General features: G+C 37.1%; 3 protein-coding genes across 4 annotated transcripts; 2 read left to right on the top strand and 1 right to left on the bottom strand.

Moving 5' to 3' along the window:
- Positions 1–28450: 28450 nt before the first annotated feature.
- LOC125235288 lies at positions 28451–65313 on the bottom strand. Of its 2 annotated transcripts, none has more exons than XM_048141799.1 (5): positions 65102–65313; positions 32178–32265; positions 30294–30527; positions 29787–29916; positions 28451–28812 (listed from the first exon to the last, which is right to left on the bottom strand). In XM_048141799.1, the coding sequence occupies exons 2-5, from the start codon at positions 32244–32246 to the stop codon at positions 28712–28714; spliced, it is 534 nt and encodes a 177-aa protein (XP_047997756.1). In that variant the 5' UTR covers positions 32247–32265; positions 65102–65313; the 3' UTR covers positions 28451–28711. The 2 variants fall into 2 exon arrangements, with proteins under 2 accessions (XP_047997756.1, XP_047997757.1); XM_048141800.1 differs by lacking the exon at positions 65102–65313 and adding an exon at positions 35708–35861.
- Positions 54255–55309, top strand: LOC125235604. Its single transcript, XM_048142202.1, has 2 exons — positions 54255–54672; positions 55260–55309. The coding sequence occupies exons 1-2, from the start codon at positions 54255–54257 to the stop codon at positions 55307–55309; spliced, it is 468 nt and encodes a 155-aa protein (XP_047998159.1).
- LOC125235603 lies at positions 54749–59352 on the top strand. The gene is made up of 3 exons (XM_048142201.1): positions 54749–55182; positions 55260–57326; positions 58591–59352. Exons 2-3 carry the CDS (start codon positions 55401–55403, stop codon positions 59350–59352), a joined length of 2688 nt encoding a protein of 895 aa, XP_047998158.1. The 5' UTR covers positions 54749–55182; positions 55260–55400.
- Positions 65314–72089: the final 6776 nt, after the last annotated feature.

Genomic DNA, 72089 nt, shown 5'->3' with positions numbered 1-72089 from the left:
TGGACATCACGTTCGGACAGAAAAACTTTTTGGAGTCATCTTTTTGGACATTGTATCATTAGCATTCTTAATATTACCATTAATCAAAATGATACAGAAACAGATCATGGCCCAGTGATTTTTTTTGACAAAACCTATATTTTCCACAGGGAACATACAGATTCCACAACGTCACAGTATTAATGGTGAACTTCCCCTACGTGTGGCCGTTCGAAAAGTGCATGATGCAAGCCACAGCCAAGGAGACTGTTACTGGAGAAATTATAGTGCGAGGGAAATTCTACGCCACGCTGAAACGAGATATGCCGAAAGGAAAATAGTTTGTTGAGCAGAACAAATCTTTTATCAGTGTCTTTATTTTTATAATAATATTTAGTAAGGTCAGTGCGGGCAAGACCTACGGCATACTTTAATTGAAATAAAGTTTGAGTGGATATACCTAGATGATTAAAGTAGTCTGGGGTGATCCGCATGGTCCTATAAGCTAATAAATATTACATTTTACAAAGCTGTTATAATATTTTAGTTAAAATAAGGTAAACTTATGTGAAAATAATCACTTTCTAAAAGGCTCGGCGGGTTGACCGTCGCCCCGCGATGTGTAAGGTAAGACCGTTTAAATATGTATTTGTTGGGCCGGCTTTGTATTTATTAAATGTTGATAATGAACATTAAGTATTTACCTACCTAATAGAAACTAAAAATTTTCCTATGTTTACATTAATAAAAATTGGCAATTCATTGTGTACATACAGGAAACTCTTTTAACATTAGGCCAGTAAATTTTTATAATGTTCAAAACAACCCTAATATTACCGCCTCAATAGTACGAGTAACTTCATTAAAAATAAATTAAGTTGGAAAAAGAGTAATCATAACAATACTTAGACACATAGACGTTACATGGAGGATGCTGCTCGTCGTGTATTTAACCGGCAGTTTTGTTTTTACACATGTATGTATAATTGTATATAAAATACAGTCATTTGGTACATTCAGTAATTTTGAACTATTTTAAGGTGAGGTACACAAAATAAAATCTATCCATACAATATTCCACTTGAGTAAATAGAATATAAAATTATATAGGTATAGAGAATGATTATACGAGTAATATAGTTATTTGTTATACAAGGGGGCAAAGTTGTATTTTAACGCCGAGTGTGGAATTGAAAAACGGGCAAGTGAAAGGATTCTATAGTTGAACCACGAGCGAAGCGAGTGGTTCGAGAATATAATCCTGAACTTGCGAGTTTTTTAACATACGAGAAGTAAAATACATTTGCACCCGAGTGTAACACAAAACTTTCCCCTCACTATAGCGAGGAAACTACAACGCAAAAAATGCGTTTATCACTGCTTCCAGTAGTTCCGCAGGTGGTAAATCATCTTTATTACTAGATTCACCTACTTTTATCAATTTTAAAGCAGTTAATTTGACTTTATTCAAGGTCATATTACTTTACCCACTAGTGGATAAAATGCGTTTTTACCCGCTGATATTAAAGGACAAATCACGTGTTTCCGAGCTAGTGAGGGGAAAAGTATATTACTCGTATAGGTACTAAATTATAATTGTTTAAATAGGACTATGTGGGAAAATTTTCCATTCATTAAATCAAAGGAATAATCAGTTTCTTGAACAACAAAGCTAAAAGGACAAACAACAATTTCATCCTTGGACATGTAATAATAATGTAGTACTTACTAGTTAATAATAATTCTGTAAAAAGAACTTGAAAGAAAAATATTTTGTGTGCGATCCACCTACCTAGTCAGAACAAATTAAATGTGTAACCATTATTTTTCTTCTAGCCTATAGATTCTCGTAGATCTATAGGTACATAGATCTGAGTAAAAAGAGAAAAGTCGTGAAATGTATATAGAATCCAAACATTCTATGACTCTTCTCTTTCCACACAGACTCTATGTGCAAATTATCCTATTAGGGCCTGAAAGTAATCCCAGAGCGCGTAGAGCTGAAATACCACAACGAGCACTACGTAAAGGATGCATGGGCGAATGTTCGCCGATATAGTCGCGGCGGCGAGTACCTGCTCAGCTTCGCAGGGACCACCCTGCACACTTGGGGCAACAATATCTCGGTAAACCTAACTTCTACACGCCTGGGGCAACAATATCTCGGTAATCCAAACTTCTACACGTCTGGGGCAACAATATCTCGGTAAACCAAACTTCTACACGTCTGGGGTAACAATATCTCGGTAAACCAAACTTCTACACGTGTGGGGTAACAATATCTCGGTAAACCAAACTTTTACACGTGTGGGGCAACAATATCTCGGTAAACCAAACTTCTACACGTCTGGGGTAACAATATCTCGGTAAACCAAATTTCTACACGTCTTGATATTCTTAGGTAGGTTTCATGAGCACAGTACCTGCTCAGCTTCGCAGGGACCACCCTGCACACTTGGGGCAACAATATCTATATAAACCAAACATTATATCGCTGCTTCACACGTATGCTGTACAGGAAATGTAATCTGCAACGAGTAGTACGTAAAGGATGCATGGGCGAATGTTCGCCGATATAGCCGCGGCGGCGAGTACCTGCTCCGCTTCGCAGGGACCACCCTGCACACTTGCACAATATCTCGGTAAACCTAACTTCTACACGTCTGGGGCAACAATATTTATTTATTTATTTATTTAAACACATGGATTATTTTTATTGGACATAAAACTTAAGTAACAAATAAATAATACATATCTAACTCTAAAAATAACAATAAAAAACAACTTAAAATTAAATTAAAAACTAAACTAAACTAAAAATAAACTAAAATACGTCTAAATATGGCCCCCGCGGCATGGTGCCAAAGATGCTGGCAGCATTCCCTCGCTGAATAGCAATGCTAATGCGTTGCGAGAGAAAGCCGCCAGCGCTCTGGTCACCGGTAGTTTCTTTGAGCTTTGCGCTAAGCTCTTTAAAGACCTCATGGGCGCTTGGACCCCATGGCCCTAGGGTCTCGACGCCAACTGCCCTAAAATGGTATTGGTGTCCGAGACCCCGATAAACTATATTCCACAAAATATACAAAAATGTACAAACGGCGGACTTAATGCCAAAAGGCATTCTCTACCAGTCAACCATAGAGCCAAACAGAGAAACCTAACTTCTACACGTCTGGGGCAACAATATCTCAGTAAACCAAACTTGTACACGTCTGGGGTAACAATATCTCGGTAAACCAAACTTCTACACGTCTGGGGTAAAAATATCTCGGTAAACCAAATTTCTACACACCTGGGGCAACAATATCTCGGTAAACCAAACTTCTACAAGTCTCGGTAAACTTGACATTCTTACGGTTTCATGAGCACAGTACCTGTTCAGCTTCGCAAGCACCACCCTGCACACCTGGGGCAACAATATCCCGGTAAACCATCAAACTTCTACTTACCTAGGTCAACAACGTTTCGGTAAACTGGACATTGGTAGGTAGGTTTCATGAGCACAGTACCTGCTGAACTTCGAAGGTTTATAATATCTGCTTCACACGTATGGCGGCATTGGCGGCACATGAGATGTAATCTGCAACTAATAGTACGTAACGGCTACGTGGGCGGTGACGGTGGAGGAAAAGTGGACGAGCGGCAGGTACAAGAATTCATTCGCCAGAGAGCGGCGTTATCGCTACGGCGATGAATACCTGATCGAATTCAAGGGTACCACCGTTCACATTTGGGGCAACAATATCTCGGTAAATCAAACCCCTACACATATTGGGACAGCAAAGTCTTTTTTTTTTATTATAAATGGGCTTACTCTTGACCACAGACTAGCCAAAGGCAAAGACGTTAATTATTTATTATTTCTTAAAACATGACAATAATCATATTTATTACAGAATGTGATCTTTATTTCTGTATGTTTTAATGTAGATCCACCTGATCTTCTACGAATATCTCCATAACGAGTACAAACGGAGCTTCGTGGAAATGCACTTCAAGGCTTGCGATGTGCTGAAAAACGACCCGTATATCGGGAAAGGCCTTAAAATCATCACGACGAAGCTTGGAATATCTTGTCCTGCTCCACCGGTAAGCCAAACACTTGTAAAGTCAGTCGGGGCAATAGTAACTAATCGAAATATCTTCCATATTAATAAATAATAAATAAATAAATAAATAAATATTATAGGACATTCTTACACAAGAAGAAGAAAGCTTGTGTTCAAGAAGGCTTGTGTTGTGGGTACTCAGACAACGATATATATAATATATAAATACTTATATACATAGAAAACATCCATGACTCAGGAACAAATATCTATGCTCATCACACAATTAAATGCCCTTACCGGGATTCGAACCCGGGACCGCGGCGCAGCAGGCAGGGTCACTACTGACTGCGCCAGACTGGTCGTCCCTATTATACCTAGTCTAGCCATAAATTCTGTTACATAGTGAATTGCGTCTAGAGACCACGATTTTAGAGTTGTTTTATTATTTTTTTATATTTATTAGAGGGATAAATTGCCTAGGTATTGAAATGTAATAATGATTATTTGATGTGGTCAGTTGCCTAAAGACTGCCTTTTAGTGAACAAGCAAATCTATCCTAAAATAGGCACTTTTGCTATGCCTAAAATATGCGGAAATTTACCATTTTTGCTCTGATTTTTTTTTTAACTTAACCCAAAATTATTCAATATTTAGTAAATCTCTTATATTTTATACAGCTCTATGAAAGCCGTAAATGCAGTTGTTAAGGCCAAAATTCCATCTGTGTCATAGTTTTCTGAGGAGACCAAGGGGTCCCTAGAGTTAACCCCAGGGTTAACCCACCATTTTTTATGGAATTTGACAGATGACAGCTCACTAACCCTGAGTTAAGTGATAGGTGCAAGTGGGCCTTAAATGCCCCGCCGTATTTTACATGAAAATTATAACACTACTAGTGATGTACTCGATTCGAGGTTTTGTATCGATATTAATACCTCATTTAGTGATACTGATTCTGGAAAGGGCTATACTTTTATTTTATTGAACCGATTGCACGTCATTGTGTATTATGGATTATTTTAAGCATTTAGCCCCCTATTGTTCTGATTATGAACAGAGAATAAGAATTGCGCGTGAACATTACGATACAAGTGCGTAAAAAAGGAAGTTCGAAACGAGTGGCGATAAATTAAAACACGACCGACACGAGTTACGAATTTCCTTTTCGCACGTGTATTGCACGACGTTTTTCAGTACAGATGGCCCTCCCAAGTTTCGACCTGACATAATAATGAACCACTTCTCGCACTAGTGCGTAAAAAAAACACCATCTGTACTGAAATATGTGTCGATTTAAACTCCCTAAAAATTGTCCACTCCCTTCGGTCGTGTTTTAATTTATCGCCACTCGTTTCGAACTTCCTTTTTTACGCACGTGTCGTAATGCACTATTTAGAAAAACGTCGTACGATACACGTGCGAAAAGGAAATTCGTAACTCGTGTCGATTTACAACACTCCCTTGGGCAGTGTTTTAATTTATCGCCACTCGTTTCCAACTTCCTTTTTTTTGCAATTGTATCGTAATGTACTATTTTTTTAATCAAAACTTTGCTTTACAGGGTCCATACGCATTCATGAACATGTCAATACCAGCAGACAACTTCCCTAACTTGTGGCCTTTCGAGAAGGGTAAAGTGGAAGTTATTCTTCAGCAGAATCCTTCGAACGACCTCATTGCCAAGGGAGACGTGTTTCTTACCTTCAAGCAGCGTACAGGGTGATGATTACTGATAAAAATAACAAAGTCAGCTTAAGTACATTACTTACACACTGATTCAACAGTTAAAAAAACTAAAAATCTTTTACACTGACAAAAACAAGAATCCGCATCCGCAGTACAAATTGATCACAAAAACAGTGACATGATGTAATATATCAGTATTTTAAGAGAGATTTGTATCTTACTTTCTAGCAGGGTTTTGAGTAAATCAAGTTTTTGAGTAATCTCAAGCTTACTTACTCATAAAAATGCAAATTTTTTGTGGGATAAAAGTAAAGTGGTCGGATTCTAAAAATCGGCCTCCAGATTGTTCATTGTTCACCAAACACCAAAAATTGTAACAACAAAATAATCCTAAATGTGAGCTCCATTCAGTAAATAATTATAATCAGTACTTTATTTTTAATATTTGAATACGCCTAGATAACGTTTCATTATACACTTACAGATTTTGTCCCTTACTTAAATGTTTTATGCATATAATAAATAATAGATCATAGAACCGATTTTTATCTACGCGTCCGGTCCACAATTTTTTCCTACAATTACCTTCGATGCTTCATTAAATGACGGTTATTTGGCTATGTTCTAAATGTAATGGTTTCACGCATGCCAATGTTTTTCATTTATTTGGAATTTTGTTTAATATATTTATAGTTCGGGATTTATAGCATCATGAGGCATCGCAACGTCGTTTTATTTGTTGTTGTTGCTACATTTTATTCGGAATGGACCTCGGTGAGTAGATTTTTATTTTACTTACAAAACTAAATATATATAGATTTATCTCCCAACTTACCAGTCCACAAGCTTCTTATGCTACTTTTAGTTAATCACTGAGCTGTAAGTAAAGTACCAAATCAACCAAATCTTTAGTGACTTTATTTGAAGACGTGGTAACTTATGACAGAGGCTCTATAATATAAACCCCTCGTTTGCTTAGACACGAATGCGTGATTGGGAATTTTTACCTACTGTTTTAAATGTCTTTTCAATTATAAAAAAACCGGTCAAGTGCGAGTCGGACTCGCTCACCGAGGGTTCCGTACAAACTTTCAATAGTTGAATCATCAAAATGTTATTCATAGAACTAATACATAACAAGTAATATTTTAATATACAATTTTATTGTTAGACAACGTCCAAATAAAATCAAGACTATTCGACTTCAATAGTTTATTACTTACGACATGTCGCAAGGACGCTCCTGAACCGACCTCATTATATCAGGAAAAACGCGATGTAGAAAATGAGCGTTCAACGTACAGCGACATCTATCGGCAAATTGAGTAAACTAATGCGCGCGAGCTAGTATGGAAGATGATTTTTATGGAATAATTGTTTATTGCGTGAACCGATTTTAACCATTTTGCCTCTATTTGAAAGCAGGTAATTTCATTGTTATTATGTTAAAAAATACAGGTACACCCGCAAGGGTGTTGAAATTGAAAATGTAAATCTGACAGGTTTTTTATAAATAAAATAAAAAAGTTTTCAAGATACGTGTACGATTTTATTTTTCCTGTAATATTTATTATAATAGCCATGTTTGGTGAAAATTTCATAAATTTATGTTGGTACACTTCGGAGATAAGGGGGGGGGGGAACGGTATAGTATGAATTTTCTGAGATGAACTTTTCGGTTTGGCCCTAATCTGTTAAACAAAGGCCTTTGTTTCTATTATTCGCCGCGGTTAGCTCCCGTTTCCACAGCACGTGCCAAAGTCTGTGTAGTTAAAAAGAAACTATCATGATAGCAATAAGGTTCAAATTTATTAAACAGTTTGCAGTGTGCAGGTAACTTTTTTGAAGATGACAAAACGTGTTATCTCCGAAAGGGCTTTTTATGGATTTGAACCTTATTGCTATCATGATAGCTGCTTTTTAACTACACTGAGACTTTGGCACGTGCTGTGGAAACGGGAGCTAACCGCGGCGAATAATAGAAACAAAGGCCTTTGTTTAACAGATTAGGGCAAAAGCGAAAAGTGCATCTCAGAAAATTCATACTATATATTTTTTTTAATTTTCCTTCAAAAAACATTTTTTTCCACAACCAAAAACTTATAAAAAATAGTTTTGATACGTACAATTTGAGCTCTTTCTAACGATACCCCATTTGACCTAGTTACTTGAGATTTTCAGTTTGCCCCCCTTTCATTTTGGCCATTTTCTATCATTTATATTAATTATTTAAAAAAAATACTTTCAACTTGTAGAGGTTCACAATGTTTATAACTATTCCAAATTTCATATTGATAGCATAAGTAGTTCTCGAGATATTTAACAATGTGACAGACGGACAGACAGACGGACAGAGTCGCACCGTCCCACATCACAAAGGGTTCCTGTTGTACCTTTTTGGTACGGAACCCTAAAAAGTGACAGTTCGCAGACTAGGGTTTAATACAGCGTGGTTCTCAATCTCAAACGTGGATGAAATGACGAAGATTTTGCAAATCGGACCAAACCGGCCGTTTCCGAATTTAATGTTCGCATTTTTTGCTATGGGATTTTCCATAAACTTCTGCTGGCTGCTGCGTGACTTTAATCTGCTAACTGGGCATTTTCGTGAGAACAATCACAAAAAATATTATTTCTAAGGTTGGTAAATTTTTTGTTTTTCCTACTCAGAATCACGAGCCCTTGTTTGAATCTTTTTTTCACGAAAATGCAATTGGCCCTAATATTTTTTGCTGATTCTAGAGTGTAAAGCTCATCCCCGAACGGACTGAAGTAGCCAACGTCAACGATAAGTACCTGTACAATGTGTCTGCGAGGGTCAAACGGTACGGCAGGAAGGGTGAATACCTCTACGACCTCGAGGCGGGGATCAGGCATACGTGGGGAAATAATATCACGGTGACCATTCGTTTTTCAATATCTAAACAATTTAGTAGGTATACAAGAATTGATAAAAAATATAATAATCGTTTTAACACGTTAACTGCGTTACGGGGGTTTTTGAACCCCGTACGTTGTCATCACTCAGTGCGGGTGAGAAAAATCGTGTTCACTCCGCTGGTGCGGAAGCTGTATTTTGGTCATTTTTACAACTACGAAAATGACAAATATACATTTGGATTTCTGTTCAAAAGTATTATTTATTGATACATTAATTATATACGGGGTCTCAGAAACCCCGTACCGACCAGGGGACAAAAATTACCTTCTGGTGCGATACGGGTCTCCGTGAACCCCGTAAAAGAATTTGCTGGCCCGTACGGGGTTGTGGGCACAGTATCGCTAGTGCAGTGCTTATTGAAATACTTGTTATCGGCAAATTAAAAATGAAGCGCTCGAATCACACGTTAGAACTACTATATTCCAAAAACAAAGGTTATCCCACACAATCAACGTCAAAATCACCATAAATTGACATCTAATTGCAAGCAGGTAATTAAATATATGTTTTAATATATAAAAACGGTGGTGGTATATTTTATTTTATTTATCTTTTTTTACTTAATTATATTAACTACTTTCTCAAAAATAAAAGAGTGCGAAGTATCATATTTTTGATGTGCATTTTTTTTGTTAATACAGCATATACAATATACATCGATTTTTTTATTTCCGATCACTACTAATTTATCGACCTTAATACATTACATGCGTTACGGGGTGTACTAAGCCCCGTACTTTTTCAATTTTAGTGCGATACGGGGATAAAATAACCCCGTATTTTCTTTTTTATATAATTTTGTGAGTTTTTATCGTATCCACGTGCGGGGATAATGAGACGAAGGAAATTTCATACTCTTACAGTTAGTCGAAAAAAATATTGGAAAATCCAATATTTCAGGAACTTACAGCACTTTTAAAAGACTTAGGCGTACGGGGCACTTTTATACCCGTAACGCACTACGATGTAAACTATTACGGGGCGGATTGGGCCTCGTAACGCACTAGATTTTGGGTTAAGGTTTTGGCTTGCCGCAGCGAACGTGTTAAGGTATAATTTTCATGGCATGTTTGAGAAAAAGTATTGAGTAACTAATGAATTTGCTGAGATTGCATTGACTGAGATCTGAAAATATCTAAAGTTGAAATATGTTACAGGTTCATTTGCTTTTCTTCGAAGCCCAAAATACTCAATACAAACGGAGTCTAATAGAGCTAAAAATGAAGTTGTGTGACCTATTCCAACGAGACCAATACTTGGGAATGATGCTTCGCGCCGTTATAGACAAATATGGAATATCATGCCCTTTTCCGCCGGTAAGTTCTGACAAGTTTAAACCGATTTCAAAAAGGAAGAGGTTCTCACTTCGACTGATTTTTTGAACCTAGAACAAAATGTTTCTTTGGTGACGTAATTTCTCGGTAAATTCAGCCCAGATAATATGTGCATATTATTGGCAAGGCTTGACATGTAAAATAACATAGGTATGCCATTCTTACATTGTCACTGAATGGATTTTTTCACAACGCCAACACGAGAAAAATATTCACTATACTGTAAAACATCAAATTCATATATTTTTTTGACATTTATGATTCAAAATCATCATTTAAACGTCAATTTTACCAGCTAGTTTTGGGCATCAAGTTATAATTTTAATAAAATTACTTTGCGCTCTTGTGCATAAAATGCAATTTTGCTATCAGTTTTCCAAGAAAAATACTTACCCCCTTGTTCATAAACCCCCTTGTTCGTCCGAAAGGGAAAAACCATTTTTATCGGCTTGATAACTTTAGTAAACGTTTATGAATAAGGGGGTTAATTGTCATCTCTTTCAGGGTATGTACCGCTTCCTGAACTCAACGCTGCCCGGAGAAAAGGTTCCCAACTTCCTGTCATTCCGGAAGGGCAAGGTTGAGGTCACGTTCAACCACTTGCCGACGCAAGATTTCATTGCAAGAATAGTTACCACATTTACTATCAAAGCTTAGGTAATATGGACAAGGATGATATATGTATATAGGATTGACAATCTTCATACTAAGAATCGGACCCCAATTTTTTAGCGCCACCTATTAAATACTATCGTAACTACACTGATGATGCCTACAGTTTTTTAACCCCCGACGCAAAAACGACGGGGTGTTATAAGTTTGACGTGTCTGTCTGTCTGTCTGTTTGTCTGTTTGTCTGTCTGTGTGTGTGTCTGTCTGTGGCATCGTAGCTCCCGAACGGATGAACCGATTTCGATTTAGTTTTTTTATTTGAAAGCTGTGTTAGTCGGGAGTGTTCTTAGCCATGTTTCATGAAAATCGGTCCACTAGGTCGCGGTCGGGGGTTTTTCAAAATTTTAATTTTTTTTTCAAATTGTGTATTAAGTAAGAAGCATGTCATTTGTTCTTATAAAAATTAAAATTTTGAAAAAACCCCCGACTGCGACATAGTAGAACGATTTTCATGAAACATGGCTAAGAACACTCCCGACTAACTCAGCTTTCGGACAAAAAAGACTAGATCTAAATCGGTTCATCCGTTCGGGAGCTACGATGCCACAGACAGACACACACACATACAGACAAACAGACAAACAGACAGACAGACAGACAGACAGACAGACAGACGGACAGACAGACAGACAGACACGTCAAACTTATAACACCCCTTCGTTTTTGCGTCGGGGGTTAAAAAATAAAAACACGCTAAATTTTTTTGGGGAAAATATGATTTTTGCCACTTCCAGGCTGCGGAACAGCGCCATCTAGTTGTATCCCTAAAAGGCCCATACATTTCAGGGGTACCTACTCTTTTTTGTATCCTGGGCTTTGTCAGTCCCGGTAGGTATATATTGTCCTTGGTATGATATATTACGTGTCCTTTCCTTACCCAATATACTCTGTACTTTTAGGTATTTAAAAAAAGAAACGTAAACAAAAAAACAAATAATTTGTACATTTTTTCGGGCACGTACATTGTCGGATAACCAATAAAATACAAAACACCAAGGATCTGTCACTGAGCGTCCTTTATTAACCTTCTTATTTTGGTCGAGTACCGTTTATAGCCCTATACACTCGGGTGTATAGGCGCCCCGTCGTATAACGAGTAAAGGGCGTTTAACCGCCCGACTCAAAGAAATTCCATTAAAAAAAAAATCGAGTACCGTTTTCATACTCCATACCGTTTCCATACCGTTTTCGTCCTCTACTGGCATAAGGAGCCTTTTAAGGCTAGATTCTGTTTACATTTTATTTAAATACCTAAATAATAATATATACCTACCACAGATACAGATTATAAAAGTGTCCATTTTACCGCTTATACAGCGTGTAAATCTACGAGCGAAATTCTTAGCGGTGGTTAGTATCTATAGGTCATAAGAAATGTACGAGTAATTAGATAAACGTTTACTTAGAATTGAAATTAAAATATTATCCATACAAAAAAAAATCGGTCCGCAATGTAATATTAATTGTTACAATAACCCTTTTCAAAACACAAGCGTCACCTAGCGTCATTACCATGAAGTTTGAACTACCAACGTTAATAGTTGCAGTAACATACCATAGATGTCGCCACGACACTCGTAACAGTTGCAACTAAAAGGAGAGTTTTCTAGTTGCCATCGTTATTTGCTAGATGGCATTTTCAGCCGTTTCTGTGAATAGACATATACGTATTCTTACGGACATACTTACCTAGATTGCAGGCTTATTTTGAAGATATAAAATCGCAACTGAGTTGTATATGAGTAACTAGCTTTTGCCCGCGGCTTTGCTCGCGTGAAATTCGAAAATTGCGGAATGCTCCATACAAGCTTGCCCCCCCCCCCCCCCCACCACCATTTTAGGGAAGTTGAGGGTTAGAAAGAGACAAAAGGTAGCCTATGTCACTCTCCATCCCTTCACTATCTCTACTTAAAAATCCCGTCAAATCGTCGCTCCGTTTTGCCTTGAAAGACGGACAAACAAACAGACAAACACACTTTCCCATTTATTTGTATGGATAAATATAAAGTAAGTAAGATAATTTTATTCAACATTATGAATATTATGATGATTAGCTATATGGATACCACTTCGGGAATATGTCACTCAACCATTAAAATAAATTTAGGAGCATTTGGATAAAATAAAATAAAAATACATAAAATAAATGGCATGCATGAAATAACATACTTAAATTAAATGACTCATAATAGCTTATGCGATGAGTATGGCTTGGTATTATGTATTATTGAGCATCGTTACTGCGCTTGTGATTATCATCATCTATGATAGGTATTAGGTAAGTATCATTAAGATCATTTTCGACGTTACCTAGAGGCTACAATTTCTGCGATAACTTTATTAACTTTTGAAAACGTCAAAGTCCTGGGGGCCGATTTTTGAGTCTCACGGCGTTCGAATTCAGAAAATTGTCACTGAAAATAATAGGCAATTCACCGTCCTCAACCGATATTTTAGTGAAAGTGAGATTCAAAAATCGGCCTCTGGTCGAGACTCTACTTTGTAAGAAATTGCCACGATGACAAACGATATTTCGGACACATTGTTATTATTAGGTAGTTATTTAAAAAATAAGTCATTCAAAAATACATTTTAAAGGTATTTATCTATATTCTGTTTAATTTATTTGTACAAATAGATTTAAAGAACGTAAAATTTGTAACACTAAAAAATACGTGTAGCGTGTAGGTACCACATTTATTGTCCAATATGTTCAAAGCAGACCTCGTTCCGGCTACTTATCTTACCTAGTTAAATAAAACACATTAACACGTAAAACAATCTGCGCGTATTATCTCAAATTCATAACTAAAAGCGTATCTTTAATCATTAGCTCTAGTATCTTACGCCTTTTCGTAACTGACGCGTGATATCAACTATTTCTTAAAAAGAGCATTTTTTGTTAGTCTGTTCTTTCATCTTACGTCGTTTTAGATCGGGGAAGGTATAAGAATCGAGTCATTTGCGCATTTCTCTGAGCTTTGCGCGTGAGAGCGGTGAAAATGGTCCGCGCAAGAAAGTGAAACCTGCAGGCCTTGACCGCCGTCTGTGGAGACGCCCGTGAACAATTTTTACGTCGTGACCGATGATGCTCATTATTTTCTTTGTTTCATTTCATGCTAACCAGTGTATATTTCCGAGCTCATATAACCCGGCAACCTTCAAATCAAGAGTGAACAGGCATCTTCTGGGCGAGCTCACTCCATCGTAGGCCACGTCTTTGCTTTGGCTAGTCTGTGGTCAAGAGTAAGCCCATTTATAATAAAAAAAAAAAAAAAATGTGATATTCATTGGAAACCAACCTCTAAGTCTTTATAATAGTCTTCATTCTTGGTAAATTTCTCATCTTCAATCTTCATGACTTGACAAAAACTGCGAATTTTATATTTTACGCATTTGAAAATCAGTAAAACACCTTTCTGTCAAAGAAGTTTTTTATTGACCATTTAATCGCTTTATTTTTAAATCTCTCGTGTCACTAAGTCACTGTTATTTTGCTTGAGACAGTCACTTTTAAAGTGTTGAGAATAGCCGTGATAATCGATTTAAGAGTCAATTTTCATCATGGAAACGGAAATGAAAATAACAGCAACAGAAAGTTAGATCGATCGAAGTATTATGTGATAGGTACAGTGAGTTGCATGGAGAAATTATGAATGATATCATTGATAAATCCACCATGCACTTTTGCAGCTTACTATTCCAGAGCCTCTACTATGAAACTTTGGGGTTTTAGAATACGCTCATAATTCATAGCGTAAACATTATGGAAACTTACATTCATTATACATATGTAGGAAAGTTAGACAGCGCCCCCGCGGTTACTATTCATGAACCAAATATTACAGATTCTGTAATCAGTCAGTCTCAGTACAAGATGTACTAACATTGATTGAACTAGCATGACAAATACGAACGTTTCCGGAAAAATACGAAGAAAACCCTTTTCGTACGACATCTGATGTCGTGCGAAAAGGAAAATTTTTTCGCACTATATCTGTACAGATACATAAATATTTTTTGTGACATTTACGCAATTGAGTAAAGTATACTACCTACTATCAGTATAGGTACCTATCTCATCTTAAATTGAGATTTTTGAGTAGCAAATATACAAAGGCAAAACAAATAATAATATTTAAATACTGTAATTTCAATTCTCTTGTCAGTCACTATCAATATTGCCTTGAAGCAGTCACAAAGTTAATAATGCCAACTGAGATGAATTCATGATTTCCCCATAGATTAGGTTCGGTCGAGTGGCGTCTACAGACAATGTAAACAATGTCGCGTTATATGAACCTAATGCTCTTTATAAATCAGAAAATTCTATTAAGATGTACCTTTGAATAGTCTTGAATCTTGGGATATAAACTTGCATAAGTTTTGGAAAAGAAAGTGTAAATATCTCTAACCGTAGAAAAGTTAAATCGATTTCCTATTAAGAGTAAAATAATTGCTTGTCACATCACACAGATAAATAATTAATAAATAATAAATAAATATTTTAGGACATTCTTACACAGATTGACTGAGGTCCACGGTATAATATATAAATAATTATATACATAGAAAACATCCATGACTCGGGAACAAATATCTGTGCTCATCACACAAATAAATGCCCTTACCGGGATTCGAACCCGGGACCGCGGCGTAGCACGGCGTAGACCGGTCGTCTGGCGCAGTCGGTAGTAATAATTGAAATCGGTACCTCACCTACTGAAGTGGGAGGCTCGGGTTATTTTAGTTAATTAAAGGTTAGTAATGTTCTAGTAGGTACAAAACTAAACACTCTAAAGCGGTTAAGCATTTATTTATTTAAATAACGGATGATTTCTGGCGTTACTTTGCTAAAATCCATGACAGTTAAAATCAAGAAAATGACTTTGTCAAATACTTTTAGAGATTGCAATATCTTAATAAAAACAATCAACAGTATTTTGAGGAATAACATTGAGATTATTTCGCAGGGTTTGTGAGTTATTATAAAAAAACTTACCTATTATTTTAAAACTAACGAGCGGTTTACTTTTTAATACATTTTTAGGTGCGCGTATTACTAAAAATACAAGTAAAAGTTACAGCAAAAATATTTAACTTTTTTTATAAACACTCGCGACTCCACAGTTTCGTCCAAATTCGGCATTTAGACCGTTGCCATAGCGCTTGGAAAGTGCTTTGTTTTGGTTGTACGTGGCGCTAAATTACGCTTTCAAACTTACTGTGACGCAATGCGCGGGCGCCGTAACCATCGCGTAAGATATTACCGGCAACTTTTTACACAAATAGTAATTGGAGTAAGTCAGGTCGGAAGAATAAGAAATAAAACATCGATGGACGGAAATGATGTTATGGGTATTGATTGTGACTATTACCTACTTTAAGAATGTAAATGGATGTTTTGTAGATTAATAATACTTTGTTGCCTTTCTAATTTAATGACAATATTTACAAATATACCTACCTATATAGTTACATGCAAGGATGATTTATTTTTTGCACACTGACGATGCCTTCAAATTATTATTATTTTTTTTTCAAAATAAAGAAGCATGTCATTTGTTCTTATAAAAAATAAAAACACCCAAAAATATTTGGGGAAAATATGATATTGCCCACGTCTAGGCTGCGAAACAGCGCCATCTAGTTTGAAGCCTAAAAGGCCTTTACATTTTAGGGGGACGCTTTTTTGTATGGGCTTTGTCTGTCCCGGTATTATATCGTCCTTGGTTACATGCTTAAATTCTGCTTAAACAGGATAATATGACACTAACTCATGTTTTACCGCTACTGCGGTTGACAGTAGACGAAATTATAATATATGTATTGCAGTGGCAGCTTGTAAGCCATCGTCTACATAACATTTCTACCTATATCCCACAGTTGACCTATGCCTTCCACGAGAAGAAAAATGGAGGTGAAATTCCTAAACAATCTCCTCACAGGGGACAAAACACATACAGTACTTCTAATTGTTAAATCCCTGCAACGTATGAAAGAAGTTCAGAACCAGAACAGAACTTATAGTGTGCAGAGTGATGGCAGGTGGACAAAAATGTTGACCGAACGGTGGCCGCTATCGGATGTAAGAAGCACCTGATGGCATCCGTTGGCTCGTTGGGTGGATGACATTCGAAAAACGGCGGGGCAGTTCTGTTCTGGATGAGATTAGCCGGACCGGGATAAGTGGCGTACACGAAGGGAGAATGAAATACCCTCTTATCTGAATCTGCCTCTGGTATGTAGAGACACAGCACAATTGTTTATTTTTATTTATTATCTTTAAACTATCTCTAATGCTATATAATAGTTTAAACACTAAGCTAAGTACAGTCAACCACTTTTAATCCCAGGCCACTGTAAAACCTTTACACAACCAACGTCAAAAGTGACTTCTATGCACGATGTAAATATGACAGGGTTCTAGAATGGCCTAGGATTCAAATTGGTCAATTTAGATATTTTAGATGAACGCAAAATTTGTTTGCCGTCGTGTCGTCACTTAAAATTTTACGTAACTTAATTTACACGATGCTAATTGTAATTACAAAAGTAACAAAAGTCATCAACGCTCCAAGCGTCAAGTATCAAATCAAAAACTCGTCAACAAGTCAATTAAACTGTGACAATCGATCCTCAAACTTCGTGATCAAGAGTTGAACGAACTTGAATAAATAATATTTTCATTTCACGAGAAAACGACATTATTTAGAAATCTGTCAACGCGAGCTGTAGAAAGCATAAAGGAGCCTGGCGTTAAATGAGAGAGGGCGGAGGGGGGAGTGTTGTTGACTTTATTGACACTGAGACGTGAAGACCCGAGGGACTAGCCAAGAATGATAATCATCTTATGAAATATATTATCAGCTGCAAAAGTGCATGGAGAAATAATTATGAATGAACATACAATCAACATACATACAATCACGCCTGTATCCCATAAAGGGGTAGGCAGAGCACATGAAGCTACTAAAGTTTCTGTGCCACTTTTGGCAAAATAAGGGGTTGCAAGAAAACGAAATTGTGACATTGCAGTGACAGGTTGCCAGCCCTACACCTTTACGTTGCTAGCCTACGACACAATTTAACCCATATCCCACAGTCGCCTTCTACGACACCCACGGGAAGGAAATGGGGTGGTGAAATTCTTAACCCGTCACCACACGGAGGGTTATGAATCGCCTTGCACTTTTGCAGCTTATAGTACACAATGAGGAGGCACACTGATATTTTATCCCGCCAGGCGGCGCCTGTGCAAGTTGTCTTGGCATGTCACTGTCATTCATATGTGAGAGAAAGAAAAAACATATCATCTTCTCGCTCTCATGTATGGACCAATAGGGTGGCGCCATCTGTCATAACCTTTGAGTCAAAACATTCATTGTGAAAATCTAAATAGTCACATAAGTTATTTCAGCTTCGGTCCCATAATAAAATTTGCTCATTATGACCTCAAAAGTCACTATGCAAAGTATGACTGGTCCTTTTTATTTCATTCTGTATATCCAAATTTTACATTTAATTAAACTTATAAACTGAATATCATAATTTCGATTTTTTCAACCCCTTAATTGCCAAGAGTAGCACCAAAAGTTCATCAAATTCAGTTTCATGAATAATTGAATATGCAGAGCACATAGGCAGTGCCGTTTGAAAATACAGCCAGACTTGATTACAGAGAAAGAACCTAGTGGTCCTAGTGTGACTGTGACTACTTGTTCGTAAATAGCTGAAAATTAGACCAACTGCATAATATCTTTTTCCCCTCACTAGCTCGGAAACACGTGTTTTGTCATTTAATGCCAGCGGGTAAAAACGCATTTTATCCACTAGTGGGTAAAGTAATTTGACCTTGAATAAAGTCAAATTAACTGCTTTAACATTGATAAAAGTAGGTGAATCTAGTAATAAAGATGATTTACCACCTGTGGAACTACTGGAAGCAGTGATAAACGCCTTTTTTGCGTTGTAGTTTCCTCCTATAGTGAGGGGAAAAGTTTTGTGTTACACTCGAGTGCAAATGTATTTTACTTCTCGTGTGTTAAAAAACTCGCAAGTTCAGGATTATATTCTCGAACCACTCGCTTCGCTCGTGGTTCAATTATAGAATCACTTGCTCGTTTTTCAATTCCACACTCGGCGTTAAAATACAACTTTGCTCCCTTGTATAACAAGTAACTATTATGCCACCAGTAAACTTAGTCCAAGACAATGCTCAATTCCGCCTGCCAATAACTGCACTTCATTGTTCTCGTGCACATGTAACTTGCATTAAATGCATTAACTGCGCTCGCTGGAGCCCGTTTAAATAGAAAACTTTCATGTTATTTACATCTGGGTAACTAGCCAATGTCACCATCGCTTACTCTTTGTAAGCGTATGTAATGATGTGCAAGTTGCGGAAACTTTCCAAAAAAATCTTAAATTTCTTGAAATATCACGAAACTTTCACGAAAAATAAAGGGAGTTTAAATTTATGAAATGGAAAGTTTCCATCCATACAATTGTCCATACTGAAGTTTTTCTATGTGAAAATTTCAGAATTTTGGAAACTTTCCGTCGGAACATCATTAAGCGTATGTCTAGGTCTCCCTATCGCGGGTTACCCTCATCTGGCAGAAAAATTTTGGTCAGAAACACACTTCGCATAAAATGTTTCGCAGAAAAACATTCGGTCGAATGGTAATTTTACAGAAAACTTAGTTGGCATTATTACTACCACGCATACGGCAATTAGACAGAATATTGTTTCACAGAACATTACTTTGGTCGAGTTTGATTTAGCATATTTTTTGTACCATAATAATCGTATAGCATACTATTACAAGAGCAGAATTATGACTATGAATTTCAACACCCCCTTTCTTCCCGTGGGTGTCGTAGAAGTCGACTGTGGTGGGACATGGGTTAAATTGGCGTAGGCGAGAGGCTGGCAACCTGTCACTGTAATGTCACAATTTCGTTTTCTTTCAACCCCTTTTTGCCAAAAGTGGTGCTGAAACTTTACTAGTTCATGTGCTCTGCCTACCCCTATATGGGATACAGGCGTGATTGTATGTATGTATGTATATTAAGAGTCAAGGTACGCGTTTTTGTAAATGATGCGATGTACATCAAGTACCTAACTGCATCAACCTCTGTTAGAAATATTCTGTGAGCTGGAAATATTTGACTGAAAGTTAGGGTTCCTTGAGGATAGTAAATGTTATGTGACGCTGGGTCAAGTATAGTGTAAGAACTAGATTGTGTGTAAGTTACTCAAAGGGGAAGTTTTACACGTGTGGAAGGTTTATTACTGAAATGTTTATACCCTATAATACATATTTAAATCGTATAATTTTTTCAGTACAGATGGTCGTTTTTTTACGCACTAGTGCGAGAAGTGGTTCATTATATTTATTATTTATTTATTTATTATACTCAGAATTACAAAACATAACTTAAATACAATGCTCCACAAAACTACAATTAGTTTGACTGTGGAGTCGTTTCAGTCTCTTTTATACAGTTTTCTTATTAAATATAGTTAAATATACAAATTAATATATATAACTTCTAAATGTGTTAAGTATGTACTTAGTTTGAAGTAGGCAGGATCGCTTATTATAGAGTATCCAAGAGATGTTTTTTTAAGAGCCTTTTAAAAGTACTTTTTTTGGATTCCAGTACTATATCCCCGGGCAAAGAGTTCAAGAGATAAGGTATTCGTTTTTGAAGCGTTCTGTCGCCATAATAATTTGACACTCTGGGTACTACATATTTGCCCGCGGATATCGTCCTGTAGGCCTAGCACATGATGGCCGCGGGAGTATGTCGCCGCGAGATAGATGACACGTCTTTGTCTAATTGTATTAATGATATAAGGACAGGTAGTCTATCTCGCGGCGACATACTCCCGCGGCCATCATGTGCTAGGCCTACTGGTGTTGTGGCTATGGTTGACTAGTTCAAGATGGTCCTGTCTGCCATGGTTTTTCAAGGCCAACATATATTTAAGTTTGGATGATATGGGTAGAATTTTACATATTTTAAATAATTGTTTGTAGTCTTTATTGCAACTGTTTTTAACTTTTTTACTGACTAGCAATTTTAAAAAACGGGTTTGTAAATTTTCTAGCTTATCTATATTAGTTTTAAAAGTGAGGCCATATATGCCAGGTCGAAACTTCGGAGGGTCATCTGTACGGAAAAACGTCGTACGATACACGTGCGAAAAGGAAATTCGTAACTCGTGTCGATTGAAAACACTCCCTTCGGTCGTGTTTTAATTTATCGCCACTCGTTTCGATCTTCCTTTTTTACGCACTTGTATCGTAATGTATTATTTTTAAATATAAAATATTTTCTAACACTTGAGAAAAATCTAATGTTTTACGGCGAACAAATAAAATCAAGTCTAAAAAATCTAATTTTCATATCATTTACCGTTTTAGATCAAATAAGTAGGTACCTAGTTGTATTTCTTGAGGTAAAATCTTCTAAGGTGCATTGGGGTAGTTTCGAAAGTCGTCTACCCGAGCATTACTGTGATTCAAAATTACCTTACTTAATTATTATAAGATTGGTACTCACTTCGTTTTATTTAAATCGGTGCGAATTTAACTTAGACGGTTACGTTAGACGGACGGAAATAAATACGTACCTACTACCTTAATCGTTATACATTTGTCTTAGATACATATACATACATACATACATACAATCACGCCTGTTTCCCATAAAGGGGTAGGCAGAGCACATGAAACTGATAAAGTTATAGTGCCACTCTAGGCAAATAAGGGGTTGAAAAAAACGAAACTGTGACATTGCAGTGACAGGTTGCCAGCCTCTCGCCTACGCCACAATTTACCCCACATCCCACAGTCGCCTTCTACGACACCCACGGGAAGAAAGGGGGTGGTGAAATTCTTAACCCGTCACCACACGGGGTCTTAGATATAATAGACAAATAAGTTGTACATATAACAAGCAAAACTCTATGCGACAATATACCGTAAGTATACCAATTTCATAAGAACATACTACTTATTTATTATACTCCAACACAGTCATCCACGTATGTCGTAGATGCAGTGTAATTACGAGTCACTGATTACTCTGATTTCATATGGCAATTACATGAAGTCACTCCAAGCTCCCAGACTAATGATGCTATAATTTTCAGTGCATTCACCCCAGACGCTAGGTGATCTAGGTTTAAACATAGATCAAGATGCAAAAAGTATTTTACTAATACATATTTCTCGAGGAAGTCTAAACCTGTCAATAAGTGTGACTTCATAAAAATGTTAATTAGGTAGACTTGTGACAAACAGAGATGACTGGTGGATGACTGTATGTCTCCCCCAACACGGTAAATTTTACTACGTTTAATAATATGTACATCAATTTATACATCAATTTCGCAATACAAATTGATGTATAAATTGATGTACATATTATTAAACGTGGTGGCCTAGCGGTACTGCTTGTTAGATTGTGTCTCGTATCTAGAAACTATATGTAATATAGGTATCATTTGATATTATCAGTCGCTTTTCAGTGAATGAAAACGTGAGAAAACTGAACTAATCCCAATAGGATCTAGTTTAGCCTTTGGGTGGTTGGAAGGTCATATGGCAGTTGCTCAGCGTGCCAAAGTTGACGCTGTTTGCCGAATGATGAGCGATTGACTCTGCCAGACCAATAAGAAAGAGTGATGGATGGAAATGACTTGGTTACGATACGCAGTGTCGTTGATTGTACGTTTAGCTACAGTACAGGCCCTGTTAGGTATTTATTGTGCTCTTGATGGTAAGGTACCGCCACAAAATAATGGAATCACTCATCCTTCCATAAAATGTCATGTTCGTTTTATTCATAAGATTGTGAGTGCGCCAGTGACGCATATAATATTTACGACAAAAGAGCAGCCATAGTAAATTGTACCAATTGGATACCGGGAACTCGGTTATCTTATTTCTTTACATTCATCACTTTATTGAATCACCTTTCTCTTCGCATTTTGATTCGCAACTCAACAACAACGGATATTGTTTTTTTTTTCTTTTTCTGTTACGTTTGTTACGTGACAGAGGCGTGCCGTAGACGTTTACTGTGTTCATTGATGGGATAATAATAACCAGTGTTATGTGGTTAAAATGTAATTTCACTAACTATTAGGTTCTCTTTGCGCACAGCGTGCACGTCAAGTGAATTCATAACAGAGTTTAATAATGAGTGCTGGAGCAAAATCTGAAGTATTTTTTGCGTAAATTATGAATCATGGTACCTATGCAAAGTCTGGAATCTGGCGGCCTGAGATGGGTGGAAAGATTACCATCGGATAAGTTGCAAACTTACAATAATGCACCGGTCCATGCTCCAGCCCGAAAACGCCCAATAAGGCAGGCAAGAATGGTCTCGCGATAAATGATAAAACATCTGGCCGTCCCTATCGCACTATTTGTAAGTGCGGTAGGGACGGCCTGAAGTTTTATCATTTATCGCGCGCCCATACTTACCTATCTGTGCCTGGTTTAAACCTACCTCTGGCCCTACTGAACAAAATTTCGTTTGATCTTTAACCTATTTCAAACAGAGTTTTACGGCATTTAACTGGCCATCGAGATATGACGCTGACTTTATTGACACAGTGACAATTGACTCAAAATAAAAGTCAACGTAACACTGCAAGAAAAGAACTATAGATAACTTATTATTCGCATTATTTATTGTTTGATGGGCTTTATTTACATTAATATATAATTAATATATTTACGCCAAACGCTGAAGACATGATATTTGTTTTGAGTTTCAACGAGGACAACTGGACTGACCGGGTAAGCCAATTTATGCAGTACAAATTATTATTTCGATGCATTTTTACGGAGTGACACAACATTGGTGCTATTCTTCGTGGCTGTAACGTTTTTTGACTTAACGTGATGTAACATGGCTATACATTTTTATAGGAATTACATATTTAGTTTCATTTTAATTATTTCTACTATTGAATATACCTCCGGTATTGAATCTTTCCCGGAAATTCAAAGAGTTATCATCTGTCAACCTTTAGAGATTGTTGTCGATGAAGTATCATGATCAGGGGGGTTACCATGACGTACTAAAGACGTTCAGTTTAGGTTGAGAGAAAGGGACACAGCTATAGCACTGCAGTTACATAGCTCCGTCCCTCTCTCTCAACCTAAACTGAACGGCTTTAGCACGTCATGGTAACCCCCCTATATTATCAGCCGAAATATTGGACACGCTTATGCCCACATAAGCTTCGTTTAGGGATCTCCACAACGATCGGTTTTGTCCAGCTCTTTCATCCATCGGCTCCCTAGTTATGCTTCATGGCGATGTTTATTAAGAGATCATACATTTTAAAACTAAACTTAGTATTGACTTATTATAAAAATAATAGGTAGGTACTTATGTGCGAAATGTCATTTGATATTTGCCAGTCGCTTTTCGGTGAAGGAAAACATCGTGAGGAAACCGGACTAATCCAATAAGGCCTAGTTACCCTTCGGGGTGGAAGGTCAGGTGGCAATCGCTTTCGTAAAGCTAGTGTCTACGCCAAATCTTGGGATTAGTTGTCAAAGCGGACCCCAGGCTCCCATGAGCCGTGGCAAATGATGATGGAGGATGATGATGAATAGGCAGGTACTTAAATAATAAGTCTTATTTCTATTTATAGGTACTTATAAACATGTGTACCTCAGGCTTAAAAGAGCAACTTGAGTTTCTTATGTATAACTACTAAATGTCAAGTAAAAGTGCATCGAGCAATTACAACGGAGCCGATCGTGTTTGGGATAATAGTAAGTAGGCTGCTATTATGGAGAGAGTGGCCACGAACTGGAGCACGGGGTGATATTTATAGTGGATGGTTTGGGAAATCGACATTATTTATTAATCAGTAAGGCTTATCACTCTTATCTGACAAAGGCTGGTGATTGGGGACTTCAGGAAATATAGCAGGGTAAACTCGTCTCATTCGGTGACACGCCTAATTCGGTGATACAAGCTTTGAAGCACTATTCCGAAAGACAATTTTTGGTTGTTTCACCGAATTAGGCGTGTCACCGAATGAGGCGAGTTTACCCTAGGTAGGTTTTAAGTAAAAAATTGTAGGTAGGTACAAACTGGTTCGTGCAAAACACGAAATATAGCAGAAGATACGTACATAGTACAGAGATCAACTTCTCCTTTAAGGAATTTATGAAAATCTGTAAAGAAATATAAAAGAAGGTCAATAAAAATAGTAAATAATGAGAGGGTGAAAACAAACAAAAAAAAAACTTGAAAAAAATAAATCAATGTTTATAAGCAGGGTACGATATTATAGGTTAGTTTCTAATAAAATACAAATTTTTAAGACTGAAGAAGGTTAATATAGACGCACAGAAAAGATACATCCCGCTCTCGTCATATTGAAAAACAACAACTTGCTCTCGATACCTACCTAATATTAATTTATTCCGAAAAATAAATTTAAACAGGTAAGCGCGGTTTTATTAAGTACATCACTATCTATGGTGAAAATGTACAGAATGAAAAACGGTTTCACCTGAGCGCGGGTCACGGGCATGAGAAAGATGCGATAGTCCATTAAGATAGTCGCCAACGACAATCACCGCAATTATCCGGCACATTCGTCGTGACCGAACTGGAATTACCATTGCATTAGAGCGCAAGGGAGGGCGTTTAATGTGCATCCACTATCAGAACTATATCAGTACGGGGCAACCGCCGCCGCAGCTCAGTCCTCGCGCGCCCGCCGCGCAACCGCGATTCGAAAGTGAACACAATGAAAACGACAGTGAGAATAATCGTATTTTGCGTGGCCCTTGCCATTGCGGCATCAAAAGATCCGGCGCGAATCGAAAATGGAGAGATCAAGTACCAGTTGGATGTGCCAGGAAAAGAACCAATCACAGTTATAGAAACCGCGCCGAGCAGTGTCAGACAACACTGGCAGGATTACTCCCGGGACTTTAAGGACTTTAAGAGACATGATGATACTGAAATAAAACACGCTATGACGGATATTATACACGACCCGGATGGCTATCCAAGATGTTTTGGACCATCCTGTCAAGAAGGATTTTCGGATGACGGGCCACAGAGGGATTTGAACGACTATTACGCAGATGCGGAGAAGCTGAAGGATTACCCTGACTTTCAAACAAGCATGCAAGCGTTAGCTGCAAAACTCAGAAAAGACAAGTACAAGAATAACCCATATAACTCTGCTCCTTACAACAATGATCCTTTAGAACTAAGCCAAACGGATGAAGAAGACAACGCCAAGGTGTATACTTCTTGGAATCGGCTCAAAGTCAAGCAACATAAGCATCCTTATGATGACAAGGACGGCTGGGTGACATTAGAACCAGTCGCATGGTCTACTAGTAAGATCTCAAAGTGGAAACCTAATGTAAAGAAACAGAAACCCAATCAATGGATCGAAGATGATGACAGACCAGATGGCGACCGTTATAATCCGTACCAAGGAAACGACTATAATAACTATCCTCAGGTGCAGAAGAAGCCGAGTATGACTCGTCCCACATACATAAACAATAAATTACACACATCATCAGAATATGATTCTGAAATGCCATCGAAACCTTCATGGAATAAACCAACCGTTATCCAACAAAGTACTTTCAACTATCCTAATTCATGGTCTCCAGACGATAGTCGGCGTCCACATAAACCAAATTGCGATTCAGATGAACATTACAATGACAGTGGTGCAAATGACGATGCTGTATATTACGGTATATCGGATTCAGTAGTGACGGACCATCGACCAAGTAAGTTTCCGATTGAATACGAAGCTCTTCACCAGGCTCCATATCAGAAGCGCCCTATCAGAAGACCTACACAAGTGATCTACGCAGGATCTCCTGAACTAGACAGTGATCGGTCTTCGAGGCCCCCATACGGGGACGGGCAGTGGGTGTTGCTCTCTACGACAAAGGGTTACCGGAACAAAAAACGACAGAGGTCATTAAACCCCACACCTGCAGCAGACGATCGCTCGGACGGAGCTACGATGACCTCACACCAAGCAGTAGCGCTAACTGTTTTGCCTATTGACAATGCTCACACCAACATGACTACATCACACGGAGGATTATTGGAAGTTGAAAAAAGTTTCAAAACAGTAGAGGAGTCAAAGCGAGATATGGATAAGAAGCAGGATCTAGCATACGCGTCGAGTCTACAGAAGCCGTCGGTTAACCGGGTGGTGAAGAGGAAAATCGTGTCGAATGTGGCTCCGGACAGCTCCACCGTGTTCGCGGCCGTCGGGGCGGGCATGCTCCCCGCGACTATGGCCATGGTAGTTCCCATGATGCTGGGCCGAAGGCGAAGAAGAAGAGACCTCGATACTTCACCAGAAGTTTCCAATTTCAATAACATATTTTACAAAAATCAATGATACGTGTAGATAATTTATGTTTAGGTTAAGCGATCACTGTGATTATTAATTTATTGTATTTAATGTTACTGAATACTCCAGTAGGGGCTTTACGTAATTTAAATTACCAGTCTATGAAAATACGTTTAATAATGTATTTCTGAGACTAAACAGATTTGTGTTAGAATACTTAAGCGTAGGTAATTAAAACACAATAAGTTCAATTTGAAAGTCTTATTTTATTACTTTGATGCGATGTTTTATCTTTACAATTTTTTATTTTTTCGTTAGAAATTCATTATAATAATTTGTCCAGTTTTTAATCAAAGCCATATAAAAGAACTTATTTTAAAGAACGTAGGCTGAATACCAATTACCATCTTAATATTAAACAACGACCGACGATAAGATTATTCATTAAAAATTCATAAAATCATGACATTCATGTAGATTATTTTGGACAAAGAAAATTATAAATTCAAATGTCGGTAGTTAGTTACCTCTGCAGTTGTCACCCAAAATAATAATAATTAGTTTACTTTATGTACACAACTATTGAACATAATTATGATTGATTTAAATGATATTCATGACAAATAACACAATTATTCAAAAAGCAAACAACAATAATTAAGTTAAATAAACTCACTCGATTTAATTCGATGATATATTATGTTACCTACATTTCTAATCAACTATGTTTTCAAAATAAATGCGTTCAGAATATTATCTTTCTGCGAATCAAAAAATTGGAAAGTAAATGTTATAGAAATGTAGTAATCAACTGAATAAAAATATTTATATCCTATTTGACTAATGCAATCTTAATTACCTAAAATATTTTTTAACCACTTCATCAGTGTAGCGAATATTTTTTTTTTAATAAATATCTCTATTACAAATAGACTACAATAGCGAACTTGCATTATACAGAATAAATATTTTGAAATGGCATTTCCGTCCTCTGGCCGGATAGCGTCAGGTCACATGCTTGTTAAGACGATACAGGAGGGGTCAATTCTCCATAAAAACGCTCTCGACGATTTCCTCCCTGGTTTTTGAAGATAGAGCACTGATTTTTGAACACAGATTATTATTATTATCTGTGTCGGACCGTTTTGATTTTTTTGATATTGTTATTTTTAAAGACGCTAGAGCCCATCAAATTTATTCAAAAACGACCTTATTGATTATGGCGCAAAAACAGATGTGGTATTCAAAATTGGTAACAATTAGCCAAAAAAAATAAATGGTCCGACACAGATAATTTCATTGTTATTTAGATTCTCAAATGTCGTTACTATTGATTAAGTTTTGAAGGTGGAAACAGTCGAAAGTGGAACCTCGATTTTAAAGATTTTTTCGCAATATCTTTTAACTGAGTTGTTCTGAATGGACATTTTTTTCGATAAATCTAGTTAATAACACTAGTATATTTAACTAAAATTCCCAAATTAAAAGGGGGCTCCCTTCCATTTTAGCATTGCTCCGCCTCTGCCGACAATCACATGTGATCTGAGACAAATCGTACTTACATGTAATCTACTATTATTTGAGGATCTTTCAAGTCTGTTTACTACTTGAAGTTTACAAAATTCTCAGACTCAAAATATTCTTTCCTATTTAATACTTATAATAAACTTCTCCCGGTCTGCTGTAAATGTTGCCTGTTCGGATTGCTTCCATCAGGTACTTGACACTGAAGAGGCATATTATCAGGATCACTGAAAAATTAAAAGAAAACATTCAAATGGGACTTGTCATTCATGTGACCTATAGTGGTTAAATAAACATACATACATTAAAAGTTATTTAGAGTAGGTAATCTATAAATGTAATGGTAATTAATATACCAAAACATTTATCATGCTTTCATATATATATGGGCAGAAGAGTAAACAACTCTAAGTGTCCCAAATTACACTTGCAGATACATTAAGATTATTACTTCTTGTAACAACTTTTGTTACTTTTGTACAAATATTTTCCATAGGAAATTGCTACCATGTTTAAGCGTTTTACGTCATAAATGTGATAGTTATGAAGAAACCAGCGATCTCATATATTTACAGTCGCCAGCAATAACATCGCACAAAAAGAAGGCAGCTAAAATATCTGACATAATTTTTAGACCCATAAGAGCGTAATCAGATATACAAGGTGCTCGCGAGGAACCCATATAATTTTAACGGCATATTCTTGGTCACATTTTAAGACGAAAATGTCATTATAAACTTTTCTAGATTTCGTCTAGTTTCAGAGTTATTGCCAATTAAAATAAAACATTTCCGTATTGTTACTCAGTAGAAAAGGTCTTCTTAACGGCACTGATGCGCAATTGTGGAGCATAGTCTCACAGTCGTCATTGATAGATGTCAAAATGTGACAAGAAAAACTTCCAAAAAATTTGGTTTTTAGAAAAATGAATTAAGAAACTCATTTTAATTGCCAACTTTATGGATAAAAATAACTTTTTATGTGAAAATACGTCTAAAAAAGTTAAAAAAAAGACACAAAAAAAATTTTTTTTTCGCGAAAAAATTTCAAATTCATATAACATTTTTGCCTCAGAAACGCGTGGTTCAAGTTATACGGGTTCCTCGCGAGCACCTTGTATATGTAGTCTTCTTTTTGTAAGATATTAGAGGTATTGCTGGTGGCCGTACCTACTGTAAGTAAAGAAGGAGTATGAACTTACAATCGAAACCAGCAACAAGGCCGAGTTGTATCCAGCCTTCGGAGGTGGCTTCCCACACGATCAGGAATATCGAGAGGAACAAATGGAAGAAACTGTACAGGAAGAACGACGATACCAGGCAGTTGTTCACCTAAAATAGATAAACAAAAAGGAAATTAACCTTCTGCTTACTATCCCCAAGGACCATATAGTACCGTGACAGCCAAAGCTCATACAAAAAAGCGTTCCTCTGAAATGTAATGGCTTTTAGACTTAAAACTAGATGGCGCTGTTTCGCAGCCTGGAAGTGGCCAAAATCATGTTTTCCTCAAATATTTTTGCGTGTTTATATTTTTTATAAGGACAAAATGACATGCTTCTTTATTTTAATATCATGAGATCATGTCAATACACATTTAAAAAAAATGTAGGTATCATCAGTGTAGTTATGATAGTATTTAATAGATGGCTGCCCCGCCATCGCTGTAAGGTACAACAGTAATATAAAAATTTGTTGAGGGTTGTTACCGAGTAAGCTCCACAGGTAAACATTGCCGAGAAGATAAACATCAGGAAAGCGATAACTATATACGACGCGTAATACACCATGGCCACCATTTCCACCATAGTTTCCTTTTTCTCTCCGAATAGCTCCTCTAGTTTCTCCCAGTTCTTGAACTTGCTCGTATCTACCTTCTCAGGCGAGTTGATGCTGAGAGCGAGCTGGTATAAATTGTAAGCCATTACCGCTATTGTTACAACCTGAAACAAAAATCATTTCATGTATTTAAATTTAAGACGCTACAGGAGCGAAAATGCTAAAATGGAAAGGAGTCCCCCTTTCAATTTGGGAATTTCAGTTAAATATACTAATGTTATAATTTATCGAAAAAAAATTGTCCATTCAGAACCATTCAGTTAAAACATATTGCGAAAAAATCTTTAAAATCGAGGTTCCGCTCTCGACTGTTTCCTCCTCCAAAACTTAATCAATCGTAACGAAATTTGAAAATCTGAATAACAATGAAATAATCTGTGTCGGACCGTTTAGTTTTTTTTGCTAATTTTTACCAATTTTGAATACCACACCTTTTTTTGCGCCATAATCAATAAGGCCGTTTTTGAACATATTTGATGGTCTCTAGCCTCTTTAAAAATAAGAAAATCAAAAAAATCAAAACGGTGCGACACAGATAAAAATAATAATAATCTGTGTTGAAATAATCATTTTCTTTATCTTCAAAAACTAGGGAGGAAATAGAGAGCGTTTGTATGGAGAATTGATATTACCTAGTCCATTTTGTATTTGTACATAGCGAGGTAAGGTGGAAGAAGATTGACATAGTTTTTCTTGCATGGCAAGGTTAGCATGTCCGTGGTGCTTCATTATACTTATATTATGGAACATATTTCATCACATCCCTCAAGAAAAACCCTTTAAGTACTTAATGTTTCCCCACCTTACTGACTGCAGTAGTTTACAATTTTTTTTATGCTGATTGGTGTCGTTTTCAAGTAAAAGGTATTACACTATCGCTTAAAAAAATAAGGAGGTTCTAGCTTAACAGGCGAATTTCATCCTTATGGTAAACAAAAAATGGTACTTTTAATTGAAAAGGTCACGTATGTGAATCAAATAGGTACGTGTTATGATTTCTAAATTGTAAATACATATTTCTACATAACCATTTCTTAGATTAATCTTAATACAATTTTAACACACAATGAATAAACGAAATAAAATATCAATTGATGAAATTATGTTAACATCTTAATCAATTTTGTTAAAAGTTTTAATTCAATAAGCGTTTTAGGATAGCGCCTACTCATATTGTGTAGGCAACCAAAGTATCGTTAACTTTGCTCAACTGTTCCAAAAGGAGCATTTAAAAGTTACCTCGGTGAATTTCCTGAGTTATGAGATTGTCTAATCAAGCAGTTAGGAGTTTGTTACCAACTCCAAAATTCTTCAATATAACCGTTGCTTAAGGCAATGCTTATTTATAATTAAACTTTATTGTAATTTTGTTTTCAGAAATTTAGCCAAAGATAGGCGGAAGGACGCGGAATTTGTTAAACTAACCAAGTTGTACTAATTTTATTGTTTAATATCGGAAAATAATTTTATTATACGTGCTTAAGTCCTTCGTTGAGTTAAATTTTTAAGAATTTATAGTGTTGGTAAGTTTGGAAAAAAAAAATACAAAGGTCACCTTACAATATCTACACAGATCAATCTAGACCCAAACTTAAGAATAGCTTGGGTACTTAAGAATAGCTTGGGTACCGTGGGTACTGGGTAGGTACATTTCACATCTCAAGACGTTACAGATATCAAGTGTAACTTAGAATTAATCTATCAGTTCCTATCTCTTCTATTTCCTATTCTATGCAGAAATTCTCTTTACTTACTAATATAAAATATCCGAAGACCATGTTCCCCGCCCTCAGGGGGAAACAGAAGAGGAATTTTCTTGTCATCTTGCACCCATGTGTTGTTCTGAAACAGGCAGAAAAGTTCCATGAGTTATAAATTTATTATATTATACATGAACAATACTGTAATAAATAGAATCTTTTAAGCAATACACTTCAATAAAACCCAAAATTTTCGAAATTATTTTTGTTTACAGATAGAAAAAGTTTGTCACATTCAATTTGACAAAACTAATTTGCGATTATTTGATTACTTAAACCCTTTATTTGGAATAAGGAGTATGTCGTCACTACTTTGAAAAAATCTCGTATCTCACGCTGCTCCTCAAAGTTAAAACGCAGTAAGTCTATATGCATTCCATACATACTTACTACAATTTTCTTTTCATTGACAGACGAAGATACAAGTTTTTTTAAAAGTAGTGACTATGTATAAATCCCATCCTATTACATAGGTATCATGTCTATACACAAGACATAAATCTTTACATTCAAATATTTTAAAAATTCAGATCTACCTACTCTCGTGCTTTATGATACTCTCCATATGACTCGAAACATGTCACCAATTGCAATCGCGATATAATAACGTGAGTAGGTATATCCGTATATTTAAATATAGCTATTTGAAGTATTTGACGGGTTTCAAAATTGACTAAGTACCTACATTTTGACATTATCATGCCCAGTTAGTCCGTTTTTACATTATCCGATCCGATATCGGATGTCGGAAGGAGTTCAATAGAAAAAATCCAAGATGGCGCCTGTAATGTATGGGATATCGGTCCGACATCCGATATCGGACCGGATAATGTGAAAACGCAATTAGAGTTGTCAGTATATGTCACAAGACTCACAAGTCCAATTTGCCTTCCGTACCTGCCTGCTAAGATAGGTACAATAACAAAATTGAGCTAAGAATGTTGATTGGAATGTCGTTATGTCATCTCTAAAGTATTTATAAGTATGCAACAAGACTCAAATACCTGTTTAGGATTTTAATTCTACTTGTTTAGGTAAAGGTTTTGGTGACTTTTCCTTATATGTTACTATTTTTTATAATACTTATGTAATCTAATCTCACTGTTCATCGTTTGTTTGTGTAGGATTTACTGACTTAACGAAAAAGTATTATTTTGTATTTGTTTTAATCAATAAAATAACTTCTCAACAAAACTTCAAAATCAGTCCTATTGATCCAAATGAAGGAAAATAATTTTTAAGAAAAAAAAATTGCCGCTTTTGGGATTCTGGTGAAAGGTGGCGAATGTTGGATTATGTAGAAATGTGTAGGTATTTTTTAATGTAAATCTTTGATTATTTTATTGAAATACAACTGAATATATGTACGTATACCGTTAAGGAGTTTCCTCAATTCCTCATGAATCCAATATCCGTTTATAAGAAATCGAGCTTGACAAAATTTGACTTGAAAACTAACAAAGAGAACAAATCTCCTAACAAATAAATGTCAATGTTCTGAACTTAAATGCACGCTGTTATTATAAAAACACCAAAGTCACTATAAGTGTGCCGTTCAGATTTGAGGAGTTCCGTCCTGATCATCATCAGAAGTTCCACTGCACCAATGTCCTGAACGTGACGCAAGCTGTTCTTATACAAGGGCATTTTTTGAATTTGGGACCCTCCAATTAGCGAAAGTTGTTAATAAAATTAACTCACTGTCAGTTTTGTGATGGTAATTTTAAGCATGAAATTTCAATAAAAATATTGTTTTTGTGTTCATTACATAAACTTTAAGCGATAATCTACATTCCAAATGTTAAAAAAGTAAATTTTTAGACAGATTTTATGCTTTATTGTCGTCACAAAACCGACAGCGAGTTAATTTTTGTTAACAACTTTTGCTAATTGAGAGGACCCAAATTCTGAAAATGCCCAAAAATACCAAAGTCATTATAAGCGTGCCGTTCAGATTTAAGAAGTTCCGTTCTGATCTTCACCAGCAGTTCCACTTCACCAAATGTCACTGTTCTGGACGTAAGTGCATGCTGTTCTTATAATAATACCAAAGTCACTAGAAGTATGTCGTTCAGATTTGAGGAGTTCCGTTCTGACCATCATCAGCAGTTCCACTGCACCAGATGTCACTGTTCCGTATGTAAATGCTTGCTGTTCTTATAAACACATAAAAATTACCATATGTATTCCTTTCAGATTTGAGGAGTTCCTTCGATTTCTCCAGGATCAATAGGATTTCTCAGGATCTCCAGGAAAATAAAAATAAACGTTCACTTTAATAACTTCTAACTTCGTCTTTACCGTTGATGCCTAGCTAGATAAAATGTGAAGAGCAAAGTTTCCAGTCATACTACAACTAAAAGAAAAACCCTACAATCTTAAACAACTTTCTTACGCGAGAAAACTTGTCTTGTTCGAGCAGACTTCACTGTTTACGAACGCATGTGGTGGAAGAAGGTGTGTAACTTTGACGATCGTAGGTTTTTATGTGTTCAGAGATTTATGCTTGTTTTCAACATATTTTACGAAATGAGGCAAAAAGTTACCTTTTTACTGCTTAGATTTATTTTCTCGCGTGTACAATATAACAGGCAGGCATACGAAGATTTGTCTTATCAGACTTCGATGAAATGGCTTAGTTTTTTTTTTATTTTAACATTAGGTACTTGGGTGGAATCACATCAGCATCGAACCATATTTTGTGTATGAGAAACCGCTCGTTAGTATGAACATGACATGCGTACGCATGCTTTCAGCTTTCCGATGCGTAAGGAGTTACCTCATTTGTTATTTACTAGCCGTGATATTACTAAAGTCAGCCAAGATTTTCTACTCTAGCACATTTTCAAAAAAATATTCATTGTTTTACCGCTATATTCCGATATAGGGTGAAGTCTCATCTATCAGCATCGAGCCGCATTTCATGCATGATAAAAAAACTCTTATAAATACAAAAAAAACAAAAACTTAATTTCTGGCCGGGATTCGAAACCTTGACTCCTGCGATCTGCCTGCTAACATTAGACCGACCTCTAACGACTGAGCTACGCGGAGCCGATGCGCGGGCGGCGAAATTAACGACCATATTTTACGTTTCTAACGCGAAAGATAAACGCATGAAAACTAGAAAATTCGCGTTTTCCGGGATCTAAGGCTACGCTAGATCGCTTTTTCAACCCGAAAACCCTCACATAACAAATTTCAGCGAAATCGTTAGAGCGGTTACCGAGATCGTCGGCACACACATATATATATATATATGTATGTATCACTATAAATAAATAAATGTATAAATAGATAAATATACAAGAATTGTTCGTTTAAAGGTATAAGATGTTTACTGTTTACCTACATACAATAATATTATAATGCGTCCGCAAGATTAATTGTAAGTAAAATCTGCCGCATGCGCTTGCGTCACACCGGTGCTCGCAGTATTTTTCGTGAATCCTATCGAATACCTTAACTGGTCACTTCGAACTTCGAATCCCAGAAATGTTAGTCTGGACACTGTCAGATCATACCTGTTACTACAATTATAATACGCCTCCAGCACGGCAAGTTTAGCTTTTCGATTAAATCGAACTGTGTTTCACTATTTACCACATGTTTCATGTCGTACTTTCATTTGTTTCCATTGTAGCCGGCTTGCTTTGATGCAGCCTCACCTAAAACACAACACTGAACACAACCGTACGTTGCCGAGCGTTACGCGTTGTGCTATTTTAGACTAGATATTTCCCTGCCCATTTTGGTCTGAACTCAACTTGTGGTTAATTGTCAACGACGAAGGTTCATAATGAGTTGGTTTATAGCTCGTCGCGGTTCGTCGGGTACTAAAGGTCATTGTGGCGAGGGTCCGACATACCAGGTAAGCCAAAGGACGTAAGTTGATCATGATTGGATTATAGACAGTCTTTTTATTAGCAAGATGGAGTGGTCTATTTGAAGGATAAAAGGTAAGTGAGGTCGCCCTTCAACGCGATAACAGTTTTTGTACGAACACGTGGCTTAAGCCATCTTTTATTGGGTCTTGTCGGCGATGTACCTAGTTAATATGCGAATTCGGTCGCAGGGTATTAGGGACCGCTTTGAATGAACGGTTCGGGATCACGTATTGGATGAACAGCGTAGCTAATAGAGACATAAACTGTGCTCTTTGTTCAACGAGCGCTAATGTATTGAGGCCTACTGACCGTTAGAGAGGTCACGCAATTTTTTTAAAATATGATTTCCTAGTTGCATGGTCGCCGTTGAGGACTATATAAATGCATGTACAGTGAGCTGCTAAAGTGCATGGCAAATTTGTCTTTATTATTCTTTAACCATTAACCAGCTACACCTATGGCGAGGCCGTCGAGGGTTCAAAAGTACAACGTGGGGATTACGGTTCGTTACAACCAAATTTTATAATACCGTGTTCTTAGAATGTCGCAATGTTAAAACGGATTAGTAGTAAAATGTCTAAAATTACAAAAATACCAATTTTCTGTACATCAAAATGCCAAAATGACATTGGCCTATTACATCTAATATCCGAAATGTATTACAGTGAAACCTGGTTAAGTGGGACCTGGATAAGTGAGAAACCTCTTTAGTTGGGGCCCAAGGTGTGGTCCCGACACTTTCGCACCGATTTACCTCTATTAGTGAGGCAAAACAGACCTCTATAAGTGAGATTAGCCTTTTCGATTTTATAGTCACATTTCCCTCTATTAGTGAGACAGAGTGTGTATTTTACCTCTGTTACTGAGACTATATTTGAAATGTATATGAACTTAATTTTTTGTTAAGAATTTTATAAAAAATTACCTCTGTATCTGAGACACAGTCAATCTATGACCTCTGTAACTTGGACTTCATTGAAAATCTACTTCCATATTTTTAATAATTCTTAGCCTATCTTTAAATTACGCGATTGATCCTTTTTGTGTTCAGATGAGTTTAAGGGTTTTCGTGGTTATTTTAAGTAATTAAAACTAAAATCTCGATAATTTACATAAAAATATTAAAAAAAATACTTTCATAATATACCTATAAAAGTTTTAAGATACAATGACGTTAGTCTTATATTTTATTTAAATACAAGGCTTATTTACCTTTTCTTTTAAGTAGTATGCAATTAATAATAACTATATGCAAAAGACCTTATTTATCACCTCTATAACTGGCATACCCTCTATTCTGGCCTCTATTAGTGATACCATCTGTAAATGAGACAAACATTTTATTATGCCTGTCTAACTGAGACCCTGAATAAGTGGAATAAATACCTCTTTAAGTGAGATAAATTTTGTCGTCCCTTGAAGTCTCATTTATCCAGGTTTCACTGTAGTTTCATAATAACCAAAATTCTAAATGACACTTGCTCAGAATACCTAAAATTTTATCTACAGTCTGCATTACATTCATTGCACTGTGTTTTATTATTAACTTTAGTATTCATTTAGTTAGTTAATGCTAACTCTTTATGAAAAACTGTAAAAATACAGTTTTCATGGATACTGCATTTTAGAAAGTTTTCGTTTTAAGTTAATTTGACTTTGTTCCGGTAGCCGTGGAGACTAGTGGGTGTTGGTGTGCGGAGGCAAAAACCTTCCTCTGGGAGCTGGGGCGTCGTCTGCAGGAGAGGGGTCTCAACCCCCGCTCCGGGTCGTTCTTGGCGCAGAGGTTGTCCATCGCGGTTCAGCGTGGAAACGCGGCTAGTGTGATGGGCACTTTTGCGTCGGGAACGATGCGGGGTGGGTTATTTGACTAATTTAAGTAGTTTGTTAGGTGTGTGTTTTTTTGTAATGTGTTAAATAGTTAAGTTTTATGTTAAGGGCTGTGTAGATGTAAGTTTATAGTAAGTTTAAAGTATTGTATTGGTATTTCATTGTGTACAATTTATTGCTTAATTATTATTCATTATTTATTATTATTTTGTTTTGAAATAGTAAATCTGATTTGACTTTTTGAAATTTTGGGAATACGGTAATTTGAGAAGTAGGTTTAAGTCATTTTAAGTTTTAGACATTATGAGACTAATCTGTTTTGGCATTTGCGACGTTTTAGGAATATAAAAAAATAAAAAATAAATAAAAATAAAATAAAATGCATTTATTTCAGACAAACAAGGTCCATATTTTGTTAGTATAACTTAACCTAAAACATAAAACTATGGTTAACTTAAAAATAATCTTAAATAACTAACTTAGGTACTAGAGATAAGTGGAGAGAGGACCAGTGCTTGATGAGGCCACTGTCCCATCTCTCAGCAACTACGCTCAGGAGGCTGTGGCGGCATATGGTAAGTATTATAAAATTTGGTTGTAACGAACCGTAATCAACGTCAGAACCATTACCTCCTTTTTACTAAATATTACAAGATAAGAAATAAATATAAATAAGTAAGTAAGTAGTAGCTCAATAGATGCGCTAGTTATGTAGGTACGTAGGTAGGTATTCTCTACGTTCTAAGTCTAAATGATAAAATTCTATAAATAAAAGTCTTATTAAGACTTCTGCGTCTCTGCGTCGACTAATAAATGAGTCAGAGTGCTGTCAGAGTTACAGGCGTTGACTCGATAAAAATGTAAATAAGTTTAGTTTCATACAACTTTATTTATTCATAAGAAAAACTTATAAAGCGAAAGTCACTTGAAGGAGCTCGGCTACTATATAGCGGTTGATCATTATCTCGGAAAAATGACAAGAATATTCATAGCAAAATTTTTGACTGCTGAATCCATACTTACGAGTAAGTATAGTATTAAAATTGGGAAAGTGTGTGTCTGTTGGCTTGTCAGTCTTTCACGGCAAATCGGAGCTACAAATTGACATGATTTTTAAGAAATGTTTTTAACAAGGACCATTTAATACTAGACTGATATAGCCCATACAAAAAAGCGTACCCCTGAAAAAAGCTTAGTTTTTGCTTTAAAACTAGATGGCGTTGTTTCGTAACCCGGGAGTGGAAAAAAACATATTTTCACCCATATTTTTACTTGTTTTTATATTATACTATGAATAACTATCAAAAAACTATATTTTAATATCAAAATATTCGCTCAAAACACAATTTTTACAAATTATATTTTTTGGTCGGCCTCGACGTAGTTGTGATCGCTTCGCTGGCTAAGTTTGTTCGCATGTTATCTAATTATTGGTGTGCTACTCTGCGGCGGCGCCACCATAATGAAATTCAACTAATTATATGTTAAAATGATGTTCGTAAGACGTACAGTATGTACGTATAATTTTATGACTGTACCTATAGCGGGAAACGAAATAATGGGCTTTTATTGTGGCGCCGCTGCAGGGATGCTCTGCAGCGGCGCCACTCAGTTCTCATAGATAGATATGACATCATCTACTTTTTTCTCATGGAAATTGATGTACCAATGCTGTTTATTATGTACGTATTGAAAAAATCACTATAACTTAGTAAATTTATGTACTTTCAGTAATTCCGCATTCCGCCTGAACGGTATGAGCTAGTATGTAAGGAGGTGTACCTACGGGTAAGCGAGAGGGAGATATGTTCCTTCCCGCTCGCTCCCGCGCTCGGCGCGTTTCGTTCTAGGTTTCAATAATTATTATTAAATTTATGCCCCTGTTGTACACTTTGCTTTTTACTTCGATTGCGAGGAATTAATTATATTTTTCTCGGCAATTTACACCACGAAATTGTCGTAAAGCGAAAGAACATAATAGGTACATAAGATAACCAATTCCCGCCAACTTTTTTTTCAACATGTGATCAGAGTTACAGACGCTTGGTTTTTTGCCAAGTCAAAAATTTTTTGAACGATAAGTAATCGAATCCTATTTTATTTAATTTACTTAATTTAATGACAGAAAATACGGAATTCTAATAAATTATAGCAAAAATAAAATAACCTATCAAAGTTTTGTCACCTACACAATTTTATTGCTCAATAAAATTGTGCAATATGTTTTAACTGTTTGTCTCTTGAGACCGATTACCTTAGTCTTAGGCCGGCACGGCAACAGACAGTCTTAAAATTCATAATCTTAAAGAACAAGAGTGTGTGTGGACTAGGGCTTCCAAATACCGGACCTTATCCAATACCGGTATTCATTCCGGTATTGGCGATTTCAATTCCGGGATCCCGGTATTGAAATCGGGAAAATATAAAAACCAAGTAATTTGCTTAAAATAACAAATTTTATTCAAAATCTCGTTACTTTTCATGCGTGTTATATACTACAGCGGAATCTTGCCAATCCGACTTAGTGAGGTGTCAAATCGATTACATTTCCAACTTCATAAGTTTCGATTTCAACCCAAACGGTTCGCAAACTTATGTGGCCAAGTCCGTTCAACTTCTATTGTTTTTAAGTATACATAGTTCAAAGGGCTACGCCCTGTGCTCTTTATTTTTGTTATGAGTCCTCAGTCCCAAGTACGCAGTATAAAAGCAAACGGGAAAGAGCGCCAGATCTCTACTCAGGTGATTCTGTAAGTTAGATATCGCCGCCATATCGGACATTTCACAAGAAGACGCGGCTATAGCAAACCATGTTTTCTGCCAAATCGATCTCTTTAAGCTCGTGCGGAATAGAACCTTTTACATTTTAATAATAACAAGCCTTTGCATATATAACCAGATGGTTCAAAGGGCATCCTTGCGACACTTACGTTTGTGGCTGTACAGCCCAATTCGATAGAGGATCCCTCGTCCGCACACACGGCAGGTGTATGCTCCCCCAGATGAGCGGGGTTTAGAGGCTTGCTCGTGACGCCTCATGCGTTTATCATTCAAGGAGGAGAACCAGGCATTGTCGTGCTTGGATTGAACGTCATGGACAACACGGCGCCACGTGGTTCGGTCTTCGGCCAGTCGTTGCCACGGGTCGCATGGAATATCAAATGTGACCATGTCACGCTTCACGCAATCTTTAAAGCGCAGCGTTGGCCGTCCGACCGGTCTTTTTGCATCTACAACATCTCCCAGCGTGGCAAACGAGTCCGCTCCATTCGATACACATGCCCGAGCCACCTCAATCGCCTCTTCTTTAGTATGGCTGTGATACTAGGAAGCTGCTGTGGCTCATTCATGCTGTGTTACATTTTATAGTCAGTGTTAATGGTGTAGTTGTGCTGTAGGTTTAACTATAATATCACTTTATTAAATAACAAGCATTAAGAAGCATTTCTCGATTATAGTTTCATCATTGACTTTTGAAATTAGAACATGAGATGATTTTTTTTTAGAAACACATTGTAATCAATATCTGTGGTACAATTTAGTGGTATTTTTGTATTTCGTGGCGCTAGAGGCGCTAATGCACTAATAAAATAAATCCGCCAAATCATTGAACAATTAGCCAAAAAAGCTGAATTGTCCGACATAGATTATCAAAAATCACATTAAGAAATAATCTATGGAATCACACATTACTTTGCGGAAATCCATGATAATCAAAATCAAAAAGATTATCCGCGGAATAGGAACACTTAATTTACGGATTAGAAAAGTAGGTATTTTTCTTGATTTTGATAGTTAAGGAGTGATTTCCCAATTTCGGTACTAAGTATAGGGAATGTTATGTACGGCAAAGTTTTGAGCTAGATAGAGTTCAACACACTAACGCACACGCATAGTAAAAATAGAGTAGCTACGGTATACGTTAGTTCGTATGCATTAACCAATTTTTTGAAAAGTTATATCTATGATATAGATGCATCAAGGCGATTTGTTTACAGAGGATTTGTGTCCTGTTGCAACTACGTTTGATGTGTTGCTCCTCTGTCACACTTACGTGCGAATTCACAAAATACAAAAATACAAAATACAAAATCATTTATTCAGCAAATAGGCCACGGGGGCACTTTTACATGTCAACATTACAGAGTATTCATTAAAGTTAAACAAATGAAATTAATAGAAATATTAACTAAAAATATTAATCATAAGCAAAGTAGCTATACACTGATATAGAATTAGAGATGTATAAAGTCTCTAAATGTCATATTATTACTAACTATAATCAATACATAAAGAAAGTGCAAACAGATACAAAGATAAAAGAAATCTATAATACTTCAATAGTTGTAAAAGACTGAATATTACAAGTAAAAATATTATACTTAATCAAATAATCCATGGAGATGTATAGCGTCTCCAAGAGTCAAATTTTATAAAATTAAAATATTTAAAAGTAAAAACCTTTGTCAAATAATACAAAAAAAAAAAAAAATACAGAAAATGAACAGCTAAATTACACATTTCAAGAGATGTACAAGTCTCTAGTTGTCAATCATTAAAGAACAAATCAAGTTTACAAATAAGGGCCAATCAAGGTTACAAATTAAGTTTAAAAATATAATCAAAATCTCAGAGATGTATAAGGTCTCTAAGTGTCCAAAAAACTAACATTAACTTAATCAAACGACAACAAGGTCATTAAAGTAAGGAGTCTATTTTAAAATAAAATATAATCAAAATCTCAGAGATGTATAAAGTCTCTAAGTGTCCAAAAGCTAAAATTAACTAAATTAAACGACAACGTGATGGTCTCTAGTGTCATCCTTAAGACATTACTTACTTAAGTTTAATTCTTACAAGAACCGAATGTAGTGTCTCGCAATCCGCTCAAAAGTAAAGTTAAATAATCTAACAAAACATGTGGCCCAGGTAAGCTTGAACAGACCAGTCTCCACAAACAGCACCCGTTCACGAGTATGACGCGTATCTCAGCCATCGCCTCCCTCAACCTCCATTCGGGAAGGTGGCGACCCGATCAACACGCCACCGTAAGCAAAGACTTTTAAGCGAGCATGACATGTTCAAGCTAACAGCAAATTGACAAAAGAAAAATCGACACAGTGAAACACGACATTAAGCTTGTAGGTGACATTAAAGAGGGCAACAATGCCTAGTATAGCTATACATAACTAATTACATGCTCAACGTGACTTAGAGATGTAAAGGTCTCTAAGGGTCAGTGTACTATCATACTTTAAATAAATTTTATATAACTACGCTATATAATGAAAACAAAAATCTTAGAGGTGTATAAGGTCTCTAAGCGTCCTACTAACATAACTAATGATGTGCGAACAAGTGCGACAAATGTGTCAGAAAATGTTCGCGGCCGACCCTCCTCAATGAATGCTTTTGACACGTATCTTTAATTCTTTATCTAGCTAATCATCGAAAAAACAATCATTTTCATACAAATATTGCAAAAACACCAAACAGAGAATGTGTCAAATCGAAAAACGAGAGCAAGAAGAAGATTTACGCGTGTAGTAACCATCGTGATGCAGAAATTTAACGTTTTTGATGAGTGATTTACGTTCATTTGGTAGTTACTAAAAATACCGGGATCCCGGTATTACTAAATTAAATACAGGTATTGAAATGTGCCCAAAAAAAGGCGGGATCTCGGGATCCCGTGATACCGGGATCCCGGTATTGGAAGCCCTAGTGTGGACGGTCGCGAAATTGTATGGAACTCCGTGCACTCGATCTGATTTTTGTACTGATTATGGCTTCCCACAGACAGTCTTAAAAATTCATAATCTTAAAAAAAAATTGTATGCAAATTGACACTGACAGATCTGTCAGTGTCTTGTCAGTGTCAGTTTGAACTGTCAGATTGCATACAAGTTTTTTTTAAGATTATGAATTTTTAAGACTGTCTGTGGGAAGCCTATGACTTTATCAAATTATGAATTTTAAGACTGTCTGTTGCCGTGCCGGCCTAAGACTAAGGTAATCGGTCTCAAGAGACAAACAGTTAAAACATATTGCACAATTTTATTGAGCAATAAAATTGTGTAGGTGACAAAACTTTGATAGGTTATTTTATTTTTGCTATAATTTATTAGAATTCCGTATTTTCTGTCATTAAATTAAGTAAATTAAATAAAATAGGATTCGATTACTTATCGTTTAAAAAATTTTTGACTTGGCAAAAAACCAAGCGTCTGTAACTCTGATCACATGTTGAAAAAAAAGTTGGCGGGAATTGGTTATCTTATATATCTATTATGTTCTTTCGCTTTACGACAATTTCGTGGTGTAAATTGCCGAGAAAAATATAATTAATTCCTCGCAATCGAAGTAAAAAGCAAAGTGTACAACAGGGGCATAAATTTAATAATAATTATTGAAACCTAGAACGAAACGCGCCGAGCGCGGGAGCGAGCGGGAAGGAACATATCTCCCTCTCGCTTACCCGTAGGTACACCTCCTTACATACTAGCTCATACCGTTCAGGCGGAATGCGGAATTACTGAAAGTACATAAATTTACTAAGTTATAGTGATTTTTTCAATACGTACATAATAAACAGCATTGGTACATCAATTTCCATGAGAAAAAAGTAGATGATGTCATATCTATCTATGAGAACTGAGTGGCGCCGCTGCAGAGCATCCTCTGCAGCGGCGCCACAATAAAAGCCCATTATTTCGTTTCCCGCTATAGGTACAGTCATAAAATTATACGTACATACTGTACGTCTTACGAACATCATTTTAACATATAATTAGTTGAATTTCATTATGGTGGCGCCGCCGCAGAGTAGCACACAATTATTGCCAAATAAAATGACTAGATGACGTTGGTGGACTAGGAAAATGTCACATCCGTTTCGTTGTTCATTAATATAATATACTTAGTGATAATAAACCTATATGTTGAGCTCAAATATACGTTCAACAAAACGCAATCATTGTGCCAACAGATGTGACATCCATGTCACATCACAAATGTCATTGTATGATTTATTGAATATTCATAATATGGATATTAAATATTTTAAAATCGCAGCAGCAATGCGAGTAGAGATACAGAATTAATAACTGTATAAATTAATAATTGTATGACCAATGACCGCATACATAAATTTACCAGTTTAGGTGACAGAAGGCGAATCTAATTTGTAAACATGAAATGTGCTAAAGAAAAGAATCTTTCCGATTTTCAACGGGACACGGCTGAAGGGGCGAGCTGGTTTCGACTGCGCCCATGCATCTCAATTGTCCAGAAAGTTCATTCGAAGATCATTCTGCTTATAATAATCTGAGTAATCACAGTGAACGGTTTGACAGTACTTCAGCTAACATGTAGAGAGACTTGCTAGCTTCGTCGGTCAGGCTTCGTCTTGGACACAACGCTGATAGTTCAGCGTTTCTTGTATGTCACTCCGAGCACCCTAACCATCGGCAGCGTAGGCCATGCACTGGCCGACTAGGTGTGGCACTTTGGATTACGTTTTTATAATAAATTAATGATAGTTTGTATTGTTTTGGTAATATATTTTCTACTCGTATACTACTCGTTTGGTACTCGTATAAACCTAAACTCTGACATAAGTAATAATTAATGAGACTAAATGCGTTTTCACATTATCCGATCCGATATCGGATGTAGGACTGATACCCCATACATTACAGGCGCTATCTTGGATTTTTTCCAATTAAATCCTTCCGACATCCGATATCGGATCGGATAATGTGAAAACGGACTAAGACAATAGATACCTTGTTAGTGTTATATACCTATGCCTATGTATATCCCACCAAAAACATTCTGTAAAAAATAGCTGTCTCGATGGAGCTGCTTGTTTATCTCTAAAAAGTAATGAAATCTACATAAAGTTCCTTACTGCGATTTCTTTATTATTATAGTTAACTAGCCTTTGCCCGCGGCTTCGCTCGCGTTAAATTCGAAAATCTCTCCACAAACTTCCATCCTCCATTATAAGGAAGTGGGGGGATATAAAAAGAGACAAAAGTAGTCTATGTCACTTTCCATCCCTTCAACTATCTACACTTAAAAAATCACGTCAATACGTCGCTCCGTTTTGCCGTGAAAGATGGACAAACAAACAGACATACACACTTTCCCATTTATAATATTAGTATGGATGTTGTGTGACTTGGCCGTTGAAGTGTAGCGGTGCTGGCGACAGATTGGTGCAATGGTATCATGGAGCACCTGGTTGTAAACTTCTTTATACCCTTGTGTATAAAGAAGTTTATAAGTTTCATATTCGATGGTCCGAGCTAAGGTTCGTAAAGCCATGAAGCCGAGCTGATAATCATTGACGCTAAACGCCGATCGAAACGCAGTCTGAAGTGGGCGATAGACGTACGATCCGAGCAAGTATGCGTACTTATGGCTCGACGACCTTTTTCGATTATGTGTCACCGTAAGTGCGTTTTCACATTATCCGATCCGATATCGGATATCGGACCGATAATCCATACATTACAGACGCCATCTTGGTTTGTTTCTATTGAAATCCTTCCGACATCCGATATCGGATCGGATAATGTGAAAACGGTCAAAGTAAGCGTAAAAACCTCCGCGCATAGTAGTCGACCATCCAACGCGTACTTGCTCGTACGCCTATCACCCACTTGACGTCGCGCCAACACTTTATGGAAAAAGCGGATTTTCGACAACGTTCTACCAATAAGATTTTAGACATTCAAAAATCTTCAATAATACTCAACTGTTTCGGTCGCACTTGTTCAAATATAGGATAGGATTGGTGTGAGCGAGACGGTCAGGAGATTGATTGTCAACATGATATCTATCATAAACACCGTTCGAAATGGCCTCATTAAAATCTAAATTTTAAATATATTGAAAGTAATATTACTAATCATTGACGTCACGCTCAAAATGAAAGAGATAGAAAATTTGACAGTATGGTACTCTTTTGCATGATTGTCATAATTCAAAATAAGAACGATGGCTTGCGTTGTAAACAGGGACTGAAACATGACACGGGCCCCTAGCGTCATCTATATACTTTTCACTGTATCACTTGTAATGCCGTTGAACTACCGCGTGCGTATTTAAAAAAAAAACGACATTTTTATTCAAATGACACTCTTAGTGACATCTAGTGACATAGATTTACGGCTGCCAACGGGGTACGGTATTTAGTATGGACTCTGCTGGTCCTTTATAATCGTCCTTGGTTTTTAATAACCACAAAATTAAAATTTTGAAAAACACCCCCGACATGATGAACCGATTCTCATGTGCCACAGACAGACAGACAGACAGACAGTCAGACAGACACGTCAAACTTATAACACCCTGTCGTTTTTGCGTTGGGGGTTAAAAGTAAATCACATTTATTTACTTTTCTGTCAGTGTTTTAACCCATTAACGGCTGAATTTTTTTCATGTCGCCGATTTTGATAATTTTTAAATATATTACTATATTTCTCTCCAGGATCAGAGACCAAAAGTTAAAATTTAAATCGGACCAATAGTTTTGGAGAAAAATACTGATGCCATATGGCACCTCTAGCCTTGTACCGTGTCAACAATTACAAGTTGTTATTTTTTAAATATTTATGTAACTTGTAAGTTTTACGTACATTAAGGATAAAGGCCTAAATCGTACTGGCAACTACGTTATCTGGATTGTTTTTTACACTATTATAAGACCCATCTAGGAGGTACACCCTCAGCGCATGGTACCAGAAAATGACTGATTGTTTAGGTAGATTCCAGACATAGCCAACTGCTTTATATTGATCTCACTAATTTTGTTCTAAACCGTTTGTGAAACAGTCTGAATATATCTGTATATTATTAGTAACCACTAAGTGACCAAAATCTTCATCACAATGTAGCATTGACATCCTAATTGTTCTATAATGGCTAAAAACGAGGTATATGAAGCTCCGGTGTAAGGTTATACTATATGAAGCTTTTAATTAAATTGATACCGGTATTGAGATTTCTTAGCTGTAAAAAGCATCATCCTACCACGCCATCATCCTATCTTAATCTCAACCAGTGTTGTTAGAAATTAATTTATAACCAAGTGGGTTAAACCTTGATATACTGTATGGGAAAGAGGACCAACATAGATGTTATAACTCAAAACCTTACTTTTCTTGAAGCAATTTCACTAGATATGTTGAAATAGGACAATAATAGTCTAAAACTAATCAAAACGCTAAAACATAAGAGGAATTAAAACATAATACACGTAATATTATATCATTTGAAAAGACAACATACTCGGCTACTGATGCCGTACGGCATCGGCAAATTTTGCCGTGCTATACACGGAAAGTGAAATTAAAATTTAATAGTTTTTGAGTACCATCGGATCAATAATATATACCAAAATAGAATAAAATGCATTTAATTTATACTTTACTAGAAATAAAACCATTTTTGACCATTTTCCTCAGACCGAACATGAAGAATTTGCCCATTTTTAGATACTATATTTTTGGGTACTCGAAATTAGTAGATATAATCCAAATTGCTACAACATATGTGGTTATAGTGATAACTGGTACCCTTAGGTATCTAATTCATCAAAAATCTGTTTAGTTTTTCAATAATTGTAACCTTAGACAGCGAAATACTAAGCACAGGAAAAGCGATGCCGTATGGCACCGCTAGCCGTTAATGGGTTAATTGCGAGCGGAACTAAAGTTTACGAGGTCGTTATCTGTCAGGACTTTTATCATTGTCACTAACTTTTAGTGGTTGTAAAATAGTCGTTAAATCTATGAACGTCCTCCGCGGCCTAAATAATATAATTATCTTTCCTTAGTGCGTTTTAACATTATCATTCCATATATTTAAAATAAAAATATAAATAAATATTACAGGACATTCTTACACAGATTGACTGAATCCTACGGTAAGCTCAAGATGGCTTGTGTTGCAGGTACTTAGACAACGATATATATAATATGTAAATACTTATATACATAGAAAACATCCATGACTCAAGGAACAAATATCTGTGTTCTTCACACAAATGAATGCCCTTACCGGGATTCGATATTTAAGACGCTTTCTTTGATTACTGCCTTTGAAATCCATCGTAGGTCCGATATCGGATCGGATAATGTGAAAACGCACTAAGAGTGAGCGATTCGGATCAAATTAACTTGTCAATTAAAGGTCGTGGGGTCAATTGAAGAACCTTGGAGATCGTAATCTTCCAAGGTAACTTTAGATTCTGATAAAAGGTGCAACCAAAAGGTCTATGCTGATTTTTATCGAACTAGCCGTCTACGATTAAAACTTATCACTGTCAGAACTGTTAATAATCTAAACTACTTAGGTTTTAATTAACCACTACATAGGTATTTGTAACTACTGCGCAGTAGGTTAATTAGGTAGGTAGGTTTTCTAATGAATACATTAATTGTTGACAACATTGCACACACGTACCTATTTTTATGTACATTTCTGAGGTTGTGCAATAAAGTGGATTTGTATTGTATTGTATTGTACCTATTTTTAACAACATATTTCTACTTAATAAAATAAATCTTTTTCTCTACGTTTACTACAGTCATGATCCTTTTGAGAAATGGACCACTCAACCACACCTCGGACACTGGCGATCAAATATATGAAAGAGGCGCGTTCCTAGCATACAGTCTAAGCTCGTGTAGGTGAACGCGTACTATGCTTGTATGAGTGAAATATGACAGGTCGACTGTTCGCGTTTTTGACAGGCGGTAACTATGAGGTTACGTTACTGAGAAGGGGTGGGCGGCACTTTCAGCGGGGAGCGGGAGTGTCTATACTGTACGATAGTACTCTATTATAATGTGACTCGACACTAGAGAAAATGGGTTAGGAATAGATAATTATATCCTTTTATAGCGAGTTAATTAATTGTGACTAAGTAATATATAGTTATTCCACAACGCGTTATCTTGTTCAACGCCAAACAAATATAAAGACAATAATAAAGAGACCAAGATCCAACCCCTGTTCTTGGTAACATTTTCTCTAGTCTTTATATCTGAAACCTAAGAAATCCTAGTTGCTATCCGAAATAAATACTTTCAATCGACTTCATGTACGTTCCTACTTTCAGGCAATTCATCATTACAATTCAAAACTACATCAATGCATGAGCATGCATGTTCATACATTCAAACATATAAATACCTAAATAAATAATAATATTCTACTATTCTAGCCCAAAACTAAACAAAGCTTACCAGGATTTGAACTAGGAGGCTTAGCACTCTTAGCAGGCAGGGCAACTACCGACTAGACCACACCGGTGGTCAAAAATGTATAATTTTTCAATCAACTCCATCTACGCTCCTGTTCTCTGTCGGCACACAATTACAATTCAGAACTGCATCAATGCATGAGCATGCATGTTTATACATTCAAACATAGTTACCTAACACATAACATATACGTACAATGTACATTCGTCATTGCAATGATCTAGTCTCTCTCACTGGCCAGTAATATGTAATTGTATTACTTATCAATATCATCATTCATCATCATTCATCATCCTCCTTGCGTTATCCCGACATTTACCACGGCTCATGGTCTGGGGCCGCTGTGATAACTAATCCCAAGATTTGGCGTTGGCCCTAGTTTTACGAAAGCGACAATTTTGTTGTACTTACGTACTTTTTTTGCATTGTATGATTTATGAATATATCATACATTTGATATAGGTTAAATTGTGGCGTAGGCGAGAGGCTGGCAACCTGTCACTGCAATGTCACAGTTTCGTTTTCTTTCAACCCCTTATTTGCCAAGAGTGGCACTGAAGCTTTAGTAGTTTCATGTGTTCTGCCTACCCCTTTATGGGATACAGGCGTGATTGTATGTTGTTGTTGTTGTTATCATACATTTGTTGAAATACTTATGAACAAAACATTTAAACACTTCGCGATTCAAAACTACCATTATTTTACCAAAGTGCGTACGCGCCCATTTCGCGCGCAAATGACGCTTCTTCAAACAGTTCGATTATTAACTAATTTGACCGAAATACTACGTAGGCATGAAATTCAGAGATCGCACTTCTGAACTATTAACAGTAAAACGCACTAAGTCTTGAATTATTAATTTATTTCCACGTAAAATGTATGACAGCTCTTAGACCGACGCTGCTAAGATCCGGGGCGGTAGCCATCTTGAATTCTCGTCCACCCACCGCTGAGCTGTCAGCTAGGAGACGTTCCGAACTACGCTAACAATAGGCAAGCATGGTCGCGCGATAAATGATAAAACATCAGGCCGCCCCTATCACACTTACAAATCATTTATCGCGCGACCATGCTTCCAATCCAAAGGGTAACTAAGCCCTATTGGAACCAGTCCGGTTTCCTCAAGATGTTTTCCTTCATTGAAAAGCGTCTGTAAAATATCAAATGACATTTCGCACATCAATTCCGAAAAACTCATTGGTAAGAGCCGGGGTTCGAATCCGCGACCTCCGGATTGAATTGAAAGTCGCAAGCTCTTACCGCTAGGCCACCAGCGCCGTTTTACTAGTAATAATTCTCTCATCACACTATTTAATTAATATAAATAGAATTTCAAAGGGCAACGTACTTTTGCTTGTACAAACTAAATCGGAACACACATGAATATAAACATGGACTTATGCAAATATGTGTAGGCGTAGTAGCTATGAATGTATTTCATGGTAAATTCTGTGTTTACTTATTTACAATGTTATATGAACTACCGTTAAATTAGATATGACTATGAGCAAATACTATGTAAACTCTACGAGTTAATACGTGCAGCTCGGTGCCAAAGTTGGCAACAGGCACACTAGCGCTCCTAGCGGCATGAGTTGATCAAAATAGTTTAGTTTCATACAGCATAAAATTAAAAAAAATTACAAATTCTTATTTTTTTGTTTTATTCCGTCTAAAAATGTTAAAGTAGATCAAGTAATAGCATTTTCTATTTTAATTTACTCAAATAAAAGTCTGAACAACTACTTTGATCAACTCGAACCGCTAGATGGCGCTAGTAAAATTGTTGCCGCTCAATTGTATGGGAAACGTCAGAAGCTGCACGTATTATAGTATATAGTATTTGCTATGAGTAACTGTCAACAAATAGAGATTAATATTATAGTTTTAGGTACGAGTATATGTAAAACGTTATAACGTATTTTCATAAAATTGGGTTGATATGTTATTATTTCGATTTATGTAATAATTTTAGCTGTTTATTTCAAAGGTGTCGCGGAGATCGCGAAGTCTGTTATTGTGGTATGTATCCAAACCGTCACTCTTAGCGTATTCTTCACTGGTAACACTGGCGATGGAGGTGAGCAAGTGTCAGAGGTGACCGCGAGGAGAAAAGAGCGGAAACGAGTTGAGACACGTGGAGAGAGATGCTCTGGGTACTGGTACGTAATTCGCCGTGTGGCACGTGTACGACGCTCTTGGTAAGTGAGACATTGCTATATTTGATATACTCATGGATATTGCAGTGACCATGAGTTAACGGCTACCTTGAGATAGAGCTGAGTTGTTGAGTTGAGCGATATTCTGTGTGTAGCTCGAGTTTGAATGCAACATGTGAGGTGGCTGGTATGCTATTGGTTTGAGTTACTGGAGGTTACTTTATGGAGGCTGATGGATGAGCTGTAGGGGTTGTTGTGGAGGCTCGTCGGGGACCACATGGTTCCCACCTCAGTACTCATCGCAAGTTCTTGAGCATGAGATAAGAGTGCTGAATTGCGGGATGCACGATGAGTTCTCCTTTGGAGATTCAGTTGTGCCGTGCATCCACTGATAAGAGCCACGGGACTTGGGGCCCTTCTAATTTTCCCTGAGAGAGTTTAGAGGTTGCATTCATAACAAGAGATGAGATCGAGTTAGATTTGAGATGGAATTGTACGCCCATCGAGTGTTGATTCATGGTCGGTGCAATGGCTATGTTGTACTGTGTTATATGTATAGACCCATGTAGCCAGATTGCTGTTACATCCCTTCTAGAGTAAAATCTCCGCTACATTTTTGGTGGAGATGCTTAAAACCGAACTTAAAGCAGTCTGTCGGTTGCGGTTGACGTCTTTGGAGAGATAAACATGATAAACATGAAGAATTAAGTATGAACTTAATATTGAGAATTTTCTGTTCAACTCAATTTTTTTTTGGTTTGGGTATGCCCATAGTGGTGTATACACATGGGGTAGTTATGACCATTGTGGTGGGTATAGACAGGTAGTAATATTACCTACCCAACCATGAAGAGAATGTGCACGTCTCGAGCTCCGTACTTAATGTTGCACGGAGGACCGGCCGACAGATGAGTTTTATTTGTTCTATAAGTCTAAATTTTATTTACGCAGAAATTGTAATGTGTTTAAAAATTATTGATAAAGGAGCGGTATTTACGCATTCTTTTAAACATTGGCAACACTGCTCTGTCCACGTTCGGAAATACACAACTCATCACGTTCGGAATTTATTATATAAATCTGTCATTCTGTGCACCTTACTTCGTTTGTTTTATTACAAATTAATTTAGGTGTAAGGATAATAATAAATATTAAAACATTTACTTGTTTTATTTCCCTCACGGCTATATTTACGATGCGGTATATTTGTTGTGTCTGGAACGAATCGGCAGCGGACACGACAGATTGATAGGTCAGGTCGTGTAAAGGAGGCTTAAGAAATAGAGTGAAGTTTAGTCTATGGCTTAAGTTTTGTAAACTTACCCGGTTTTCTTTTCGTTTTCGCGTGCTGTGATAAAAGTTTGTTTCTAGAAGTAAAAATTAAATAAAACTGTGCAATTACTTAATTTAGGAGTGCTAAAGTGTGTGAGCAGATTGCTAAATAACTCGCTGTAAGTAATAAATTTAAGACGACTTCACTATTAAGTAAATATAGTAATTAACATCTTCTTGTAAAACTAGCAAACTTCTATGGTTTAAAGTGGACTCAAAATCAATGCATTTCATTGCAGATTAGCATCAAATAGGACACACATAAGATTAATAAGTAAATGAAGAGTATCAGTAGCTTGCATTGCGTACAAAATGGACCTTTTAGTTTCAACATTAGAATTGCGCTTAGAGAGGCTAACAGAAGCTTTAACGGGAGCCGCCGAGGCTCTTCATAGTATGGAGACCGGCGTAGAAAGGGACAGGATAGTTGCCGTCAAAATTAATGTTAATAATAGATTATCGTCGTGCACAACAGACCTCAACAGATATTTGTCTGGTGATAGCGCCAATGTAAGAGAAGATCTTTGGAAACAGTGTCGCGACGTGCAGATTAAAGCGGAGGACGTGCTAACGGAATTGGAAATTGCCATGAAACTCTACTGCCACGAAGGAGATAACAATAATAGGACACGTCTACCTAAATTAGAACTCGGCAAATATAATGGTGATGTCCTAAAGTGGAATACATTCTGGGACAAGTTTGCAGCCAATGTCGACAATAAGGATATTGCCAATGTGGAGAAGCTCTCATACCTGCTAGCATCTTTGGAGGGACCAGCCCTTCAAGCAGTTGAGGGTTTGGAGACTACAAACTTAAATTATCCAATTGCGGTCGATATCCTCAGTAGCCGTTTCGGTAAGCCTTCAAAGGTCATTGACGCTCACAACGAGGCTTTGCAAAAACTTACGGTAGCAAAGGATTTACCTGAAGATTGTAGATGCACTCTGAACGCCATAGAGAAGCACCTGAGGGTATTGGAGGCTCTAGGGGAGAAAGTTGATGCTAGTCACCTTAGAGTTATTATACTTAATAAATTTCCATCTAAAGTAGTATATCAAGTGCAACTGATGGCGATTGATGATTCATTTTCTGCAATCCGAAAAGCTTTAGATGCTGTAATAACAGCAATGGAAAGTTCGAAGAGTTTGGTCGTTTTAAATCCAGAGAGTTCTGTTATTCCTGTGAAGTCCAGCATGATGGAGCTTCAACATGATGCTTCAACAGCGACGTTGCAAATTGCTACGAGAAAACGAAGATGGCAACAAAAGAGGGAAGCTGTCTCAAATCAAAATAGGAAACGCATGAAGAAAACATGTATATTTTGTAACGGGGAGCACTATAGTGAAGATTGCACCAAATTCAACACCTATAAGGAAAGGATCGGGAAACTGCAAGACAGGTGCTACGTTTGCTTTCAAATAGGGCATCGTGCCTCCAGATGTACCAGGAGGAGGAAGTGTGTGCATTGCTCAAAGATGCACAATAGAGCATTGTGTCGACAAAAGGTGCAGCGGGGTAAGGACACTACCATGGTTGTTTCAAATATGACTTCAGTTAATACACAACTAAATAAGCCATCTAATTTCTTACAGACAGCTGTAACCCAAGTAAGGACAGCGGAGGGGAGAAGTCTACACATTAGACTTTTACTTGATTCGGGAAGCCAACGTACCTACATCACAAACAAAATAGCTAAATTACTACATATCAAACCTGACGGAGAAGATTGTCTAATGATTTATACATTTGGATCAGAGAAGCCTAGAGAAATGCTTTGCCCATATGCAACCATTACTATAGTAAGTAAACGTAATGTTGAAAGAATGATTAGAGTGAATATAGTCCCATACATCACTACAAAGGTACCAATGGCTATGATAGAGTCACCGATGATAGACATCTTGGCTGACGATACTTCTACTGGTGAAGGCATTGATTTATTGATTGGAAATGACTTATACTTTTCATTCATCAGAAAGAGTGTTGACTTGGGGAATAACACCTTTCTAGTAGATTCTGATTTTGGCTGGTTTCTCGCAGGAAGTGCTACCAACAACACGGAAGGGGACATTCTATCTGTGGCTACGTATTGCCAGTGCCATGATATTAATCAAGACCATTTTACAGAACCAGATCTTCCCCTGCGTACCATAGACGTCAAATTCTTATGGTCACTTGAGAGCATCGGGATATGTGATTCTCCAAAAACTACATGTGAGGAAGAAGCTGTTCAGCACTTCAACAAGACTGTCAAATACAGTGAAGGAAGGTACCAGGTCAAGTGGCCATGGATAGAGTATCCACCAAAATTGCCTACCAATTTCGGACTTGCCTTTGGTAGATTAAAGGGTGTATTGCGAAGATCAAATAAAGAAGATAAAACAGAATATGAGAAAATCTTAAAGGAACAGTTGGAAGCTAACATAATAGAAATTGTGGATCCTTCCACTCAAGTCGACCATCCTGTTCACTATCTACCTTTTCATATGGTTCAACAGAAAGGAAAAAGGGGCAGACTGGTCTATGATGCTTCAGCTAAGTTAAAAAACGAGAAAAGCTTGAATGAGTGCCTGTACAGGGGCCCAAACATGCTGGAAGACTTGACAGGATTGCTGCTGAAATTTAGGATTGGGAAGATTGCTGTCACTGCAGATGTTGAAAAAGCATTTCTTCAAGTTGGTCTACAGAAAGAGGACAGAGACGTGACCAGGTTTCTCTGGGTCAAAGATTTGGACAAAGAACTGGCTGAAGACAACATCGTTCAATACAGATTCTGCAGAGTCACTTTCGGGGTAATATCAAGCCCTTTCCTCTTAGCAGCAACAATTCGATACCACATTTCAAGGACTAACAAGAGTCTGCTTCCAGTGATAGCGGATAAATGTTATGTAGACAATTTGGTGACTTCGGTTCAGTCAAGAGAAGAGGCTCTCAAATTGTATGCTCAAACTAGAAACTCATTCAATGAATTAGGAATGAACATACGAGATTGGATGTCGAACGATAAAGAGTTCATGGACAAGATTCCCAAGCAAGAGAGAGCTAAACCAGAAAGTGAAATGAAAATCCTCGGGTTGGTATGGAATTTGGAAAATGATACTTTACGTCTCAATCTGAATAACGATACTTTTGAAAGTGAGACTGTAGACAGGGGCATTACAAAGAAAGGAGTCTTGAGAATGCTAGCGCGTCTGTATGACCCATGTGGATTCGTATCCCCACTCGTGCTACCGGGAAAACTCTTGTTCCAGGAGATCTGTACTAGGAAGTTCAAATGGGATGAGATTCTGCCTGAAGACTTGTTGACATCATGGAGGAACATAATTAAAGATTTAAAAGCTGTTAACGAAGTAGAACTGCCCCGACATGTTACAAGTGGAGTAAAGCCGGGTTGTACTAAGTACGAACTACATTGCTTCACTGACGCGTCAATGAATGCATATGCAGCAGTCGTCTACTTGCGTGTCATAACTGAAGAGCATGTATCAACTTCGTTTCTTATGTCTAAGTGCAGAATAACCCCGGCAGAAGACAAGAGCGATCTCAAAATTCCTAGACTTGAATTGCTAGGGTGTCTGATAGGAAGTAGACTTCTGAAGTATGTCAAAAGCCACCTAGACCTAAATATATGCAAGATATATTTGTGGACGGATAGTCAAGTTGTCCTAGCTTGGATCCACAGACCAACCCCTATAGACATCTATTACAAGACGACTCGCGGTGGCCAGCCTTCCTAGTATTTGCACTGATATAAGCGCGGGCGCTCGCCGTGCCCGATCAGTATCGACCAAGTAACAGACCCGAAAGCAGCGCGTGTTTTTCGCACAAAAAAATTGGAAAAGGGTATTTTGATGCCTTAAAGATGTCCACCTGTAGTGTGAAATGGTGTGGAAAGGTAACAAGAAGCTCAAATTTAAAAACAGACGGCATTACATTCCACAAATAAGTCATATTTATAATTTATTCAGAGCCGGCATAGGTCAACTTACATTGGCCACTTACGCGTCAGTAGAGGGACAGTCATACTTCTGTCCCTTTTCATCTGGCGCGACTGCCCGCCGTCCTTGAAACGGCCAATCACAGCGCGCTTAACACATTCCCCGCCCGCTCCTCGCACCCCAAACAGTGGTGACTCGTATCGCGAACCAAATATACAAGACTGCCACTCTATAGGAGGTTCTCTGTGCTTGGATCGAATCAAGTAGGCTGCTTCCACCATTTGTATTGAGACGAGTCAATGAGATCAAGCAAATTAAGGATATGTTAGGAGTAGAGCAGCGCTATGTTAACTCAAAACAAAACCCTGCAGATATAGCTACTAGGCCAGAACTGTGGCATCAAAAACGGGATCTATGGCTCCATGGTCCAGATTTTCTTCTACAAGACCAAAACAATTGGCCAAAGCAGCAGAAGAACGAAGAATTGTGCTTGGTTGGGAGGGCTCTGGACATGGTGGACGGTCCAGAGATGACAATGAGAGGATATGAAGACCAAGATAATGAACTTGACTTTTCTGAATTGGAAGAAAATTCTGCACCCACTACACTTCATGAAAGTTTGGATTCTTTGCAAGACCTCTCAGAAAAAGAGTCAGTGTCCGAAATAAAGAAGTTGCAAGGAAAATACTTTTCAGAAGAAGTTTCAGGAAAGGTCACTAGTTTGTCACGAAACTTAGGTCTCTTTAGAGATGAAGATGGGATCTTGAGATGCAAAGGAAGGTTCGCAAATGCAAATTTATCATATGATAAGAGATATCCCATTCTGATTCCGAAGAAATCACCCTTCACAACCGAGATAATACTGAAGACGCATAGAGATAACTACCATGTTGGTGTACCGCACACGCTAAGCATATTACGCGAGAAGTATTGGATCCCTCATGGGCGAGCCCAAGTTCAGAAAACCCTAAAGATGTGTTCACAGTGTGAGAAATATGCCGGAGGTCCTTACAAACTGTCACCACCACCTGCACTACCCAGTGAAAGGGTTAACTATAGTTCTCCATTTACCTTCACTGGATTAGACTACCTCGGACCGGTTTTAGTGGAGACAAATACTGGCAGAGAAAAACGATGGATTTGTCTTATGACATGCCTAGCAGTTCGTGCTGTACATTTGGAGTTGGTCAAGGCTTTGACAGCTGAGGAGTGTTTGCTAGCGATACGGCGTTTCGTAGCTGCCAGAGGACCACCTAAAGTATTGATATCTGACAATGCACTACAGTTCAAGCTGACGAGTGAAGTACTGATCAAGTCATACTGCCAGGAGAAACATATCAAATGGAAATTCATTACGCAGCTTGCACCCTGGCAAGGCGGTTTCTATGAACGTTTAGTTGGACTGGTGAAACACTGCTTGAAGCGCACACTTGATAAGCATTTATTAACTGATGGTCAAATGCAGACAGTAGTGAAGGAGATTGAGGCTGTCTTGAACACTAGACCTTTGACTGCAGTGGGTTCTGACCCAGAGGCAGTGCTGCGGCCAGCAGATTTTCTATCCCTAGGTGAGTGCCTAGAGATAAACTCAGAACTTTGCGAAGGAACCTCACAAGGCACCAATACGAAAGTCGACTTGGTCGAAGGCTGGAAGAGAGGTCAGAGGATACTTAACGAATATAAAGAGATGTTCACCAACCAATACCTACCAAGTCTGCGGGATAGATTCAGCCACTCTCATAAATAACCGCGAGTGATATCTAAGAAGTCTCCAGAAGTTGGTGACATCGTTCAGATCAAGAATGACTCCAAACATAGGATCAATTGGAAGGTTGGCAGAATTTCAAGCTTGATCCGAAGCCGTGACGGTGAATGCCGAGCAGCCAAAGTGGTAGTTGGGAATACAGAATTCACGAGATCCATAGCACACCTGTATCCGTTAGAGTCTGACACGTACGGCCCAACAGATTATGCACGTTTACCAACACAAGACACTGAAATGGCAGAGATACCAGCTGAGCCCATGGAGATAGTTGAAATTAGAGAACCCCCGAAAGTACCTGATACGATGGTATCTCCTGAGCCCGAGATGGAGATTGATGAGTTAACAATCCCTACTGAATCGACAATCGAGAGAGAAGTTGTGTTAGATTCTGAAACTAGTCCTATGCAAACTGAGCAAGCTTCTGATAATGATATACCCGACGAGACAGAAGTGAAAGAGACAATTGTTATGGAAGACCAGCCACAGGAAGTGACTAGAGCAAGGCGGAACGCTGCCATTTGGGCTAGAGAACGAATAGCCGAATGGACGCGCCAGCTGATGACGCTACTTATGTGATCTTCTCGCCTTCGGGAGTGTCGCGGAGATCGCGAAGTCTGTTATTGTGGTATGTATCCAAACCGTCACTCTTAGCGTATTCTTCACTGGTAACACTGGCGATGGAGGTGAGCAAGTGTCAGAGGTGACCGCGAGGAGAAAAGAGCGGAAACGAGTTGAGACACGTGGAGAGAGATGCTCTGGGTACTGGTACGTAATTCGCCGTGTGGCACGTGTACGACGCTCTTGGTAAGTGAGACATTGCTATATTTGATATACTCATGGATATTGCAGTGACCATGAGTTAACGGCTACCTTGAGATAGAGCTGAGTTGTTGAGTTGAGCGATATTCTGTGTGTAGCTCGAGTTTGAATGCAACATGTGAGGTGGCTGGTATGCTATTGGTTTGAGTTACTGGAGGTTACTTTATGGAGGCTGATGGATGAGCTGTAGGGGTTGTTGTGGAGGCTCGTCGGGGACCACATGGTTCCCACCTCAGTACTCATCGCAAGTTCTTGAGCATGAGATAAGAGTGCTGAATTGCGGGATGCACGATGAGTTCTCCTTTGGAGATTCAGTTGTGCCGTGCATCCACTGATAAGAGCCACGGGACTTGGGGCCCTTCTAATTTTCCCTGAGAGAGTTTAGAGGTTGCATTCATAACAAGAGATGAGATCGAGTTAGATTTGAGATGGAATTGTACGCCCATCGAGTGTTGATTCATGGTCGGTGCAATGGCTATGTTGTACTGTGTTATATGTATAGACCCATGTAGCCAGATTGCTGTTACATCCCTTCTAGAGTAAAATCTCCGCTACAAAAGGTATTGTATGGATGGATAGGCTGTAGGTAGTAGCATTTACTTCATAAACGATACTTATTATAATTTTGTAACTAAATAAATATTAGATCTCAGGACAAATTAAAATTCCTACGTACATGTTGTTACATCCAGTAGAAAAATATTCAGATTGGAATAATATTCATCATTTATTAAATTACCTACTCTTCCTTATAATACAATATACCTTGTTATTTTTTGTAGGCTTACTCGTAAACAAAAAGTTCCCAATTTCAAACCAATAAAAATAGACGTACAAAATTATAATTGATTACTTACCGACTACGACCTACGTTTATAAACAAGTATCTTGATAAAAAAAAGACAATTGTTTGGCAATCTACATAATTACAAACCGGTATTTTCTCCAAGACACGTTAATATAAGCAAATTATTAAAGGCGACTAACAAGCAAAGGTAACAGGGGTTACACACAAACATACTGACAGATACAGTTATAAAAGATTCCCACGTTATTTCAAACAATAACTTTACACGTTCACACGCTACGTTTCTCCTAACATAGCACTTATTGGATTCCAATGCCGAAAGAACGACATCTTTCTCGTGAATAAATGTGATATGCTTAAAGCTGTGCAGAATTATGTAGTTAGAAAGTAAGAATCACAAATATTTTGCTTTAACTAGTTACTATGTAAGTATATGCAAAGAGATAACTTACATATGTATAAGACATATTGCAAATTTTCTTTAACCAAATAGCTATTGGACAATGACTATCATTTTAACCGTGGAAAAATTTGGACTTTGGTTACTCATTTTTTCGTGTTATGGTTATAAGTTTGACGTGTCTGTCTGTCTGTCAATCTGTGTTATATGTGTCTGTCTGTGGCATCGTATCTCCCGAACAGATGAACCGATTTAGATTTAGTTTTATTTGTTGAGCTGAATTAGGGCCAGTTACATCAACCATATTTGACAGACACATCATCGTCACGCAGCAGACGTCTATAGAACTTCCCATACAATAAAATTTAACGAACGTTAAAACTTTAACGGTGACAGACGGTTTGATGCAACCGGCCCTTAGTCGGGAGTGTTCTTAGTAATCGGTTCACTATATCGTTTTTTTCTTAATTTAAAATTTGTATTGTGGTTGTGATTTAAGTTAATAACGTATGCGGAATGAAATCTGGACAAAGTTTTGATATCGTACGGAGTAAGTAAATAAATAAACTAAAATAATATATAAATGCCAGATTAAAGTTTACATATCTGTCATTTAAACTGGTAAGTTTCATGAGTATTGGATTCCTTTTCTCGAAATGATGGTCAATCGAGAAGGACGACCTAGCGAAACTGTTTGTAATTTCTACATACTAATTTTCTGTGACCGAATGCAAAAGCCCGAGGAAAGTTTTGTAGGAAGGGTTAGAAGCTAACAGTCAATTTATAATATTTTTGCGTCCTTTTTCTTTACAAAAACTACCGCAACAAAGCGTGGTTCAAGAAAACATTACAGCATTGGCAAGTTTTCTGGGAGAGATTTGATTAAAAGAAATGTCGGCCCCCTAAGGCACAAAATCTTACAGAGAGCTCGAGACAGCATTCGAATGGGGCAGCGAAAGTGATAAAAATTATCTTGAAGACATGAGTATCGATACACATTCAAAAAAAGTTAGACCTATAGTCTTCAAAAATAAAATAAAAAACCGGCCAAGAGCGTGTCGGGCCACGCTCAGTGTAGGGTTCCGTAGTTTTCCGTATTTTTCTCAAAAACTACTAAACCTATCAAGTTCAAAACAATTTTCCTAGAAAGTCTTTATAAAGTTCTACTTTTGTGATTTTTGTCATATTTTTTAAACATATGGTTCAAAAGTTAGAGGGGGGGGACGCACTTTTTTTTTCCTTTAGGAGCGATTATTTCCGAAAATATTAATATTATCAAAAAACGATCTTAGTAAACCCTTATTCATTTTTAAATACCTATCCAACAATATATCACACGTTGGGGTTGGAATGAAAAAAAATATCAGCCCCCACTTTACATGTAGGGGGGGCGTAAAGGGTTCCTAATAAAACATTTTTTTCCATTTTTTATTTTTGCACTTTGTTGGCGTGATTGATATACATATTGGTACCAAATTTCAGCTTTCTAGTGCTAACGGTTACTGAGATTATCCGCGGACGGACGGACGGACGGACGGACGGACGGACGGACGGACGGACGGACGGACAGACAGACATGGCGAAACTATAAGGGTTCCTAGTTGACTACGGAACCCTAAAAACTTTGAAAATGCTGCTACGCCGTTAAGTCAAAAAATGTAAAAAACAGCTGTTTTTGCATTTCTGGGTTTATGAATGACTAATAATATGTCGAGTAAATGGAATTCCATGACTAGAAAACTATTATTTTGAGAACACTAATGATCCTACGCACAAGAATGTGAAAAATGTCGAGCATACGAAGCTTCTTTAAAAAGTTATCACATGGAAGATAAATTTGGACCTTAAAAAATGCTAACATTGGTTTTGTCGACACCGATGGACATAAAGTATCACAAGTTCTGTTAGAAGCTTCACATTGGCGAAAACTAACTCTTTTATTTATCGATATTCAATACATAATTAAAATCACGAAAGATATCAAAAATAAACTATGTTATATTAATTTTATAAGACATTGAATTTTGTCCAGATTTCATTCCGCATACGTTAATAAAAACATGAATTAGGGCGCATTGGGGAAATTTCGAAAGTCACATAAAAATCACCATTATTTATATCATATCAAGATTCCCCTTTCGAAATTACACAAGCATTTATGTGCTTCGAAATGACCCCAATGCACACTAATACATACTATCTATATTTAGAGACGATCCTACAATAGATACAGTTGAAGACATTATTCATTTTTGACATTTTACGTTTAACTATCAAATTTTGCGTGCAATAAGCGCCTAATCAGATCACTAGTTGTGTGCAGCTTAATTCACTGTCTCGTGCAGTAAAGCATTCAACATAGTCTATATGTTTTGACGTTCATAATATGGTTCATTTAACGAACATCCTCGGCGACGGTCGTCCAATAACTGGATTAGGAGTTCATAAATTGACGAAGCGAGCGAGTTTAATAGACGTCCACTCAAACCAGTCGCGTATAGAAACTAGTCTCTCCGCAACTATAGGAATTTTTAGTATTGCACAGTTACTTTTTCTGTGCGAATTCTCTAGATATAGTCCCTGTTATGACTTTAATAATAATCATTAAAACAATAAAAACACATAAATTAAAATGTTCCAAATAAATAAAACTAAATTATAATTAAATAATTACTTAAAAATAAAGTTATAATAAATAATACTAATTAGTAAACAATAATTAGAAAAGAACAAAAATAGAACCCAATGATAAAAAGAAACTTATGACTTTTAAAATGATCATCTTCAAAAAATATTTTTATGGAGAACATCAATTTTTCCCTGAACTTTAACACTGTGATATTTAGTCTAGTTTTAAATGTAAGAAAGTAGTATTAGCTAAATATCACTTATAATTTTGCTTATGGGTAAGCCGATATACTTTGCACTTGCGTAGGGTTGTTATTGATAAGTAATAATTATTATATCGTAGTATATTGATATGATCCATAAAATATAGGTTAAGCAGGTTAGTTAATTTACACTAAAAGAACAAACATGTTCAGTATAAAACTACTAGATCCAGTCGTGAAAAATTATTTATATATAGGAACACAGAATCATTTCATGCATTTATATAAATTCCATTTGAGTAGTACCACACCTCGGACACTGGCGATCAAATATATGAAAGAGGCGCGTTCCTAGCACACAGTCTAAGCTCGTGTAGGTGAACGCGTACTATGCTTGAATGAGTGAAACATGACAGGTTGACTGTTCGCGTTTTTGACAGGCGGTAACTGTGAGGTAACCGAGAGGGGTGGGCGACACTTTCAGCGGGGAGCGAGAGTGGCCATACTGTACGATAGTACTCTTTATTATACTGTGGTAGTACCTAAGTCTAAATTAAATATAAATTTGCAAAATTTCCACATTTCAATTTAAATAAAATTCTTCAAAAGATAGATAAAATAGTCCATTTCCATTATTAGTTTAACAGAATATTTTCAAAGGAGTGCAACTAAGTATACTTGAAACCTTTCATTACTTCCCCCGACTAGATTAGTATTCGTACGATGTTCGCTCTCCTTTAAATTATTCTCTTCAGGAAGAACCATCAAATGAGGCAGTGAAAATAATTATTCCTAATGCTCTACTTTAACTCAAAAAGGTTAACGAAGGAAGATAAATTGCAATGGAATTAATATTATTGTTTAGGCACTTACACAGATTGAGATAGTTTTTATTCCAAATCCGTCATATTTCTTCACCCGTACATTTCACACATATCATTATAGCAACCTCACACAATTATAACAGCAAATTCACACAATTAAAGTAACGAACTTTTTTTAAATTGAATTCTAGAATTAGAATTGCGGTTGGGATCAGGACCGGCGCTCGCGCAGCACGTTCGTTAGGTCGCTCGGCCGGCGCGAAGATCCGATCGCGGAGGCACCAAGTTACGTCATATCACCCGTCAAGGTCGCGGCGACGCAACCTACAAACTTGGATCTCGGAATTAATCTCGAGACCAAGGTTACACGAAACCGGCGAAGCTGCATGGAACCGCGACAAAAAGTAGTGTAGAAATTGTGAATAATGCGACAAAATAAAAGTACCTATAGTGGCTATAGTCAGGATTCAGGAACAGTAGGTATCTAGCGGATAAGTGATATCATAATGGTTTTTAGCACACAAACTATTTCATAGATCTCTCTTTATAACAATAAATTATCGTCATGCTACAATATTGATAGGTCAATTACAGACAGTGTGTATTTTTGATATAACTTATATATAAGCCCTAAGGAACTTAACCTTAGGATCCAAAGGAACATATTTGCAAAAATTGCAAGTGAACGAAGATATTATACTCCTATTTTTAATTAACCGGAATTATTGTAAACAAAAGTGTGGCCGGTGCTATAAAAAATTTGCACCATTCGAGGTATTAAAATTGCCGATATTTTAGAGGTTTAATAAAAATCTTTACATATTCCACTACACAAATAATGACTCTTTTTAAACGAAAATAAATTGAAACACTAAACCTTTCCGTATATTTATTGAAATTAAAAAGCCGTTTTTGTCGGGTAGTTTGTATATTGCACTGCAGGGTTAGCACATGATTGCCGCGGGAGTATGTCGCCGCGAGATAGACTACCCGTCCTTATGTCATTAATACAGTTAGAAGAAGACGTGTGATCTATCTCGCGGCGACATACTCTCGCGACCATCATGTGCTAGGCCTACTGGTATTACTATGGAAATGTACCTGGGCGACCAAGTAGCGGGCCGCTAAACATTATTTTTTAGCAACTTTTGAGACTAGGTGGCAGTGATTTTTAATTACTAATTAAAACCGTCTTCTTCAAATGCGATGGTGGTAATAAGGTGGTTATAAATTAAATTATTGGTTTTGTGAGTATCTGATACGACACGACATCGTCTATTTTGGACCGATTTCTATATTGACTTGCATGGTATCATAACATAATATAACAGTCATTGTGTTCGATCGCTTTACGATTTTTAAGTATGTAATAGAGTGATCGTTAATAACTGGTTAAAAGTAATTTGATTTTCTCTTGGCCCTTACTTTGAGAACCCCTGACTTGAGCTGCACGTGTTACTTTGACAGTGACAGCATTTTGTTTACGTTTATTCCGTTCAATTCGTAATGGGACTATAGGTATATTTTTTTTTTTTTTTTGGACTAAAGTACTCGTACGTAGGATTGAATTAAAACAATGTCTTCGATATCCACTTCTTGCCATTATTTATTTCTTTATGTTGAATATGACGTTTATACTATAAAGTACATCGTGGTTCTTTAGTTGATTGAAAGTAAGCTCCGCCTTTCCTCGTTGAAATGGGAAAATATTTACCAAATTTTCCGATGGCAGCGTCAGATTTGTAAAACGATATAGTCCCTAAAAAAAAACCTAATGCATTATAAGGCCGAAAAAACCGGCCAAGAGCGTGTCGGGCCACGCTCATTGTAGGGTTCCGTAGTTTTCCGTATTTTTCTCAAAAACTACTGAACCTATCAAGTTCAAAACAATTTTCCTAGAAAGTCTTTATAAAGTTCTACTTTTGTGATTTTTGTCATATTTTTTAAACTTATGGTTCAAAAGTTAGAGGGGGGGGGACGCACTTTTTTTTCCTTTAGGAGCGATTATTTCCGAACATATAAATATTATCAAAAAACTATCTTAGTAAACCCTTATTCATTTTTAAATACCTATCCAACAATATATCACACGTTGGGGTTGGAATAAAAAAAATATCAGCCCCCACTTTACATGTAGGGGGGGTACCCTAATAAAACAATTTTTTCAATTTTTTATTTTTGCACTTTGTTGGCGTGATTGATATACATATTGGTACTAAATTTCAGCTTTCTAGTGCTAACGGTTACTGAGATTATCCGCGGACGGACGGACGGACGGACGGACGGACGGACAGACAGACATGGCGAAACTATAAGGGTTCCTAGTTGACTACGGAACCCTAAAAAGGGGAGTGGCGTGGGTAACAATTTGAAGCGAAGCCAAAAATTGTTAAAAACAGGCCAAGAGCGTGTCGGGCAACGCTCAGTGTAGGGTTCCGTAGTTTTCCATATTTTTCTCAAAAACTACTAAACCTATCAAGTTGAAAACAATTTTCCTAGAAAGTATTTATAAAGTTCTACTTTTGTGATTTTGTTCATATTTTTTAAACATATGGTTCAAAAGTAAGGGGGGGGGCACACACTTTTTTTTTCCTTTAGGAGTGATTATTTCTGAAAATATTAATATGATCAAAAAACGTTTTCACTTTTTATTTTACCACTTTGTCGGCGTGATTGATATACATATTGGTACCAAATTTCAGCTTTCTAGTGCTAACTGCTAACAGTCACTGAGATTGTCCGCGGACGGACGGACGGACGGACGGACTATAAGGGTTCCTAGAACTATAAGGGTTCCTAGTTGACTACGGAACCCTAATAAAAGACGACACGACTATTTTTTGACTCCGTTAAACACCGTTGCATATACTTTTTCTATGACCATGCACTTACTTTTTAATAGTTTTTTAGAATAACTTTCGTGAAATTCACACTGTTTCTTTTCTTGTATTTTGACGCAAAGCCAGCCCCCACCGGATCGCCGGCACCCACGCAGTAACGTTATAACCATGGCAACGCATGCACAGAGCCAAACAATACGTTAAAGGCTATAAAAGTGGACTGCATGGGTACCTGGGAGCCGACGGGGGCTGACTTAGGGGAATAGACTTTTATGTAGGATTTTAAATGACGAATAACAGTACGGGAGTAGAAAAAACAACATAACTCACTGGCGGTATTGGACAGGTTATACCCTTTTCAGCCAGAATCATTTGAATAAGTTTTCCAAAATACTGATCACGTTGAATCATATCGCACAGTTTCAAATGAAACTCTATGTGAGAACGCTTATACTGATTGTGTTGTGCTTCGAAAAACTGCATACTCATCTGTGAAAAAATATTAATTTTAAGCTATATTTATGAAATTAAAATTGTGTAATCCAAACCATGTTGATTTAAATAATAATTTTTAAGAAAAAAAACCGCCGCCTTTGGGGTTCTGGTGAAAGCTACTTGCAAATGTTGGATTATGTACATTATGTATTTTTAAAACTGCTTTTAATACTTTAAATATTTGTGTCCGTCAGGATCGCGTGAACGATGTCTGAATCGTCACAAAATTTGCACCAAATAACTGTACCTAAACTGTACTAAACTGTACCTATAGCGAAAAAAACTGTACCTCAAGCAATCACGCATTAAATAGATAGCTACATGGACACGCCATTCTGACGCCAGGTTGGCGCGCATAGCCGTGTATCGCCCCAACGTATGGGAACTATATTCTGGATCATATATCAATAAACTGTACCTAAACTGTACTTCATAAAACTGCCAAAAATAATATTTAAATCACACATGATATCGGTCAAATCAACGGCAAACAATTTTACTGCTCATTATGTTATTATGCATGTTTTGCCTATCAATTTGCAACAGGCGCTTGTTTTCTCGTAATACATGTAATAAATGCACATAAATTATTAATTACTTCTGCCTTAGTGCGTTTTCACATTATCCGATCCGATATCGGATGTCGGACCGTTATCCCATACATTACAGGCGTCGTATTGGATTTTTTCTATTGAAATCCTTCCGACATCCGATATCGGATCGGATAATGTGAAAACGCACTAAGGCAGAAGTAATGAATAATTTATGTGCATTTATTACATGTATTACGAGAAAACAAGCGCCTGTTGCAAATTGATAGGCAAAACATACATAATAACATAATGAACAGTAAATTTTTTTCCCCTCACTAGCTCGGAAACACGTGTTTTGTCCTTTAATACCAGCGGGTAAAAACGCATTTTATCCACTAGTGGATAAAGTCATTTGACCTTGAATAGAGGCAAATTTTCTGCTTTGAAGTTGATAAAAGTGGGTTAATCTAGTGATGAAGATATTTTACCACCTGTGGAACTACTGGAAGCAGTGATAAATGCGTTTTTTGCGTTGTACTTTCCTCGCTATAGTGAGGGGAAAAGTTTTGTGTTACACACGAGTGCAATTGTATTTTACTTCTCGTGTGTTGAAAAACTCGCAAGCTCAGGATTTTATTCTCGAACCACTCGCTTCGCTCGTGGTTCAACTATAGAATCCTTTCGCTTGCTCGTTTTTCAATTCCACACTCGGCGTTAAAATACAACTTTGCACTCTTTTATAACAAATAACTCTTGTCGTTGATTTGACCGATATCACGTGTGATTTAAATATTATTTTTGGCAGTTTTATGAAGTACAGTTTAGGTACAGTTTATTGATATATGATCCAGAACATAGTTCCCACACGTTGGGGCGATACACGGCTATGCGCGCCAACCTGACGTCAGAATGGCGTGTCCATGTAGCTATCTATTTAATGCGTGATTGCTTGAGGTACAGTTTTTTTCGCTATAGGTACAGTTTAGTACAGTTTAGGTACAGTTACATACATACATACAATCACGCCTGTATCCCATAAAGGGGTAGGCAGAACACATGAAACCACTAAAGCTTCAGTGCCACTCTTGGCAAATAAGGGGTTGAAAGAAAACGAAACTGTGACATTGCAGTGACAGGTTGCCAGCCTCTCGCCTACGCCACAATTTAACCCATATCCCATAGTCGCCTTCTACGGCACCCACGGGAAGAAAGGGGGTGGTGAAATTCTTAACCCGTCACCACACAGGCGCAGTTAGATACAGTTATTTGGTGCAAATTTTGTGACGATTCAGACATCGTTCACGCGATCCTGACGGACACAATTATTTGATGGCAACACAAATGAATATACGTATACCGTCAAGGTTTGAGGAGTTTCCTCAACAATTCCTCATGAATCCAATTATAAGAAACTATAAGTGTGCCGTTCAGATTTAAGGAGTTCCGTTCAGATCTTCATCAGCAGTTCCACTGCACCAAATGTCACTGTTCTGGACGTAAGTGCATGCTGTTCTTATAAAAATACCAAAGTCACTATAAGTGTGCCGTTCAGATTTGAGGAGTTCGGTTCTGACCATCATCAGCAGTTCCACTGCACCAAATGTCACTCACTGTTCTGGACGTAAGTGCATGCTGTTCTTATAAAAATACCAAAGTCACTATAAGCGTGCTGTTCAGATTTGAGGAGTTCCGTTCTGACCATCATCAGCAGTTCCACTGTACTAAATAATTACTGTTTCTTACGTAAATGCATGCTGTTCCTCAAAAAACACAAAAATCATCATACAAATTTGAGGAGTTCCCTCGATTTCTCCAGGATCCCATCATCAGAACTGGGTTCTGAGAAAAATGGGACCAATTTGTATGCATATACATTCAATAAAAATAAAAAAATTAAATCGGTCCAGTAACGACGGAGATATCGTGGAACAAACATTTAAAAAATACAATCAGACGAATTGAAAACCACCTTCCTTGAGAGATTTGAGGCGGCGGTTAATAAAATATAGGACATTTCTTACACAAATTGATTACATTCCAAGATAAGCTCAATATGTAAATACTTAAATACATAGAGAACAACATTATGTAAATACTTAAATACATAGTCTAGCAGGCAAGGCCGTTAGGCCAGGGGCAAATTTTTTGAAGCTACAAGCTACTGCAATCGGTAGTCAATGTCTAATGTGACAAGTTGGAAAGAGACTTCCGCTTGTAACTTGTAACTTTCAGTTCCGCCCAGACCGGTCGTCAAAAATTACTCTGTGTTTTTATTGAATTCCGTTAACTTTAAGGGAAGGTTCTTTAGATCAAATACAATTAATTTCTCAAAGAAACTAGCACCTTAACTATTACGGTTACCGAGTTATAAAAATAAATAAAAATAATTACTGAACGTGTGTGTGACAGTCTTTTACCACTTCCTAAAGTTATTTGTTTTGACATGACATGTGCCATCAGTCACTTGACACTAACTTGAATGTTATCCTTAAGGGTCTTTCTGCACACTGTTAGGGGCTCTGTTCAATAATTTCTCAGAACCTAGGTTTAGTAATGGAAACTATACCTACCGTGACGTTATTTCCCCAGGTATGTTTGAGTCCTGCCCTTAAATCAAAATAGTAGGGGCTCTTTCTGCCATATCTAACGATATTTGCAGATATATTGTACACAAACTTCTCGTCGGCATAGGTTACCTCAGCGCGTTCGGGAATAAACCTAACGCCCTGGAAATGAAACTCAGTGATAAGTGCTCAAGTTTTTGACGACTTTAAATACATTTTCAAATCACCATTTCATATCTTTTTCTTCCCTGATAGGAGGCAGCAAAGTGACACTTTTTCACCCTGCTATGAGGGAGCAAAGTGACCCTCTTCTGTTGAAGAACATATTTTTTAAACATTTAATTTTTGCATTTTTAACCCCCGACGCAAAAACGACGGGATGTTATAAGTTTGACGTGTCTGTCTGTTTATGTGTGTGTCTGTTTGTGGCATCCGATTTAGATTTAGTTTTTTTTTGTTCGAAATCTGAATTAGTCTGGAGTGTTCTTAGCCATGTTTCATGAACATCGGGCGACTATCGGGGGTTTTCTCAAAATTTTAATTTTGTAGTTCTTAGGTTATTTTTGGTTTCGCGTAGCGGTAAATGACGCAATGTCGTGCGAGTG

The sequence above is a fragment of the Leguminivora glycinivorella genome, chromosome 17, assembly GCF_023078275.1.
Source record: "Leguminivora glycinivorella isolate SPB_JAAS2020 chromosome 17, LegGlyc_1.1, whole genome shotgun sequence".
NCBI classification, from domain to species: Eukaryota; Metazoa; Arthropoda; class Insecta; order Lepidoptera; family Tortricidae; genus Leguminivora; species Leguminivora glycinivorella.
Note: the sequence above shows the minus strand (reverse complement) of the source record. Positions and strands in the feature narration are given on the sequence as shown.

What these genes read in the sequence shown, in the direction of transcription:
- LOC125235288 (XM_048141799.1), bottom strand. Translation starts at nt 32,246, where the DNA reads ATGACAAGAAAATTCCTCTTCTGTTTCCCCCTGAGGGCGGGGAACATG. An exon ending in TCTTCGGATATTTTATATTA is followed by an intron (nt 30,528 to 32,177) that starts GTAAGTAAAGAG and finishes TTTTTGTTTCAG; the next exon opens with GTTGTAACAATAGCGGTAAT. An exon ending in CCTTGTTGCTGGTTTCGATT is followed by an intron (nt 28,813 to 29,786) that starts GTAAGTTCATAC and finishes TTAATTTTTCAG; the next exon opens with TGATCCTGATAATATGCCTC.
- LOC125235604 (XM_048142202.1), top strand. Translation starts at nt 54,255, where the DNA reads ATGAAACTCTACTGCCACGAAGGAGATAACAATAATAGGACACGTCTA. An exon ending in AGGGGAGAAAGTTGATGCTA is followed by an intron (nt 54,673 to 55,259) that starts GTCACCTTAGAG and finishes AATTTCTTACAG; the next exon opens with ACAGCTGTAACCCAAGTAAG.
- LOC125235603 (XM_048142201.1), top strand. Translation starts at nt 55,401, where the DNA reads ATGATTTATACATTTGGATCAGAGAAGCCTAGAGAAATGCTTTGCCCA. An exon ending in ATTTGTGGACGGATAGTCAA is followed by an intron (nt 57,327 to 58,590) that starts GTTGTCCTAGCT and finishes ATGTGTTCACAG; the next exon opens with TGTGAGAAATATGCCGGAGG.